Raw genomic sequence first — 72,089 nt, forward strand, 5'->3', positions numbered from 1 at the left:
TATTACAAACTTCAACCTCAAACACCCGTAAAGGTCCGGGTTAGAATATATATTGGTCTTCAGTAACCCATGCTTGTAGTAAGAGGCGACTAACGGGATCAGGTGGTGAGGCTCGCTGACGTGGTTGACACATGTCATCAGGTTCCCAATTGCGTAGATCGATGCTCATGTTGTTGATCACAGGATTGTCTGGTACAGACTCGATTATTTACAGACCGCCGCCATATGGCTGGAATATTGCTGAGTGCGGCGTAAAACTAAATTCACTCACTCAAACTCAAAACTATTTACGAGGAAAGGTCTGGTGACGAATGACGAGGAAGTGTGGCTCGTTACTGAAGACAGGAGGAGGAGTCGGATTGAAAACCCTGATAGTGGTTGCAGGTATATATTATCAGAAACTTCAGCCTTAAAACAATTTACAAGGAAAGATGTAAAAAATATATGTTTGAAAACGTTTGAACATAATTATACTTATTATGGACATTTAGGTAGTCTACGTTGAACGTTAGATTGCACCTCCTCAATCTAGAAGTCATTGGTTGCAGAATGCGGGCAGCAGTGACAAGCAATCACAGCTTATCTCTACTTCCCCTTCATACACGTCAGAATGGTTCAACTGTTACCCACAAAGCGTCATCCTGCAGTCAACACCAAGCCTTCATGCTCAGCTCCGTCAGTCAGTTTTATATGTCACAGAAACATCACGTGAGTTCTAATCTAAAATGACAGATTCACCGTACAGTCAAGTAGTTTCAATATTCAATTCATATATAATCGGTGTTCCTATTACTCTGCGTGATTTCGCCTCCAGCTCTATGTCAACTGGACTAGCAGTGACGCTGAGAGTGGTATCTACGACTATCACCTGGGACTTATGTCTGATGCATCTCGTGAAGCAGCTCCAGACATCCTTCCCTACACATCCACGCACCATCATCCTCACTATGAAGGATACCACCCGCATCTCAGTGAAGGGCAGCGGGTGTATGTTGCAGTAAAGTCTATAAATAAAGCTGCATTACATGTCACGGAGGTACGTCAGACACACGCTTACACGTGATATTTCTACAAAATGATGCTTTCTAACACCCCCATTCCGCAGACCATCGGTACATCACCTGAAGCTCATATGATCCCAATTTTGCGAACATTTCAGCGTTCCGATGAGTTCCGATGAAAATCCACCCGACATCCTTTTTGGGGTGTCCCTTTTTCGCGTAAAATCCGAAAGAGATCCAGCATTGATCGGGTTAATCGGATGAAAGACTGGTAGCGTCCTGATGTCTGTCCGCCATAATCATCAGCGGCGTCCGACTGATTCTTCAATTTCTTGAGAGTTACGCCAGAATCCTTTGACTACTCCAGAGACTCGTACCAAGACTCACGCAGGGTCATACCAATGCCAGGAGAGCCTGTTAGACTGCACCCTAAGGCACCTTGCAGCTGGCGATCGGTACCCATCACTGTCATACAGCTTCAGGGTTGCTCGAGAAGTTTATCCCTGAAATCTGCCAAGCCATATTGGATGAGTATGCTGATGAAGAGATCCAGTGTCTCACCACTGAACAAGAATGGCATGCAATTGCTGAAGAATACGAGAGGTGTTGGAACGTTCCACATGTAATGGGGGCACTTGATGGCAAGCACTCAGGAAACTGAAGAATTCAGGGAGTCTCTACACATTTCTTCTCAGTGGTACTCATGGTACTTGTTGATGTGTTGACATGTGGATAGACACCAGTGGTCAAGGACACATGTCTGATGCAGATATACAAAGCATCTGAGCTCAAAGAGACAGTGGAGAGAGGTCAAATAAGATTCCCCACCTGAGCCAATGACCAGTGACAACCAGAACATGCCATACTTCATGATTCATTGGGGATGAAGCCTTTGCTTTGCGAACCCACATGATGAAGCCCTACTCGGGAAGGAACGTGACTCTTATTCAGAGCGATATATAACTATCGCATTAGTAGAGCCCGGAGAGTCGTGGAGAAAACTGTCGGAATACTGGCAGCCAGATTCCAGTGTCTTCAAGGAACATTACAACAACAACCTGATGTTGTGCGTAACATCATAGAAACCTGTGACAGCCTCCACAACCTGATCTGAATACGGCACCCAGCCATGCACCATGGTCAGATGGATACAGAGGATGCCAACCACAACATCATACCGGGAGAATGGGAGGTCGTTTCTTTGCCTTCTGTCCTCGAACATTTCTGTTCTTTCTTGGACCCATCTTCAGGATCTTGGTGCTGTAGTGTCCGATGAAACTCTGCGGAGTGAGTGTCGCCTGACCCTCCTATTGTAGTCCGATGGACGTCAGATGTCACCGCTTGCTATGCGATATGTGTCGGATGGCAGTTGAGTTAGTGAGCAATTACCTCCGATGTCACACCGGATAGTAATCGGACGGTGTTAAATATCATGTTACCCTCCGGGGAGAATCGAATTGGTGATGGGCGACTATCAGGCGCGTCAGGCACACCGCAGACTGCAATCAAATGAGCGTCAGATGACTGTTAATCATCGGATACTTATCAGATTGACGTCAGACGTCGGCTGGACACGTCCGGTAGTTACACAACACGAATCTGACACACATCGGACTGATTCGACATTCATCCGACTCTGACTCGATTTGCGACCGGAAATAGCGTCCGATGGCGAACTAAGCTCTGAGCTTAGTTCCTTCATCGGACGATTTTGTCGCATCGGATCACGCCCGACACGTCGGACACTGATCTGATAGTCGACAAACACAAATCGGATTCCTCGGTGGGTTACGGGAAGGGAAAACTTTGGTTCCGATGAGTCCGAAATCTCTGTGGAATGGGGGTGTAAATAGAAAGAAAAATAACCCGACTAGTGACAATCTCATTAGACATTTATATGCATGTACAAGTCTGATATAAATCAACGTAGGTTTGCTCATTAAAACGGAAATGGAGGTACAAAAATAAACAATGTCACATGGAGTCAGAACAAGATTTTTTTAAGTTTGAGTGACTAAAATTCATTTCATGCTGTTTTTCACACAAGGCAGCTGATAATCTGTACTCTTTTCATTGTGCAGGTCTTGGGTCCTATAACAGTGTACACACAGGCGGCAGTGTTCACACCACCAATCACTGTTGGCTTACACGACAACCACCTTGTCGCCACGTGGACAGCTGGTTCATTCACAGATATCAAGCAAGACTATCTGACCTTCGAATTTGCTGTTGGTGCGTATCTGTTGAACGGAGCTCGAGCTGTCAGAAATTATAGTATGTTATTTCTACCTATCAAAACAGTTTTAGGCCACAAAACAATTCAAACATACGTTTATAGAAAGAATGGTCCATGTCCTAATCCTGAATCATCGTCTGATGAGTATGTAGACACCAATAATACAATCTGTAAACATTGGGATTTTTCATTTGACATTTAATTCTAAACTACAGGATTATAACTAAACTCAGAAAAATAACTTATTTAAGTGAAATTTAGAAGCTGATATGATGAAGAGGAACACCTTTTATGGATAGACAACTTCTATGTTGTAATAATTTGCTTGATAATAGTATTAGCGTCTACACATTGCAATAAACAAGTTATTTATTCATAACAGGTGTTCCTCTTTAGAAAAGTGTTTTAACACTTGTTGCAATATATGTTGTCTTCAGGTTCCTCCCCGGGTGGCTCCGAGATCCTCCCCTCCCTCCCTCTCCTGTCTGGCGGAGGGTGTACTGTCACCAGATCGCCATCGTGTACAGCTGTCGCCACCGGCGACCTCCACTGGGATCTGCATCATGCACAAACCTACTATGTATCGGTGAAAGTGTTCAACATTGTTGGACTGTGGACAATTGGTGTGTCGGAGCCTTATGTCCATGATGTCCGACTACCGTCTCGGGGAGTGGTTTTTGATATCTGTCCACAGAAAGAACAAGAACTTTTTGACATCACGGTAAATCAACCTGTGTCATATAGGTTGAATATCTGCATTTAGTATGCTATATTTTTATAAGAAAATATATATATTTCATTTTGAAACCACATCAAAATATTCAATAGTTGTTTTTAATGTTTTGGGGATCTTGTCTCTTTTCAGGACTTCGTGGATTCCGATCTCCAGTTATCCACCACCACACTTGAAGCATTATGGTTTGGGTTTGACGTTGGTCGGTCTGGGGTCAAGTACCGCGTCTGTATTGGGACAACTCCTGGAATGCAAAACGTCCGAGCTTATGAAGATGTTGAAGAATCCATGTCACACAAGTTTAAGAACTTGATACTTAATGTGAACACTGTAAGTGAACATGGATAGACCTGTCATTGGATATCAAATATGTTCAGGTTACACGTTTCACCATTTAATAGACAACATTGGATAACCTTTACTTGCAAAATTATAATGAATTTCAATAGTGGAAAAGTATAATACTTTATGGATAAGAACTTATCTATTTCTTTTTTTCTTGTTCTTTCTAGTTGTTCTCCATAAAGTATTATACTTTTCGAGTATCCATCAACTTCTAAAATGCCAATCAAACAGAATTTCAATAGTGGTTTAATCTGCCTTTCTTTTCATGAGCAAGTATGCAACCTTTTACTTGTTGCCCATCTTCTATCACAGGTGTACTATGTGACAGTAAAGGCATGGACACCTGCTGGAGAAGTCAGTCAGTCAACGGATGGGGTCAGGATCATCAGATACAATGAAGATGTAGGTGGCAGTGTCACAGTGAGAGATGGAGACACATGTTCAAATGGTAGGATGGCATAGTGTATAAAAGTTTGTTTATCTCAACATATTTGGACCTGACTATTGTTTCTCATTAATGTAAATCACTCATTCTCAACATGCACATTTACTCCATATAATTGCAAGTGCAAAAATATTGAACTTCTTCACAAACGTTAGTTTGGAAATAAAGATACATTCTGTGTTAATTTACCATTACCATTTCCTTAATACAAAAAAAATACGATATTTTTAACATCCCATTTTAGTTGCAAGTTGCATGTCGCCAGCGACGGTGTATGTATTTGTTGCATCAAAAATAACACTCGTGATAGTGAATGTATCAAGTTTCATGCATCATGTGGAAGATAGCATGTTGAATTTTCATGTGAGGTAGTCATTTAACCTAATATTTTAAGGTATAAGTCAAATTTTAATGACATTCCACTGTCGCCAATTCTTTTGCATTTTACGTTATGCTCCAAAAGAAAGAAAACAACGTCAAAAGAGAAAAAAATACATCCAGTAACTTTAAGAAAGTAATCGCTCATGCTTTATTGAAGACACTGAAGATCAAATCCATTTGTTGTAATAACTTCTTAAATTATAAATATCTTAGGAAGATACAATGTACATGTATATACAGTATAGATACGGGTGTATTTTATGTTACGACGTTATAAGACCTTATACATAACCTAAGCACATCTATATGATCATCTGGTAAGGAGTATGCAACCTAGTTCCTTTTCCCGTCTCCTATATTAGTACTATATCATTTGTTTAACTTGCGTGGCTCATAATAATGACTGATGTATTTTACGTTACGTATTCTACGTAACGGTATTTTACGTTACAGTTCCATATATGGCTATTTAACATCACATAATGTGCATACGCCACTAACAAATTAGTGCATGCTGCTCATGATCTGAAGCTCTGACGGATTAAATCATCGGTATGTAATTACTGAACTTTCAACCTTATGATTCTTGTATTTGTGTACAAGTCAAACTGTTAAACGTTTATCATTGCGTGTTATGAAGATATTCTAATAAGGTGTATCGTGTATAATCATGCTTGGTAATGCAAAACATACTGAAATTGCCGCATTCGTAACGTAAAATACAGTTGCTGTGACGTAAAATACAATTAGATTATACTGGCGTTAAATGAACATAAGTGCCTATATAACCCAACGTTTTTTGTTAAACGTTTGTTAAAGATATGTAATTAATTTATTTCTATTTGCAGTGTTCTGAAAATGTGAAAAAACCGCAGCCGTTATGTTTGACAGTATTATACGTTACAGTTGTATTATATGTTTATTACCTTACAGTGATACATTTGATAACCACTATGGGGCAGATGAACATATTTCCAGGTCGCATAACTTCTTGACGTTGTCTATAAATATAGAAATGCCAGTGTACGGCATTCAATATTACTTTAGATGAACTAGAGAACCTATTTGGAAATTCTTGTTTCACCAGTTGTCAATATAACGGTCAAATTCTGTAAAGCATCTCTTTACTCTTTTGATTTATTTGTGTTGAAATTGACCTTAGTTTTGTTAAATGTTTTTATAAAACAATTAAAACAGGTTGTACTATAGTTTTACATATATCAAACATTAAATTATTTTGCGTAACGTAAAATACACTAGTAAATAGAAAATACACCCACTGCTACTAAATGCCGTTTATTGACAAACCATAAGACACTGTATACTATCAATCTGTATATAGGTCAAGGAAATAATACTTGTCGTTGTCATATCAAAGAAATTGTGTTCAGATAAGAAAAATCCGATTTCCATGATCACAAATGCACGCTGACTGAAAATGAGTGAAATGCTTTAAATAGTGAGAATACAGATGTAATGCTATTTTCCATGCAGGACTTCACAATCAGACAACAAGCAAGACTAGCACACGAGATGCACCTGTAAGTATACCATACTTCCTATGCTCTAGACCCGTGAAGATCCGGGTTATAATATTAATCTCCAGTAGCCCATGCTTGTCGAAAGAGGCGACTAACAGGATTGGGTGGTCAGGCTCGCTAACTTGGTTGACACATGTCATCGTTTCCCAATTGCGCAGATCGATGCTCATGCTGTTGATCACTGGATTGTGTGGTCCAGACACGATGATTTACAAACCGTAGCCATATAGCTGGAATATTGCTTAGTGCGGCGTAAAACTAAACTCACCCACTCACTCACTCCTACTCTCTAACGGCGTGTCCCGAGAACTCATGCCTCGTAAAGATTCATTTCTCGTACATTCATGTTTATTTTTGGATTTTGTATCTTGCACTCTGTCATCAGTGTGTTCCTGATCTGATCTACCAAGCGTCCACATCCATGTATGCAGCCTACTGGGAAGTGACTGGTTTCAACATTTCTTACACTGATGTCCAGATATCTATTGAAAGAAAATTCCACGGGTCAGGTATATAATCTTATCATCACCTTTTTACAGACCATAAAACACTTTTGTTGTAACTGATCTTTTACTTTGATAGGCCCCATCTGATAGCGGATAAACGGCTGGCATAGTTTATTATACCTATTGATGTAGGATAAAAGCTATTCCTGTTCAGATAAACTGAGAACACTGAAAAAGCATCTAACTTAGTACAATAGAATCTCTCAATTAAGGGCGTCATTTTGGAATGCAAATCAGATGTCCAAACAAATGTAGTAATGGAATACATTTTAACAGTTTAAAAACTATTACAATGTAATTTAACACACACACACACACACACACACACACACACACACACACACACACACTATAGCTATCCTCAGCAAATTAGTGCGGATTGTTACCGTAGTTTTCACTAACTGTGTGGTAGTAATCAAAATATAATAAAGTTTCTTTTGTGTTTTGGAGAATTTGGAATATTGAAATATCTCTCTTTGAAATAACCTTTCTAACATCTTTACACAAAAACATGAGTGCTGGGTCTTGCCCTTGAAACTCTGCCAAAAGTTTCATAACCCGAACAGGTTCGTCAGCAGACAAATTGACCAATTATTGAGAACTGTCCTTTGAAAAGTACAGGTCAACATAATTATTCATTAAAGTGAATGTCAAATCACCATTGAAGTCATTCTCAGATGAAATTTGCTTAGCTGTAGCACAAGAACACCTGGAGAAAATACACCTAGATTGTATTTTTAACATTTTCCATACTTTCATGAGTGTTGTGCTCGTGCCAAAAAGATATGATAAGTCAAACATATTCCCTTTCGAAATCCTACACCTCCAACAGGGCGAGTTTCTACAACCAAAACCTTAACGAACACAGACACCAAAGTTTTAATATTCACAAAATGATGGCGTTTAACTGCTGCTTCCTCCGAGAGCGGAAAAATACCATCCCCATTCGGACAAGGAGACACGTATCCTGAACTTAAGTGCAACCTGACCTATAGTCAGCAAGCGCGGAACCAGACATAGAAATGTTACAATGAGCAATATGAGGTGATGAGGTATCATATTCTGAATCCGATGAACTCATGCCTGAAAACCCCGACTGCCTTCATTCAGCCTTTTGGGTCGGTGAATAATCATTCGCTAAAGTAGCAGTATAGTAACTGATTGACTTCCTGTTCATCAAAGATTTTGCCCGAATGTGTTCTGACACACAGTGTTTGAATTCCTCTAGCAAAACCAACTGCTTCAAACTATCAAAAGTGCCACGTCGTCTTCAGATGTACACTCTCCATCACGTACACTTTCAGTTACCCATTCATAAGGCTTTAAAATGGCAGCCTTGAGAACTTGATAATTAAAACTCCGTCAAAACTCCTTCATTCTGAAAATCCTGAGCGTTACCCCAAAGTATACTTTACATCAACATAGTCCAATAACTGTGGGGCAGTTTAAACTGTTAACTTCATTAAAATGTATGAGCGACATATCACATGCACAGAAAATAGGAGCGGGTTTGGAACGATCAAACGATTAAACACCTGTTGAGGTACTGATCATGAGAAAGAGTTTGCATAGCCAATTATTCTCTTTCAAATTCTATTTTTAAAAGATAAAACAATCACATATAAAGTGCCATAAGCCAATATGTCTTCTTCAACCAGGTAAGTGGTAACGCTATCCTGACATCGGTATTTAGTATGCCTGATTCGATGAGAAAAGTGTAAAATTTGGCAAGTTCATGCTTTTTAGCTTGGACCTTATAACTGTATATCATCATTGATGGATAGAAGACCCCAATAAACACCAAAGCTATTGTTGACTAAACACATGTTAGACAAAAAGATGTTCATCCAATTATTTGGACAATTAGGTTTGTGATATATTAAATTTCTATTCAGGACGAGTCCCAAATTTCTGTTCTGTGATGTTTCTAACTGAAAGTAGAAATAGCAATAAAAACAGTGATAATAATGTTCTTCAAGCAGCAATACTGGACAAATTTCCAAAAGAGGCTAATGTTGCATATCCAGGGTGACTACCACTATTTCTGGTGTAATCTACAGATAGCAACTGCTTACATCAGATCGTAATGCATTTCCAAGAACTAATTGTTGTTAAAAGACGCTGTGGACGTCTATGAATCAATATGAAACGTCTATGAAACAGGAACAATGTTACATAAAGACACTGTTGGACAATAACATTACACTGCAAAATATTACAAAAACTATCTGATTAGTTTCAAAGGTCATTGTAAAAATATTTGGAATCATAAATAATGATAGAAAGGCAGATACTGAATTCGAATTAACAGGAGATTTAGGATTGCTACACTAGTTCATTACTAATCACCTTTCACATGTTTGAATGCACTGGCTATTAGGGTGGACTACTAGTAAATATATATTCACGATATAAGTGATAAATATATCATGGTAATGTGTTCAAAGATAACATGAAGAAAATCTACATATCTTGCACATTTCATGCAATCTTACATTAAAACAAATGCCTAAGATACTTACAATCTATCACCAGATGATCTGTGGCAAACTGTAGATGTGTACACAAGTCTAGGAGTCGCTGACAATGCAGTGTTAAGTGGACTTTCCCTGGACCCTGGACACACCTACAGGGCTGCCGTCATGTTTTGTGTCGTGAGAGTCTGCACCAGGCCCGTGCACAGCAATGGAGTGACTGTAGTTCCCCATCCCCCTGTAGCTGGGGGCATCAACATTACATATTCCGAGACAGAGATCTCGTCACAAGTGAGCACAATGGTAGCCAGTCATGTTATGAGGGAATGTCCAGAATTACCGTTTCAGCTATGAGAAATATACAATGTCATGAAAGACGTTAGCTCTTCCATATACTCCATACAGTGTTGACATACTGGCCTAAGGTCTAACATTGAGACATCATTACTTACAGTCGCACTCATGCAATAGGCCATCATGTCCATATTATAGTGTTTCAACAAATTGATGATACATTATACAGGAATCACCTTCAGTTGTTCTTTTTTTTCATCGGTTATTGTATGATGGAACAATAAACACAAGTTGCACTTTCCTTTATTCTTTGCATAGCTGGAGGTTGCAATGGATCGTTTCCGCGATCGCGACATACCTGCTACGTCTGAGTCGTATGCTGTGATTGAAAGGTATGAGTGGAGTTTGATCGATCCTGGACTCCTCACCGAGTGGGCACCTGTGGCCAATCTGACTGATCAGGAAAGTCAGGTAACTTAAGAAATAAGAAAAGGAATACGAGAAAACTACCGATCCCATTTATAAAACACCGTTTTGATTTCAACATGACACGATTCGTGATAATCACATATATTTTTTGGTCTGGCAACTGGTCAGGTTTTATTCAAGATCAGCTTCTCCAGACCGCTAGATTTCAGCAAGTGCCGCCGGCTAGCCGTCAGAGGGTACAACAAAGTAGGGCTCACTACCGTAGTGTCTGCTGATGTCAGAAACTGCTCTGCCTTTGATGAAATTATGGTGAAGCCTTTGCTCGTCATTGACGCCACAGGTTAGAAATTTGCAATAACGGTATAACATTCAATCATTGGATATGATAATTTTACATATGACTCAGTAGGATGTTTTTGGCAACATTATATAGTAAATACTATACTGAATGGATACAAGTCAGAAGGTGCTGGATCACTGGTTCGATATTGTAAACATATAACTGCACACATACATGCTAACATGCATGCCATTTATTCCCTGGCAGGATCAAAGATTGCAGAAGGCATTGGGAACGACATCATCTTAGAACAAAATGCCCTCTGGCCCATGCTGGATGTCGACTATACTCCCTACAAAAACATCCTGTCAGCTGTGTGGCCAAGTCTACGTCACAGGAAGTACAAATGGGCGGTGGTAGCTGGTAATAAGCTGGATCCTACATCTCACTTCAAGCGGCAGAGTCTAATGACTGTCTCTGACCCATGTGCCTTGGCCGATGTCATCAAGTGTGGAGAAACAGGTGAAGCTGCGATGAGCACAGATTATATGTCGGTGGCCTCACAATCATTTGTATGTAGTTCTTTGTTGATAAATTAGTTGAATTTAAACGAATATACTCCTGTTATCAGTTCGAATTTATAACATTAAAACATGTTACTAGTTTTTCACCATGTTCTAGGTGCTTTCTACAAGACCATTTGCTACGTAAATTAAACAATCATAAAAACACATCTTCATAAAGTTTTGCTGTGTGTCTTATGTTGTAAAAATTGACGACAATGGGAGTATTTACATTGTGTGTTTTGTTCGTTGTCTAGGGAAGGAATATGTCAACGTACACTTTGACCGGAAGGAAGAACTTCCCCATGGGGACAGGTTCTACGTCTGCATTCATGCTGATGAGATGGAAGTGACGTATGAGAAGTGGCCAACTGTCTTGGAAGAGGTGAATGCTTGCAGTGACGGTATCACTGTTGACCTCACTCCACCATCTGAAAGCTCGATCACCATCCACGGGCTAATAGAAAACGTATATCAAGTATGTCAAATATTAATCACTTCATTGCCTGTTGTATTTTATGTCTTTGTGTTGTAACAAAAATATATTCCCTTGGTTTCAAGGTATCAAGTGACACACAAATTTCATACGTGTTTGGGACAGGCGCCAGTAGTGGTTCTGCATACACTCTCGTATTTGCGAAAACCTGGTATTGTAACTACTGGATTCTGTTTTGTTAACTCAAGGTTATGACACAGTGGGAATCGAACAATGACTTTGTCTTTTAGTGGAGCTTTTTCATGTATATGAAAAGTGAGTGAGTGAGTGAGATTTTAAGTCACATCGGCAGCATTTCAGCCATATCGTGACTATATCAAGTTATATATTAATAATAATTACAGGTAAAGTATAATAACTTGTCCATGAAGGACAGTAAAACAACTAGACTATCACAGATATAAATTTAAAACAAGTAATTAAATCTAAAATATATTAACTATAGATGACAATGCAATATGAAAACAGGCTATAGACTGCCAACAACAGGTAGATCGCCATACTAGGGACCATGGAGATTTACGGTACATTAGCTTCCTGCATGGACCCTAGATGGGTTTACACCATCCCTTCAGATGTTAGTAATTTTTGACAACAGCAATAAATTAAAATAGCATATACGCTGCAGTTAAAAAAACAAGTAGAACGTTTAAGTTTACTATAGTTGTTTTGGGTCTTACGTACCCTCTCTCTCTCTATGAAAAGTATTTCATCACTTATGTTCAGTTTAGTAACATATAGATTGATTCGGTAGAAGTCAAATGAAGACGACTCTGTGTTGGTGTGTGCATGTGTGCGTGTGTGTGACGGGGGTGCGAGGGTATTTTCCACCTATACTTTGGATACTTTTGACCTTCTACGCTGAAAGAGACATAATCCTAGCACTTCTGGTCGCATTTATACAGACTTAGCGGGTATTTTTTGTTGTTCTTATGTAGTTAACACCTGAAATAGTAATGGTCGATCAACTATGAAACTAGCAATATTATTGCAGATCAGCACATCTGAGGTGGTTCTTGACTGGTCTGGTTTTGTTGATGTGGAGACGGAAGGATTGACTTCACATGCGAGCGCCATCACCGTCTATCAAGTTGCCTTAGGTAGGATAATATTGTACACTTAGATGTATGACACATAATTTGTGTAGATGTTCTTTTCTGATGTTAAATGTTCTGAGAGGGAGCTGAGGAACATGGACTTTGTATAACTATTGAAAAATCAGCAGATTAGTATGTAATGTATATTACTGTCTGGACTGTTGAACTGACAAATGGATTCATGCGACAGGGACTATGCCAGAAGGGGAAGACATCATAGCGTTCACAAGCGTTGGACACGTCCACCACACCACGCTGTCAGGTCTTCAACTACAGGAGGGACACGTCGTCTATGCTACTGTCAGAGGTACATGGTCTAGGACAAGTGTTTCAGTTGATCTAAAATATAAATATATCAGGTATGCCATTTGCAAGATCCAAATGTACCACTTTTGTAACAGACCAAATTATGCTACAGTTCACATCATGATATGTGTTCATTTGAGTTTTTGACACCAGTAGACTGATTTTAAGTTTGATTATATGTTTACAGCTTCCGACTTTGTCCACCACCACACAACATTAACATCAACAAGATTTATCATAGATTCTACTCCACCCTATCACACAAGAAAAAACATACAAATTGAAGAAAGGTACCTCACATCGCCCGTACTCCCTGTGTGGTATGTATCGTATATGTTTGAATTTGTTAAAAGCAGATAAGTTTCTTCCTTATTGAATGATTCAAAGAAACAAAAAGCTTAATTATTCTTTAGAGAACTTATCAATCTGTGTACAAACAGATCTTTCACATTCTTCTTCAAATTTCTCGCTGACAGCAGTGTATCACTGATATCCAGCCACAATATTATCATAAAGATAATCACACACTTTCAATTCCAGCCTGCGCCCCTACTCTGGATATTGATAGTAGTCAACAATAGCATGATAATGAGTGACGTGTTTTTGCTGTGTTGCATTATTTCAGCTGGGAGGGAGTGTTTGTGGACGAAGAGAGCGGAGTCAAACATTTTGATGTTTATGTTGGAAGTAGACCAGGGCACCAGGACATCCTGGTATTGGGAAGAGTACAGGAACAATGTACAGAACTTGACCTTTCCCAAACAATGAAAGATGGTCACAGTGTGTATATTACTGTGAAGGTGAATGTTATTTTGTCATAAAACTTTCGAAAACTTTGGCTAACTCAGTATTATTTAAGAATTAGGAGTTTTGATAAAACGATTAAATGAGTTATCAAAGAACATGGTCATTAATCGTCAAAGAAAACTTGTTTTTGGTGTCGCATGAAAGCATTACATGGATGTCAGTCCATTGCAAGTCCTTCATTTATGAGTGTATGGACAGTTCATGTATGTATTTCCCTCCGCTTTGTAGGCTTACAATAGAGTGGGCCTCACAACAGTCATCACGTCACATGCCCTGGAAGTGGATACAACGCCCCCTTCTGTCGGTCACGTGTTTGATGGAAGATCATCAGCTAGTTCAGCAGAGGTGAAGGATGAAGATTACATCACCAGGATGGAGGACATGGGAGCCCATTGGGAGGGGTTTTCTGATCCCCACTCTACCGTTTCTCACTTCTTGGTCAAGGTTGGGACCTGCTCTGGATGTGAGGACACAATAGCGGAATTTGATACAGGTGTAAGCACAGGTGGGTTAGATTGGGTACCACTGATCATGTACTACAAATTCAAGAAAGAGAGAACAACAGGCAATGACCTACTACGTCTTGGCCATAACGAAAATAGACATTGGTCGTCACCAATCTTCTACCCAGAGTTCCATGCGGCCAGCCAGCATAGTACCTCTGCCACAGGCCAGAAAAATGTGACGATAATGTACATATTTCTGAACTCTTTTATTTTTGACGAGTCTACACATCTAACTAAACATCTTTAATAGAATGGTTTAGTTTCACTGAGAAAATATCCTAAAACATGTAACACTATTTCGATTTGCGTAGTGATCTTTTGTTTACATAGGTTGTACGGCTCCACGTGCTGTCATCGAAGCCGACGGAGAGCAAACGATGCAGCCAGTTTGATATCTAAATATGTACTGTCATAGACCTAATTGTCACAGTTGTGGAAGAATATATATGTAACAATGTAAAACATTATGAAGAGGGCACCGAAAAGCTTTCGTGAGTCCAGTCTCTTCTTATTATGAATATGCGCGTTTGATTACAAACAAGAGAAAATTCCGGTCAGTGATATGCAAATTAGCCTGTGGCAGTGATGTTATGTTAAGTCATCGCTGTGCCGGAGTGTGTGGTCGTCACATGTCAGGAATAAGTGTTTATCATTTAACTGTGGGTCAGTGCTATTAAGGTAGATTAGGTCTGAATATATTGTCACTTAAATCAATGTTGTTATACCTTCTGAAATCCAGACGAGCGCTACACGATATATACACTGATACATTATGGCGTCTTTGTGAAAACTTTCGTATTCTTGGATGCTAGCTGCATATTTATTGAACTGCTGAGAGTCAACAATTCAAGTCTCTCTCAACATTTTGCGACTGACCACGATTGGTGTTTAACCCGAATGAAAGGACTACAATTGCAATTACAATTCGAAGACTGGTGCACCTGAGCATGCATAAATCACTTGTGCTGGTGCTCAGGGTAAATCCTCCATCCAAAATAAAGTTATTGAAATCTTGTAAACTGTTGCACAACTTGTTTTCAATATACCACACTGAAACGCCTCCATGCTCTCGTTCCACTACCCGAAAGAAGACTAAGCTATTATAGGTAACGGCTATTCGGCTATTACCGTTCGGCTAAACCACAAGCTAAAGGACCGCAAAATTAAAAACAGAATAGCATTTTCTCCTAACTGATATAGCAAATTTAACAACTGTAAGCTTTTTTTTCAGATGTAGTCTTCCATCACATTTTGTTCGCTGAAGGTGTCAGGTATTACGTGACAGTGACAGCTTGTAACATGGCGGGACTGTGCAGCAGCGCAACATCTGATGGTGTTATCCTGGATCAAAGTCCTCCCGTCCCTGGCAGCGTCATGGACGGCACACAAGACCGAGACTCCCAGTACCAGGCATCCAGGTCCACTCAGACTCCTGCTTAGTGATTTTATTTCAACGTTTAACCCTAACCCTTGGCCCCTATTCTCGGAAGGATCCTAGCCCGATATCCTAACTTTGATCCTAGGGTCTGGGATAGGTGTCCTACCTTATTCTCGAAAAGTATCCTAGCGCTAGGATATCCTAACTTAGGACAAATACTAGGATAGATTCTGACTTGTCCTAAGTCTATCTTAGTGGAAGTCAACATGATGTGGTTCTGGTTTGTTCACCAATTTTGACATTGTCAAACAATTACTCGCCTAAATTACAGTTGAATTTACATTCTAAGATGCTTCGGTGAAAGATCAAAGGCGCCGACAGTACTTTATCAGACGATAATGTTCACTTTTTGCATTACGTCACAATGTATTGGCGTCAATGCGCCATTCTAGTTTGCCCCCTCGTAATCGAACACTTTTGCATTACGTCACAATGTAAGCGACGTCACGACGCATGTCAGTTGCCATCGCCTCGTACAGCCTCCTACAGTAAACTACTCCGTTGCATCCCGTTTCTTAGTTTGCAGTTGCTTCACACAGATTACATCACTGGTGGATTCATTACGTTTATGTTTTCCGACGGTTAAAATGTCTCAATTCGACTCACAAGTTTTCAGCGACACGGTAACGTTCGCAATGTTTACATTCCCACAATGCAATCGTGGAATGTCGCTTGACAACTCAGGTTCATCTGGATGTACTGATCTAAACGTACGTTGGTAGTTGAAATGCGACGTTCATATTGCCCCATATGGTTTACGTTAATCACAGATGTAGTTAGAATAATTTAGAGAAGATATTTAATCCGAACGTAAACCGTCATCAAATTGTTTATCATTTGTTTTTTTCTGGTAACGTTCGTCTTAACGTAGGGGGGCAAACACATTAATAGAACAGCGCGCCAGTTAGCCCTGTGCGAGGATTCTTAATTTAGGTCACCGACCTCGTCGATTGTTTTCTGCCTTAGATTAATCGTAATTATCCTTAGAAAGTATTAAATTTGGCTTCATAGAAAAGAAATACAGTTTGCTCTACCACCATGTATAGTGTAATAAAGCACACTTTCGCCCTGACCTATTATAGTTAAAGCACGAGGACGCTTGCGTCCGAGTGCTTAAACGTTATAATAGTTCAGGGCGAAAGTGTATTTCATAACACTATACATGAAGGTAGAGCGAACTGTATTTCTTAAACAACACACAGTTTTGATAAGTTAAGAAGAGTTTTTTGTGTGTATATATTATCAATTTATCGGTAATGAATAGACACACTTCTTGCAATGCACATATTCTTTTGATCTACAAAAGAGATTTGTTCAATTCTTACCTATTCTCGGTCTTTTTAATCACAGCATTTCTCTTTTCTGTCACATTGCCGTGAAATGTCAATGTCAAGGCCATCTTGATAAGGGAAGTAACTCCTGTTTATTTCCTAGGTTTATTTTCAGTTTGTGAGATGACGCATAATGAGAGTTCAAGTCATGATTTTCATTAAAAAAAATAGGTACAATGAAAGCTTTTTTGCACATGTCTTTGATATCCTTATTGCTGTTTTGGCAGACTTTCAAACTCTGAAGTAAAATTGTTATCGCCTTGTCAAAAAATGAATGGGAGAAAAAAGTAAATTACTTCCAATCTGATACCAGAAAAAGTACATTTGCCAGTAACTAGGTACAACCATGCCTTGTCAAAAACTTCAAAACTACTATAATGTGATGAGAATATCGAATAATTTCTTCTAGATCTACTAAATCCATCAAAAGCTGAATTTCACCGCTTTCAAGCTTTTTACTTCGATTTCTAGTCTTACCATTTATGTTGTAAACATTTTTATGGAATGAACATGGGTAATATTTAGGGGAATCCCCAACTTAATACAGGTTTTTCTATCTCACCTACTGAAGAGCTCACTATCCTAGCTAGGATAGGTAGCACAAGTTAGGACAGGGATAGGATCGTTTCGAGAATGGGTCTTATCCTAAAGGTAGGATGTCCTAACTTGTGTCTTAACTACATAGGGTCTGACTTAGCTGGGACACTTTCGAGAATAGGGGCCCCTGGCACACAAGACCGAGACTCCCAGTACCAGGCATTCAGGTCTACTCATGTTTCTGCTCAGTGATTTTGATATCAAACTTTATTAATTTAAAATATGCATTATAAATTAGTATACTCAGCAATACTCCCTTGTATCACCCGGAGACCATTACAATACCAAAATGCACTTGTGCGTATGTGTAACTATGTTTCTATTCATAGAACGTTCCTGGGCTGCAAGTGGCATGGGTTCCAGGACACAGAATCAGGTCTGGACCACTATGAGTGGCAGGTGGGGACCACACCAGGAGAGAGTGACATTCTCTCATCACAACATGCTGCCCTTAAAGAGGTGGCATTTCTCACACTTAACGAAAGTCAGATGCTACCCATCGGAAACAGGATGTACATAACAGTTACAGCGTTCAACAAAGCAGGTATAAATGATGTAGTGATTCATTATTGATAATAATAATTTCAGCTTATAAACAATCCATTCTCTGCTTTAAAATCCATCTATTTTCTATAGCACCAGCAGTGATGAATATTTTTGTAAAGCACCAGCAGTGACTGAATGTATTAAATAATTATCAGATTCTTCAGGGAAGGCAGTTTCATACAATTCTACTAATGCTGTACTACCTGTCACCGCTGCAAATGTCTGTATCGATTAACAACTCCCACGGTTCCAACATAGTAAATTTAATTCTGTGTTATCTGTGTACACTGTTTTCTGCTACTTCTGCTGTTGCCGGTTGAAAACCACACTGAAACTGCACAACATTGCATGCCTCTGTCACCAAGTTATCTCCCCTTTTTAGTCATGTGACTTGCCCTAGATCACATGATCTCAATCTAAATAAAGCGAAAGCATTTGACGCAACACTACTTTTATAATGGCGTCATGTCACCATTACGAAATGAAGTTAGTCATTTTCGTTTCTCCACACTTGGTGATGAATTTGGTATTGTATGTTTGTATTGTATGTTGGTATTTTATGTGCTTATGACTCTAGGGGTGTTCACCACATCAACATCGAACGGCTTCATCATTGACAACAGCGCACCTGAAGTTGTGAAGGCCCCTGATCTTGTGGAAGGACATGGGTCCTTGGTTGCCATGACGCTGATCAGTCGGGCCACTGTGAAGGTCAGCTGGGAGATGAAGGACGAGGAGTCTTTCATAGAGAGCCAGTACATCTCAATTTCCTCTCATCAGCTAGGGGAGTTTAACTCTTCCTTGATGGAGGTGAGAGCCAACAGTTAGGTGTTAAGTGGGACTATGTAATATCAGTCCCTGAAAACAGGAAAGTAACAAAGATTCGATTTGTTTAAAGCATGAGTAACAACATAATGAACGCGTGTCATTAAGTAATGCTCTCTGTCTCAAGTATTTAACAACCTAACCCAGAAGACACGGTTTGTCTTCAGATGCCAGGACCTTTGAGAGAATATACTTTCACACAGCTGAATCTTCATGATGGAAGTCATTACATTGTGAAGGTTATATCATGCAACATGGCTGGTCTCTGTACACAGAGTCAGACTGGAAGCATCTTGGTCGACAGCTCCGTACCAACAACAGGTAAGTAAATATTTATCATAAACATTGAGGTGAACATAATTTCTCTTATATTATGATTTGTATTGTGTTTTAACGACATTAATCTCACAATCATATTCATCTAACTCGAGCTCACCTTTGCAGGGGTTCTTGCTGTACAAACGGACCATGCTGCCAAATTGTCAAGGAATCAGTTTGGCTGGATGACGTGGACAAGAAGCAGTCTTAGCCTTGCTTGGCTTGGGTTTGCTGATCTGCACTCTGGCATAGATCATTACATAACTACAGTTGGCTCCAGACCATTTGCTACAGATTTAGCACAGGTTTCGTCATTTGAGAAATTATGTTCTCGTCACGATATGGCTGCAATATTGCCGATGTCACGTTAAATAATAACTCACTCACTCACTCATTTGTGAAATTGTATCAAGAATGCCACCGTCCTAAAGTTTTCAATGTTTATAGTTCAGGGTTTAGTGGATCTGATTTCGATTTTATACGTCCATCATAATGTACAAGATGTACTTTATGTAATATCTCTATGGAATATATGTTTTGAAGGATGTAAATGGTGTTGTTTATCTGAATGTATTTATCGTGCACGACGTCCAGGACCCGTTGGCGAAGGAATATATGTGTTGAAGGATATTAACGGTATGGTTTATCTGAATCTATTTATCGTGCATGTATCCAGGACCCGTTGGTGAAGGTATACCACAACATCAGTGGAGTGGACCTGGAGGATGAGGGAATTGTGCAGACATTCAACATCAGTACCAAGGACTTGTCTTCTAGATCTTCTGTATTTGTCACCATGTGGGCAGTAAACGGTGTAAGTACAAGTTGACTTTCCTTCTTACCAGTTGTCATTTACATTTTCGTCCTACCTCCTTCCTTCCTTTCTTTGTTGTTCAATTCCTTTGGTTATTCAGGTAGGCCTCAAGAGCAGCCCCCTCCATTCCGAGCTGGTTCTGGGAGACGGGGGTGAGCTAGAGTTGGTGAGACGGTGCAGCTCCTACAACTGTGAGGGTCACTGTGTCTGTGCTGCCCAGGACAAGATGTGTAGCACCAGTCAAGGATGCAGATTCCTGGACAATGGTATGCTTATACATTGTAAGAGGGATGAGAACCACATCAGTAACTAACACCAGACTATGTCTTAATTGTGTCTCTCTACTTTACAGTTTAAACAAAGGTTTTAAGAGATATACATACATACATACATACATACATACATACATACATACATACATACATACATACATACATACATACATACATACAGACAGACATACATACATACATACATACATACGCTAAAATCAAATAAGCACTGCTCTAAAGCGCTTTGAGTTCCATATCTATACAGTGAGATTCAGTAGGCTTGGCTAAACAGATACGTTTTTAGTTTGGTTTGAAGAGTGAGAGTTCTTGTGAGGCCCGTATGTTGATTGGGAGTTTGTTCCATAAGAAAGGTGCTGCTGATGCAAAAGACCGTTCACCGTAAGACTTGGTTCTGGAGGCTGGTACCACCAGGAGATGGCTGTCGGCTGACCGCAGACTGCGCCGAGGTTGCTATGGCTGGATAAGACTTGAGATGTAGTCAGGAGCAAGACTGTGGAGAGATTGGAAAGTGACGAGCAGAATCTTGTAGATGGTTCGGTAGCGAACAGGTAGCCAATGAAGTCTCTTCAAGACAGGGGTGATGTGCTCGAACTTGCGAGTAAGAGTGACCACACGAACCGCTGCATTCTGGACCTGCTGCAGTTTCTTGACAATATGAGCTGGGAGACCATAGAGGAATGAGTTGCAGTAATCATGGCGAGATGTGATGTAGGCCTGAACTAATGCTGCTGCTGTTATCTCATCTAGATATCTTCGGATCTTTCCAATATTCTTGATATGGTAGTAGGACCGCCTGCAGATTGCTTTGACATGGGGCTTAAGGGGCATGTGGGAATCAAAGATCACTCCAAGGTTACGTGCTTCCATGGCCGGGCTGACAACGCAATCACCTATGGAGAACAGAAAACAGTGAAATGACGAAAACAGATATAGAATCAAGTCTGTCTCTCTCGTTCTCTCTCTACATCATGTCCAATCTATTTAATTCCAGGCATGGGGAATTCTTCACTGGCGGTCAGAGACACCACTGATCTGAAATCCCTTGAATCTCCTGTGTTGGGGAATGACGTGGACTTCTCACCCTTTGACTCATTCCTTGCAGCATCATGGACGGTAACCAACACAAAATCCACACAACCTGTGAGGTCAGTGGCACCGTCTTCTTGAATCCTGCCACATCCTTCACTTATGTTACATCTAACATAGATAAAGGCCAACAATGTTATTTGCAGGTACGAGTTCAGTGCCGGGCGTTCAAGTGGGACATACCCGACAGGGATATATACGGAAAGTATCGAACGAGTGTGGTTTGATGCAGGGTCTGTAATGTCTACAGTCATAACCCTACCCAAAGGTAAGAGGATAAATGGCGGGGTCGTTTTATGTTGTCTACCATTTACATTGTTCGTTGTAACTGCATGTTTAATGTCCTCATGTGCATCTTGTTTCAGTGACATTTAAGACGTTGGGAAGTACAAAAAAGACAAACTTAATGGATAACAACTTCTTTTGTTTCGTGAGTGCGACATTTCTATTTCAGATTCCTGGAATCTGTGTTAAAACATCACAGTTGTGAAATACAAGAAGTTGTTATCCATAAAGTTTGTCTATCCTCACATGTAATCATAGTTGTGAAGTTTGTATTGGAATGTTAACAGGGCGTGAGCTGACACCAGGACTCAGCTACAGTGTATTTGTGCGGGCATGGTATGACGAGAACACATACAACATCTACAAATCCGACGGCATCCTCATTGATATTACAGCACCAAGAACAACTTCACTGCAAGGAGTAGCGGTGGGTGACTTGCAGAAAACAACTATCGGAATCCATGCATATTCTATCGATCACTTGTGAACCATACGAAACGTACCAAGTACATCATGACAAGAAGAATATCTACACTTCATATGAACAAACTGACACATGTCTACAGTTGATTACAATTAGCCTATTCGATAGAGCCGTTTTGCTTCAAAGTCACCATCCGTTGCTTTTCTTTACAGATGAAAGAGCACATGGAATCTGGAGACAGGAAAGATATCGACTACCAGCATCACGTAGATAGGATATACCTGAGCTGGAGGAACGTACTGGACACACAGTCAAGACTCCTAACATACACGGCTTACACAAGTACTTCACCCGGCGGTATGTTTCTAAAACTTGTTAGGTTAGGACAACCAAGAATCTGTTGCAATGCTTTCGCTTAACTCTGAATACTCAGAAATACATTCAGGTTTATTGTTTCAGGTTTCAGCATACATGCGTCGTCTGACATGACTGCCACAAACTGCACAGTGTCTGGGTTGTCTCTGGAATCGGGAACCACATACTACTCCAATGTACTTGCATATAACAAAGCCGGATTGGTTGCTTGGACATTCTCAGATGGGGTGCAGATCGATGTCACGGCACCAGTAGCAGGGACTGTAGAAGATGGAGACGGTAGGCATAGGATTTCTGTACCATTCATCCATGAAAGAATATAGAATGTAACTTGTAAGTGGCATGTCATATTAAGTCGGTCAACATATTTTCGTCTTTCCTGTCACTGTCCAGGGTCCGGTGATGTTGACTACCAGTCCTCCCAGACACGGGTATCTGCATCCTGGTTTGGGTTTGCTGACAAGGATTCCACAATCAGCAAGTATTTCTGGTGTGTTGGTTCAACCAATGATACATCTGGATGTACCATCGTGGATTGGCAGGATGTGGGCCTGCATACATCAGCAAGAGCACGCCTGGAGTCACCACTTGTTGATGGTAGGAACATAGATAATGTATCTGGTCGGTTTTGAAATGATAATACAGTTTAACGTTGGGTTGAGTTACACGAGACGAAGTCATTATGCATTTAAAACAATCTTATTATGCTTTCATTCATAGAACAAAATTGCAAAAATTGTGATCTATTTGATGATCCATTATGTCAGCCACGTAGTTATCGTACTTATATATTATTCATTCGGGATGGATTGTGTTTGTTGTTCAGCAATATTCCAGCTAAATGACGGTTGCCTATGAATGGTCGAATCTGGACCAGACAATCCTGTGATCAACATCATGAGATTCGACGTCATTGGGACACGATGACATGTGTCAACCAAGACAGCGAGCCTGACCAGCTGATCCCTCTTTGGACATGCATGGATTGCTAAAGAACAATTCTAACCAGGACCATCACGGTTCATCCAGGCACGGATCGTTGTTATGAAATCGGAATACATCATGCACACGTTCTAAACTTAATCATAATAGTAGACTACCCCATGTCACTCATTTTGCACTGGAATATATGCTTGAGAGTCACTGATGTATCAACTTCATGAATGTCCTTCTCATGTCTATCAAAAAGGCAATGCTCAGTTGTTGCCCAAAGGATGCGACACTAAGGCTGAAGCCGCTGGAATACATAAAGTTGACTATAAACATTTCGCAGCAGACTTACTCATTGAAAGACAGCGTACTTCCAACGTCAACTGCCTCTGCATATCCGTGTGCATACATTTTGCTGGAATGAAAGTTTATTAGTCTATTAACTGGATATAACATGTCATGCCTTGCAAATGCATTTCAACCTCAATATATCTTTGACGTATTGCCTATACTGTCATCAATTCAGGAAAATACCACTGTTGGTTATTAATGACTTACATATTACTTACAGGAATACACATATGGGCGAAGGTTTATGCTGTAGACGTTGTTGGCCACACAACTACAGTGGTTGTATCAGATGGGGTCATCATTGATTCGTCGCCACCTGAAGTTAAGGACATTGCCTATCTAGGGGAAAATCTGGTGTCCAATCCCTCCTTTGAAGAAAGCATTAGCCATTCCACTGACTGTCATCCTGAACTACCTTCATGGAAGGCTGGGAGGCACTCCTGCATCAGGCTACTGACACCTGGTGTTCACCATGCCACACACGGGAAGACAGTAGTTTCTGTACGAGGCAGCATACAGCAGCATGTCATGAACCTTGGCGTTGGCAGAAGATATAAAGCCACCATCCATGTTGGGTATCCTTTGGACATTACTGTCAACCAGAAAGTAGTAGAAGGTTTCATATCGTTTGGGAATGACATCTTTACCTTCAGCCTCGATCCCCACCTATGTGTAGACTCGTGTTATGGTACAGATGGACGGGTCATCCTGTGGAGCCAGTATAGCTTCAGTTTCCTGGCAAAGAACGCCACAACACCGCTGAAAATTGGGACGTCCTCCAACAGCATGGAAATGGCCCTGGATCACGTGTTGTTGCAAAGAGTGGATCATGTAGGGAATGCAGATACTATGGAAACAGAAAGTAACGTCAATCTTCAAGCTGTCTTCCGGAAGCACTGGTCATCAGTTCACGTATCTTGGCACTTTGATGATGGAGAGTCTCCAATTGTAGAATACACAATGGCTGCGGGTGCGTTACACAGGAGAATATCATAACATTCTTTTACTTGTTCGCATAACCTCTTGAGTGTAATTCTAGAACATGCCCGACAATGTTCTAACAATCAATATTGTCATTGTTTTGTCAAATATACAGTAGAATTTCAATTTACAAATATCGCGTCAATTTTTATGTGGCACTGATACACATGCTAATACCCACATGTCTGGGGTTGAGAGTTAAAAAGGTCAAAGATGAAAAATGCCAATAAAAGCATGTCTCTTAAAGGTACTGTCCTCGGAGGAACTCAGGTGCAGGGCTTTAAGAGTGTTGGCCGACACGCACATGGAACTCTGTCAGGTCTGAGACTGTCCCACAAACAGAAACTGTTCCTGACCATCACTGCCAGGAATGCTGCTGGTCTCACAACCGTCTCCCGCCCTGACCCCATCACTGTCGACATGACCCCGCCGGTGTTTTCTCACATCAATGATGGAGACGGTAAAATGAAATACTTGTGGTTCTGTTAAAGTTGTTTAAGAAAACCAAATATTTGTCAGATTTAAAAAACGGCTTATTTATAATCAAACAGTCGTGCAATTACATTTTTTGTTTGTTGAACAAAACGTTTCTTACTCATTCTTCAAGTGAATGATACAGCATGGATATCTACATACATAAAGTACATAACAAGATAACTGTGGATAATAACATGAAGCAACTGTATTGGGCTGTAAGACTAATTCATTCTTCCTGTAGGGATTGACATTGACTACCAGGCTTTGGGCGATGTGTACGTCAACTGGGCAGTCGAGGATGCTGAGTCGAGTATTCTGCGCTGTACCTGGGCAATAGGTACAATGCATATATCATACGAACAAAACTGCATTTACTGACATCTTTCCACTAGTAGACATTGTATTTTAAGTGAATTGTTCTGCAAACAGCTACCATCTGTATTGTCTTTTGAGAGTGGTTAACAAACGTCCCTCTACAAGGCAAGCGGATATTCTTTGTTAATATGTTGACTGGTCTTTAGTTAACGCCACACTCAGTGGTATTCCAGCTTCATGTATTTGGCGGCGTGTAAATACTTGAGTCTGGACTAGAGAATCTAATGATTGAACTCATGAGCATCGATCAATCCCAGTGAGATACATCAAGTCAGCGAGCCTGACCATTCGACTCCATTAGTAAGCTTACAAGAAGTATAGGTGCAGTTTCTTTGGGACTGTTTGTTTCGAATCAACGTGTAGTACTATGTTCGGTTATTAACGTAGTGTGATTCACACTTGTTTTCATTTTGTACTAGTCAAAACTGTTTATGGTTGTCTACGGACTATGTTGACAGTAGTGTTTTACCTGTTCTGTTATTGTATTCATTACTTTTGTAAATTGGGTTTATGTTGATATTAATACCATGTTACAGCGATTTCTTACTGACAAAAAAATGTATTGCGTTTTATACCATGAATTCAATTCATGAATTCGCTCGTCACGCCGAAGGCCCGTGGTTCGATTCCCCACATGGGTACAATGTGTGAAGCCCATTTCTGGTGTCCCACGCCTCGATTGTGCTGGAATATTGCTAAAAGCGGCGTAAAACCATACTCACTCACTCACTTTCCAGGCAGGATACCGGGCAAAGGTGACATCAAGATGTTTCAGTTGGTTTCCCGAAATCAAACAACGGCTAACTTTGACATCACAAATGTCAATATTAGCCTTCCTCTGAAGATATTCACAACAGTTCGTTGTATCAACACCGTGGGTTTGATGTCGTCAGCCGTCTCCGATGGCGTAACTCTGACACATGGCCAACTGAAGCCTACAATGGCGGTCATCTTGGATGACAACGTCAGGTACTTCAATCAACGTGGTCAATGCCTTAAAAACAACACAGTTCGGATGCACTGGGCCCGGTATGACCTCCAGACAACTGTGGTAAGTTTAACTGTCTTGTATCTATTTGTGTGACAAGAATCTGACACATGCCATTTAAGTGGATGAAATTACCTGCCATTTACACGAAACCTGTGACGTGTGCATGTTGACTCTGAACTTCAGATTAAGGTAACAGATGAGTCCGGCACATATCAGACCAGAGTAGACACCGACTATGAGTTTGCCTCGTTCTGTGGGCTGCACTTCAACAACCTGGCCTCTTATCCAGTTGCAGTATCTCAAGACAACGTGCTTGGGACACGAGGGGAAACAACTCTTCTTAACCTTACCACCCATGGCAATCCTCCGACAATAACAGGTTAAATTGTTCTGTTGTATTTCAGCGTATTTACCATTCAGTGAAAATGTAATTGTCTTTGAAGATAAACATGTTTGTATTTAATTAATTCAAGGACTATCGATTATTATTAGTGCGTAATCAGATGGGAATACTTCATTGCTACTTTGAGACTGTTCATACTCCACATGGATAGAGAGATGATTCGTGATGCCCATTGTCACGGTACATGTGAAACATTGCTAAGACTCACTCATCATAAAAATTGTTACGTACTTAATATTTGTAGGATCTGCTGCGATAGCTGTGTCACGGAAAGGAAAGCACATCTCCCTAAACTGGGATGGGCTGTTCGTCTCTCCGTGGAAGGATCTTCAATATGAGCTTCACATTGGAACAGTCGTTGGAGGAGCAGACATCTTGGAGGAGGTTCTCATGAAAAGAGCGGAAACAAACCTGACCGTGATCCCCACCCATTCCATACCAAAATCTCTGTTTGCAGCTGTGACCGCAATAGACCCGTGTGGTTATAGTGCTCACTATCAGCAAGAAATAGAACTTTAAACATGTCCACACATGGATTGAATTAAACACATATATGTAAAGTATACACCGGCTTTATGAAACATATATGGACCGAAGTTTTCTCTTTTTAAGGATGCATAATAATTATTAGCAATATAGGTAATAATTATGTATACCCTGAGTTGTACTAAACATTTGTAGTTCTTGAAAGGCATTTTGAGTTGGACGAACATGAACACGGGTCACGTTTTTATCAACATTCACCCGATGGAGCAAGAATTAGCTCTAAAACGTCGTATAAAGAATAAAATAAAAAGAAGTTGTTTTCAATAAAAACGTGTCTTGTATTCAAAACTTTCTTACATTGTTTACAGTCATGTTAGAACAGTTTGGATGTTCATGCCAAACCATCATTCAGTAGTAGCCTGTTTTCGCATTATTGTCTTTTGGTAAAGAGTCTGATACTGTCATGTAGTGTTGATTAAGACGTTCATTGGGGGCATGCATTTGTTGTATATTAAACAGTGACCATGATGCATTATTGACTCAAATGAATGTTGTATTCACTTTAGCATTGCCGCTAACGCCACAGCTGAAACAGTAACTGTGCACTCTCTGGCCATATCCTTTACTGTTGTGTATATCAATTCTTCTTCAAAAGAATAATATCCTCGAGTTTAGTTAGAAATTATCACAATTATTTCGGGAAACTATTCGCCATATTAGTAGCTTGAGAAATCACGCTTCACCACTTACTGACGTTACGAAAAAACGTATATCAAACAAAAGAAGTTTATATGACCATACGCTATAATCAATCAGGTCATTTGTATTGTCTTCTGTAATTAAACTGTTTTCGATTTACATGCTAGTTTTATATTCATATCAGTGATATTCTAATTGGTTTTACTGTCCTTTGCAGACAAATCTTTTAAAATTAACTTTCATTGACTTTAAAATTATTACTTGTTTTTAGTCACGACATTACTGGAATATTGCCGATGTGACTTTAAATCTTAACTCACTCACTCAATCAATCATGTCATGCTGGCGTGCATAAGTGAGTTGGAGTGTAAGTGATTAAGGTTTTCGTGTAAAATCATTCTGACACATACCGACAGTTGTAATAATGCTAAACCCTGCATTAAGCCACACTCATGCATTTTGTTATGCTGCATGGAATTACTAATCCGAAAATAAGTAATAAACCAAGATGTACATTGCTTTTCATTTTGTGAATATTTCGTTTTAAACATGAGCGCACTTTCTGTATTGATTGTTTGTGCTTGAAATATTAAGACCCTTGACTGTTCGTGTCACTGACTACCAACTAAAAGAGCAAGTCAATGGAGGTTTTCTGTTTTCTGAGATTATTGAAAAAAAAATACCCAGCCAAAGATTTTGCCAATTTCAGCGCTAATATATGGAAACCCCTCTGTGACTACAAGAAGCATGTAGTGGAAAAACGATGATGCTTTCAGTTTCAGATTATTTCAGATGATGTAATTGTTAGAAGTAATTGATTGTAACGAAGGTACCATGTATCTCAGTTCAAGTTGAATATTCGTATGGTGGCAATGTTGTATAGTGACTTATGAATGTGCTACGATTGATAGGAAATAATACTTTTGAAATATTATAGTTTAGATATTGCAACAGTTGAAATAGTTTTGCAATAATTTGAACTGTTTTTGCGACACTCATTTTTTTACGATTAACCGTTAGTCAATCCTTCTACAGAAGTTGGTTGTAGATGCCTCACAACAGTATTTTCCTGAAAAATAACATTGTATGATCTAATAGTAGTGGTAACCAATTATAACAAGTGGTGATTATAACCATGCTCGGTATCAAAATAAGATAATAACAAAGAAGGCGATATCAATATTTACTGAGTTAAACTAAGTTCAGATTGGCACACATACAGTATTATCACATAGATATGATAATCAGTTTTATTGACAACTAATGTTCACGTAACACAGATACTATCAAAAGTATTTCGAAAAAACAACGGAATGAATCTGCAAAAAGGCAATATGTGTTATGAACAATTTCTAGCAATGGTTTCTACATCTTCACTAATCTCAATAAATGCAATTCTTATGGACATTGCAAATATGATGTTAAGTAAGTCTTCATCCATATACAAGTTATCAACAGCTTACATTACAAAATTACAGAAGCCACTAAGATACGGTATAAATAACAGTAAATTTAACACCTTTGTAAATTTTGCATATATGTGTTATCGTTCTTAATTAACTATATTTAGTGTACTAATTGATTTGCAAGTCATATAAAATGACTCAAAACATGGATAATAATAATATTAATAATAACTCAAAGTCACACACTCGGAATATTAGCATGTGACGTAAATGATCGAATACTGAAACTGGAAATGTTATAGTTCACATAAAGACCTAATATGAGTTACAAAAGACACCTTGTGTTTATTAGACATCTAAATTGCAAACACTGCACAATTCCACACTGTTGATACTGTTGCTTCAATCAACAACTCTAGGAATTGTTTTATCTGAGCTCGACAGGGTGGAGTAGTTCGTTTTCCTGTGAGGCATCCTTGCGTGTCCTGGACCCATGAACAAGGCAGGCGTGCTTCTGCCATTCTCTTGAAAACCAGCAGGTGTGTCGTCCTTTACTTGCTCCGTGGTGGACGCCCACCCGGAAGTCGTCTGCTCATTTACTTGCTCCGTAATGGAGGCTGACCCGGAAGTCGTCTGCTCTTTTTCTTGTTCCATGGTGGAGGCCGACCAGGAAGTCGTCTGCTCCTTAACATGTTCCGTGGTGGAGGCCGACCCGGAAGTCGTCTGCTCCTTTACATGTTCCGTTGTGGAGGCCGACCCGGAAGTCGTCTGCTCCGTGTCTGCCCCACCATCACTGTGTTGTTCTACTGATGTGCACCTTGCTAGGTATACAGGATTCGTCTGTGTATCTGGAGCGGTGTCTGGCAAATTCCTTCAAACAAAAATGTACATCATAAACGTCGAGGCCACAAAAACGCACTTTCATATATGTATTGAGTTACACAAATGTGAACTATACAACATGTTAAAACAAAATGTAATCAAGCGATGACTGTTAGACCTGCCTGATTTGGCAGAGAACCTAATCATGAGTTACCATGCCTGTTGTGATAATGTTAAAGAAAAGGGCAAGATAACTCGTGTTTAAATATATGTTATGAAGTCACATTGAATAAACTTTTTAGTTGTTATGGGTCACAAAAGTTTAAAGAGTGTGGATTTGAACTCACACCCTGAACTTAGGCTATGTATTTTCGCCTGTTGAGAGTGGGCTGGGGAGTTGCCTACCCTTTGTTCGTTTAGTTTCCCGTGTTTTCGGTGGAAGACGGCGTGACTCAAGTAATTCCTAAATGCTAGTGGTGTGGCGTGGCTTGGGCTAGATTTCTCCGGAAGTGTATACTAGGTATATAAGGAATTGTTGCTAAGATGTATGGGGAAACGACTTTGAATTTACGTTCATCTTTCTGCCAACATTGACGTTTCAAGACCAACCATTAGGTCTCGTATACATTGAACATTCGTCAGCTGTCAACTTCTTCAATCAATACATCTACAAGGATCGTAACTGTGGTGACTATAGACATTGAGTTCATATTTTCGATTTGTGACCCAATCGTATTGCAGTAGAAATCTGTACAGTCATTCATTTGTAAACTTGTTTATCTTTTATTCAACATATAATTGAATATTATAGACTCGGTTGTGTTATATTTTGTTGGTATAAAGGGGACTAAAAAGCCTTTTATCACAGCAATTTCTAAACCGTAACAAATATTACTTACCAGACCTTTGATCGGCGTCTAACTTGTTTGTACTTGCGACTTATGTAAAAGGCAACACCTAGGCAGGGCAGAAAAATGCAGACAAGTATGGCAAGAATCTTCGGGATGTTCAGGACACACTCATAGGTCGCCAGTTTGTCTTCACAGTCATACAGAAGGGAGCAGGTGGCCTTCAGACATTCGTTGATTTCCTTCTCGCATAACTGTCCTTCGTAACCAGCTACACATTCACAGTGATAGGCTTGAAAGCTGCTTTCTCTGCCTGGATGTTCACATGGTAAAGACGGGTTTCTTGGAGCACAGCTACCATGGTAACATGGGCTAATGAGGACAAACACGTGGATTGACAGGGCGTGACTGTAGCTCTTCAGCTTATCAACAGCGAGTAGTGAGAACTGGATGCTCCCGTGGAATTCCTTGAGGGTCTTCAGCTTCAAGTCATGTTTGGTGATAGTGTTCCCTGGGTAGATCATGGACATGTTTCTGTATGTCTCTCCATCTTCCCCAGCCGCATCAACCTGTGTAAGTGTAAAGTTGGCTGCCAGACCACTTACTTCCTTTTGAAGGATTGTCAACTCGTCAGGGTCATCAACATCTGCGACCCAAAACGAACCCAGAGAGTGATCCGTTAGATTGCCTTCAACAGATACCTTGTGAATACTTTCAACAAATGATGGTATTGGCGACTGGGTGTTCCTCTGGTAGAAAGTGACAGGTGGATCATTAACATCTGACACGTTGATGTGTATTCTCTTGGTAAGTGTAGCTGGTTGTATTCCCAGATCATGTATGAATACCTCGGTTGCATTTACGAGAATACTATCATAGCCATTAAAATCCTTCTCTGGTTGGTAGGATAGCATCCCATCTGTTGTGAGGTTGGCTTCACCGTGCTGAGGATACTCTTCTACAGTAAATGTTAAATTGTCATGCTGTAGATCGTGGTACTTGATGACTTGCTTCACAAAGCTGTCCTCGACACATTGGATAACACTGGTGTCAATGATGGGAGGTGTATTGTTCATATGTTTAGACACAAGTGCTCCGGAAAACATTCTTGGACTCGAGAAAGGAAGCGTTGCCCTCTTCTCACGTGTATTAGACTTTGTCAAGCTTCTCTTAAATACTAAATTGCAGATCTGAAAACAAAGTTACATGTTCAGCACTATTACTTGATCGGTATTGGTGATTTATATCTGTCACTAAGCAATACCATAATATACTCAGTCAAAACATTAAGGGAACACCAGATCCTTTGTGAACATTTGTGTTATTGGTGCATGTTTGCAAAGCTAATTTAGTTGGTTTTGATGATGATATCACTGATTGTTCAGTAACGGGTATGTCCTCCATGATTATCACCAACAGCTGGCATCTCCGAGGCATCAGATTCCGGATGTTACGGATTGGAATTTGGCGCCATTCGTCCTGTAGTGCATGAAACTGTTTTGGGGGCATTTCAGCACGTTGTCTTTTCGACCCAAAATGTCCCATAAATGTTCTATTGGTCCTAGTCTGGGTGGCTAGGGTATAACTCTGATGTTGTGTCTGTTCAAAAATCCCATCGAGAATCTGACAACTTGGGGACTGGCATTGTCTTGTGGAACTCAAATCGTTTACCTCCTGTTGGAAAATCGGGTGTGCAACAGGATCCAAGACATCATTAACGTAACGTTGTGCGTTACTTCTTGCGTCAAGACGAACCAGTGGTGTCCTTCGGGCGTACGATATACCTCCCCAGACCATTACAGGTCCACAACACATCTGTCAGTTTCTTGAGTAGTAACGTCACTGAATCGTTCATTTTGTCGTCTCCAAACACGCGTACGACCGTCACCAAACTGTATGCAGAGTCTGTGTAACGCCATTGTCGTTGAGTTTGAACTCTGTGCTGATTTGTCCAGTTTTCCCGAAGCAGTCGATGATTTCGTGAAAGGCAAATAATGTTCAATGGACGTTGACTTTTTAAACCGGCTTCTTTCAATCGATTGCGGGCGGTTTCGCCAGCGATCCAGTTGTTATTCGGAATTCAGTGTTAAACTGGACAGATGTTTTAAAGCGATCCCGCAAACATGCCAGCCTCCGCCTTCTGTCAGTTTGTCGCTTCGGCAACGCCCTCTTCTCACTTTGGGACTCTGGGTCACATTGAACTTGGTGACCAGACGTGAAATGACACTGACTGATTTGCCAAAGTGTCTGGTAACTTCACTTCTCGATGATCCGATATTAATCATCCCAATCGCTTGGCAACGTTGATTTTCAGAGAGGTACTGCGTTGTAAACTAATCGAAATGTGACAGCAGGCACAAATGCGATGTCCCTTATACTCACCTAAGAGCCATTTGCCATGTTTTGCACATGCATGTTGTGTTGTTGCGAATTGTTCTCAGTCAGAAATAAGTATGTACACAGACATTTCTGGTCATTTCGTCAGACCTACTTTTTCACCAGTCTCAAATTTGAGTGAGGTGTTCCCTTAATGTTTTGACTGAGTATATAGTAATATAAGGAGAACAGTAATCGTGCATAGCCATGTCACACGAGTTATCACTAGCACTAGTGTCCGAAAAATTGATGTACATTGTTAAAGATAGCTTGGTACAGAGAAATTCACATGTGCAAATATCGAACAGCATGTGGAATCCGGATCTCCCGAATAATCTATGACTTGTCCAATTTCAACACAGCCGAAAATGCAGTAAGTTCAGAAAAAAGACGATTCACAATCATCGGGACAGCGGGGGCCTCCGATCGCAATCCCTGGATTCAGCTGTGCCGGCACTTACAAAAACCTCCCGATTAAAACAGCCTTTGTTGTTAACAATGACGTAATAATTGTCGTAGTTATGTTCCCTAGGGCAACGACATGTTTGTGAATACTGAAAATAGCACTAACCCAACATTTCAACAAATTATTCATATATCCATAAGCAACCCGATCGTATAGCATCTAATCCGTCTGGGGGCGGTGGGGTAGCCTGGTGGTTAAAGCGTTCGCTCGTCACGCCGAAGACCCGAGTTCGATTCCCCACATGGGTATAATGTACGAAGCCCATTTTTCTGGTGTCCCCCGCCGTGATATCGCTGGAATATTGCTAAAAGCGGCGTAAAACCCAACTCACTCTCTCACTCTAATCCGTCTGCATTATCCTACCTATAGTCCGTTTGGCTCAAAAGCGGACCGATGAATTGCAATCAAACTCGAAAACTAATAAACATAACATACTCAATGAAACGCTGATCATAATCAAAACATCATACCCACTCTGTGAGGTTTTTGCAGAATTTTTGTCCTAAAAATTAAAAAGTTGTTTAACAAACTATCATTAAAATATTGACACAGTTCACTATTTGTTACGAGGGAGGAGTGCAGAGAAAGGGACAGCCAGGTGTTCGAGAACGGATAGAGACGGCACAGCACAGGTTAATGAATAAATAACTTTGTCTGTGAACGTGCTTCTCGAACACCCGGCTGTCCCTTTCTCTACACTCCTCCCTCGTAACAAATAGTGAACTGTGTCAATATTTTAATAATAGTTTGTTAAACAACTTTTTTATTTTATTGTATTTTATGTTTATTAGTTTTCGAGTTAGATTGCAATTCATCGGTCCGCTGTTGAGCCAAACGGACTATAGACATCTGCCAGTATGGTATGCAATGCGTTTTCATACTTCTTGTGTTTGGTCTTTTGGGTAAGCAACTTGTGTCTTTCGTTGCATATAATATGCACGTTCTAAAATGTAACAAGTGTTTGCCACTGATATGACAATGTCCCCCGCCGCTAAAGAATGGAATATTTATAACACATTTACTACTTTGTTTTTTGGTCACATACAAGATGCCTGAAATGACTGGTGTCTGCATAATCACCTAATGTAGGCTGTCGACATACTTGAAGACACTGGGTGCAATGTTTTATGAGATATCGCGTTAACAAGAGTTTGAAAAGTGTTCAAAGTGTCGTGGTGACCTTGACAATAAGGTTAAGGTCACCATAATTGACTGGTGTCTGTGTAATCCACCAATGTAGGCTGTCACCACATTTGAAGGCATTGGTACAACAGATCATGATATATCGCGTTAACACGAATTTGAAAAGTGTTAAAAGTGTCGTGGTGACCTTGAAAATAAGGTTAAGGTCAGCGTAATCGACTGGTGTCTGAGTTATCCCCCAATGTAGGATGTCACGAAATTTGAAGACTTTGGGTACAACGGATCATGATATATCGCGTTAACAAGAGTTTGAAAAGTGTTCAAAGCGTCGTGGTGACCTTGAAAATAAGGTTAAGGTCACCAACATCGACTGGTATCTGAGTAATCCCCCAATGTAAGGTGCCACGAAATTTGAAGACATTGGGTACAACAGTTCATGAGATATCGCGCTAACAAGAATTGGGACGTACATACGTACGGACGCCGCTGAATACATAGTCACCCGTTTCGCGATGCGGCGGACAATTAAGCAAATGAGGCATGTAAATATAGAAATTGGAGCAGATGATAATTGACCCTCGACAGAAAATAGAAAATACTATAAGCTATTGAACAATGTTCTCTATTTCAATAAAGACTTACAGGGATTTCATGTAATCCCTGAGCTAATATTTCCGTAATTTCATGAAATCCCTTGAAATTTTAGGGAATACATGAAATCCCTGGGGGTCACAGTAATTTCACGAAATCACTGACTCTTTTAGGGATTACGTAAAATCCCTGGTTTCACACATTCCCTGTAACATATATACCTGTATTGCATGAGGATCACTCGTTGATGCGTCGTTCCTCAAAGAGGCAGCACCACAGATTTCACTGACATGGCGCCAGACTTTGTCACCTGTGTGCAAAACCGAAACGCGATTAGTATAATAATGAACAGTTGGTTTCCTTTAAAAAGGGGGCGGAATTTCATGATAGAGACCCAGTAAAATGAGTGAAGCTCACGTTTGGTGTCCCCAGCCCTGACAAGATTTGCATATAGTAAAATGTGGCTTAAAACTATACCCAATCGTTCCTTTCAAAATGCGAAACAACGCAGATATGCTTAAAAGGTTTTATACAGTCGTATTTGTACCTGAGTCCCATAGAATAATCGCTGATTCCTGGTGTTCATCAGCTGGGGATGCTGGCAAATCAACGTTGATGTCTTCTGTTAGTTGTACATTGCTGATCGGCGACAGGTAGAATGCAGGACTAACAAAATTGTAGACTCTGAACAAACAAATTAAATGAACATGCTTAAAATCTAAATAATGATTATTTGCTACACTATGTCATACTTCGGATGTGAACATTTTTGTAGAAGTGGTGTTGATATCCCATGATTCATGTGAACAGAAATACAATTCATTGATAATTCTGATATGTGCACACGCACTTGCTTCAGAGACAAACAAACAATACTTCACCTTCCAGTAAGAAACCGGGACAGCTGTGTCGAGGTGATGTTGGGGCTGACGATGTAAGGGGAATAATCCACGGCGGCTGGAGCACCGTAGGCCATGTGTTGATCGGTCTTGCTCAGTACACCGACCGTTAGGGCGCCACTGGAAACTACACAACAGTATGGGTACATTGCACATATTGCAGAAAATACAGAAAAAGACACCGTGATTGTCTCGAAATTTAAGTCGGGTCAAACCATGTTAATATATATAATAGCAGCTGTAGAGTTTGTGAGTGAGCGCGTTAATATATAACGTCACATCGGCAATATTTCAGCCATATCATGACGAGTACATATTTTACATTGAAATGGAATATGTGTATATCATAAAAACCTGTCATCGAAGGACAGTAAAACAACTAGAATATCACAATTGAATTAAAACTAGTGTGGAAAGTTAAAATTGATAGCACTATAAGGACAATCCAAGATGAAAACAGGCTATAGATCGCCAACAACTGAAGGTAGATCACCATACTAGGGACTGTAGAGTTTGTGCTTGGCAGAACTGATGCTACTGTCTAATGTTCTGATCACCTTACCTTCCACTAATATTGTGCAAACAGAACGATTGTGCTTTCCCAATGGCTCGGAAATAACATCGCCGTCAATCACAAGTGTTTTCTTGGTACCTTGTTTCACAACCATGTCTTTCTTGCCTGAACAATAAAAAGTCACATGAGAGCATTAAAATAATCAACTGATTGTATAATTTTTGTGATGTCACTATGTAGTTGCAAAGTATTGATATGTACATAAGGAAGGACAATACGTTTAATGCAGGTCTTCTTTGACGTCAAGTCCTTTTTCTTGTGAGCTCTGCTGACAGATGTCACGGTTTGGATGACACATTTGCCTGGTTCCAGCATGAGAGGACTATTCTTGAAGTCCGCACTCTTCAGACCATCAGAGAAGTTTCTGTTAAGGAATTCCGACATTGAAGCGTTGACGGCACCGTGAGAAAGACTTATTTCCCCCTTCAGGACCAGTACTCGTCGAGTTGAGTTGGAACCGACTCGCATTGTTGGATATATTTCGTCTGCTGAATCATCACTCGCCAGCTGCCAGTCTGAAACATCATTTAGATGACATGAGCATGGCTGTGGGAAAATGAAATGTTTTTAAAATTAGAAACAGATGGTAACCTTGAACCATGCACAATGTTGGAGGTTGACAAATTAAGGATCACAATTAAAAGGCGTTTGGATTCAAGCTGATGGCCGGTGGATTCAGGCGTGGCTAAGAAATAGATAAAATTATGGCATCTCAGAATATCTGTCCAGTCGATCCAAATAGCAATTTAGACACAGTACCATCTATACACTTAAATACTACAAATACATTTAAGTAAAAGAAAAAGAAAAGATCAGGGTTTATCTCACCAAAATACTCTACATCACTATAAGGATCATCCCACTGGATTCCAACCCGGTCATTGTACTCGGTAAGTGAAACGTTAAATCCGGCTACATCTTCTTCTGAGACAAACAGTGGCACTGGTTCAGTAGAGGAAACTTTGGGAGACTTAATATCAATGACAAATGGACAGCAAGCAGTGTGGTTCAAACCGGCAGAATTTACCACAGTAACGCCGACAAAATACTTTTGATCCTGTTGAAGACTTTCGTTTGTTGAATTCAGTGTTACATTCTTCAATTTGTTTTGGAGGGGCATATGAACAATATCATCTAGTCCACATTTTGTTCCAATTCCAACAAAGACAGCATTGATGTGACTGAAATCCTCTGATATCTCCCACTTAGCACTGACAGCATGATCATTTCCAATGTACAGTGCAGGTTCATACAGCGAGTACTCAGGATCAAAGCAAGTGACATCAGTCACCACTGGGGGTGTTGTGTCAATGATGATTGCATCAGACTTGATTTGTTTTTCATAACCGGCATGATCAGTTACTTTCACATCAAAATAGTAGGCACTGGCTTTGAAATCAGTGTAGTTAATGCGATCAGTCATCCGAGAGGGAATCAGTGTCAAGTTGCTGAGTTCGAAATGCCTTACTGATAATCCCTGTTGGTCTGTACTCTTGGAACAGGAACCTTCAAAGTCACAACTTTCTTTGCAAAGATCCTTACAGGGAACACAAAAGGACATTTGTTTTTTATAAGGTACTGTATTGGCAGTTGCATTCTGAGAATCTGATAGGCCAATGAAAATATCCTTTATACCACTCCGTGAATCATAAAATGCCCTTCCATACCTACATGGGTGTATTTGCGGAAGCGGTAGTCTCAGTGATGACAGGAGTAGGTTAGTTGTGAATGGGTCAAACGGATCATCCACTTGTGGCATATATCCATCATTGTTCCAGGAGAACACAGAGGCGACAACGTATCCTTGAATGTTCAGTCCAGCATGTTGTCCCTTCAACTGACCGTTGATGAATAGATTTATATCCCACGAATCTGTTGATGGTGTTGAATCATTTATTGTTTGAAAAGAAAAATCGTTCAGTGAGAAACTTGGATCAAAGTCTACATGGACATTATGAACTTTGATTCTGGATTTATCCTTGGCCCAGAACAGAATTAGGGGTTCTGAGATGTTATTCATAGTCAAGAGAACGCCAAGGTTCCAACTCTCGTCATCAGTTACTACAGTCCTGTCGCCGTTAGAACATGCACTGCCATTGCAATTATCTATAAAAATCTTTGCATAAGCCTTTAAGATATCATCAGGATTTGGAAGACTTTCTTGAATCAGACCTATAATAGATGAAACGTTGTATCGTGCAGTAGCCTCAACAGAAAATGAATAGTTGCCTTCTGTCAGCAGCATTGGGTTTGTTTTGACTCCTCCTTTTTCAAACAGTTGCAGCGAGGGGTCGAGTCGTGCATATATCTTGACACGGTTATTATCTAAAATATCAACAGCGTGCGATTGGAAGACATCATCCAAAATCATTATTTCCTTTTTATAGTTATTATTCAGTAGTTCTCTTTCAGTTTGACATGTAGAATCGTGTATGTTGGTATTGATGAGAATTGTGCCTTGTAACAGGTTCGTATCGCCCCAAGACCTTGAACTGTACCTCCAATCTGACCCAATTTTTATGTTTCCAGCAGCTGGAGGGTTGTAATCTGCTAAAATAGGTTCACTTGTCACAGTCGTCTTCAAACCTGCCTTATTAGCTGCTGTAACCTGTATATAGTATGGCCTGGTTGTGTCTAACATGAGTTCGTTGAAGTGGGCATCGGAAGTCGAAACAGTGACAGAACGTAAAACGTCTTTGTCTTTGGGGGATAATGACACTGAATCAGTGCAGAAAAAGCCTCCTAATAATGCCACTGTGTAGTAATCTATGGAACTTTCTTCATCTGTAAATCCTGTCATGTTTATATGTACAGAGTGCAGTTGAGTGGCGTATAGAATACCAGATGACCGTCCACCATCAATGATCACTAGTCCTGGTTGAGGTTGCGTTGTATCAATTGTAATTGCTTTACTTGATGCAATCCGGCACATCCCTGCCTCATCTTCAGCTTTGACAAGGACAAAGTAAACTTCCGTATGATTTAAATGAAGACCCTTTATGGTTTTGATTGTGTCTTTGTTGACAGACTCAAATGCCACAAGTGGGTGCAAGACAATAACGTGACATTCCAAGCTTGTATTTGACTCTGTATATTCTTCAGTGTCAACAGCAACCTCATATTTCCGAATGTTAAAGTCAGATATAAAGTCAGACCATGATACTTGTATTTCACTGGAGCTGGATTGGTACTCAGCAACTTCGATATCTCCCGACACAATGTATGTTCCAAATCCAACTCGGATTCCATTTGAAAAAAGATTCTTCATAACTTCCAGCAGAACTGTATGCTCTCACTGTGATGTAATATGTAACTGTTTTTGCGGTAAGATTTAAATGCTTAAAGACATAACTTCTGTTGAGTCCAACATTTTCAAAGAAATGAACATTGGATCTCCTGTCTTTATATCTTCTGTCATTCCCTACAGCCACTTCATAGAATTCGATTTTCTGTGATGGGTCCAAATCATTCATTTCTCCAAACGGATCCCAGTTTGCTGCAAGGTAATTTGTAGGTAGCTGGTAGTTGATGTCAAAAGCAATGCCATCTCGAACATTCCCCAGGAACGGGAGGCTGAATGTTAACCGTCACCCCATCAGATCTACCAATCATGGTGCGGTTGAGGGCATCAGTGGTTCTCACAATGACTCTATATGTCTTCATATTCTCCAATGTTAATTCATCATTGTAGAAGTTATGACCATTCCCAGGGGTTTGTTCAAAGCCTTTGATAATCTCCCCTGTGATGTCTTCTACTGCCCACTCTGCTGTTACCACTGGACAGGGATCAGAGTAACCCCACCTTCCCTGAATGGTTGTCAGATCATGTTGACTATCAACATCATCAGATCCTGGTCCATCCAAAACAACTAGGTAGGGTTTTGGGCTGATAGCCACTGGCTTACTTTCTTTCACTGTGAACAGACCAGCTTTGTTGAAAATGCGGACACTGACAAAGATGAGGGCTCCAGATTCCAAGTGTAGGTTTGGAACTACAAACAGTCCGTTGGACAAAGTGACTTTTGTGAATGGAAGAACATCTGTCAGTCCTCGCTCACTTCCCAGTCCTGCTTCATACCTGAAACATATCACAGTTTTAGCGTTATGATTATATAGACGATAGCATATGAGGAAATGTCGTGACTATAATGGATACATCTTTTATTCTTGTAGTAAAATTGCAATTCACCTGTCTATCTGTGATTCGGGATCGTTGAATCCATTCACAAAGACAGACATGTACGTTGTTTGTTGCTGGCAGACTACTTCCTGTTTTGATGATGGATTAGATGATGTAACTACTGAGAGTTCCCCGTCGGCTGGCGGTGTCTGGTCAAAGACGATTTCTTTGAAGAATTTGCTGCGTAGATGTGCACCATTTTCAATTTCTAGAGTTGTATACAGGTTTGAAACTCCATCTTGCAAAACTCCATCTGTGTCAAAGCTCCAGCGTCTCTCAATTGCCGACAGCCTGCTAACCACTAATATATGCGAGCTGCCTTGTCCTGTACGTGCTGTGATTGTTACGTTAGTGATGGTACTTTCTGCTTCTTCCAAAAACCTCCAAGAACAAGTGACAATTGTTGACATCATTGATACAAAGGGTGTACACCCATAGTCAATAATAGAGACGGGGGTTTTATCAACTGTGATTGGCGGTGAACTCATTAAAGCCGTGTTGCCTGCCATATCAGTGCCATATGTTGTCACGAAATATGTGTTGTTTGCTGAAAGACTTATGTCCAATGGATCTAGACCCGACTTTGAAATATCAACAGTGTGTTTTTCACCAGAGACTGGGAGGCTCCCCATTGACCAGGATATCACGGGCATGATATGTGCATCCTCTACAGACCATGATATTGGTAGAGTTGTTGTTTGGTTTAAAAACAAAAGTGAGGAAGACATCATTTGACCTCTGTACTGTTGATTTATAACAGGAACTTCATGGTCAACAGTTACACCATTCGATGATGATACGATGTACGAGTCTGGACATTCAACACCAGTTATAGCCCGGACTGTAACATAGTACTTCACATTGTTGAAGTTTGTATTTGTTATTTCAGCATATCCTGAACTGTCGCTGACCATCGTAAGTCCGTAGTTTGTGTAATGCATTATGTCACTCAGGTATGGCTGTGTTCCAATCGCCCAGTCATAGCCGGTTATTCCACACGCATCACTACCAAAGCCACCGAACGACATGGAGAGACTTGCAAGATCCTGCTGGAAATCTGCATCTTCACTGATACTTCGACCATCATAGACTGTTCCAGGGGAGTTTCCCTTCTCTACGTGTATTGGCTTTGATAAAGCTTCAGCTGTCAAACCTGCTCCATTTGTTACTCTGATAACGACAACGTACTGGGTCTTGTCATCTGATATAAGATTGAGAGCTTCCAATGTTACAGATGATGTGCTTCCATAGTTGGCAAATTGCTCTCTTCGAGTGCACTGTATGACATTGTTCTTCACACAAAGCAGGCTCTCAGCTACACCGCTCTCGGGATCACGAGCTGTCCAAGATACGTGCATCGGCTGATCCTCTATGTGGATTACATTTCCGAAATCATCAAGCTCCTCCTCTTCCCCAGGGAGACCTATTAGTACCTGTAACATGTGAAGCAAATGTTAAAACATCATATAACAGGTGTCTTTGCTTCGGGCATGCGTTATGGTATTACACACATGAATACTTGTTACATTGTATTAAGTTCTCAACAAGAATACAACATGCGAAAAGCATGAAAACTGTTTCAAACAGTTGACATAGTAACAGGATTGTTTCTTTATTGTTTTCTTGAAAACAGAACAAAATATTAACCACAGGTTGACTCAAATTTCCTTGTGAAATACAGTTTATAAGGTGATGGATACTCACTTTCTTTACTGTGGGTGGTGTTCTGTCAATAAGAACTCCGCTTGATTCTACTGACGTTGCAAGAAGAGCGTTGTTGAGTGCTGTGACTGATGTTGTATAAAGTGCACCATTTGTAAGAAGAAGGGATTCCAATTGTATGTCTGCTTTTTCAACTTCAATGACGGCAAAGGTCTCATCTGTTGGCCAAAACCTTTTCTTCTGACCGCCAATCTTTTCAAATATAGTGTATCTGTATTCCAAGATGCCTGACTCTTCATCTGTAAAATACCACTTGACGCCAAGGTGTGAGGAATCACTTTGGTATTTGCCTGTCTGAGAATCTTGTATATACATCATGTTGGGTGGTGTTTCGTCAACCAGATACCCATTACTGTCTGCCTGTGTTTCAAGTCCTGCTCCATTTGTTGCTGTGACTTGAACTCGGACATGGTCCTTGTGTTTAGTGTCCATTGTATGGTCAGTGTAACTGGTCATGGATCCACTATGGAACTTCTTTTTCAGTTCATCGTTTACATATACCATCATTGTGTACTCTTGTACATGGCTTTCTGGGTCAGTGAAGTTGTCCCAGGCACTTTCAATAGTAGCTGTCTGAGAACTGAACTCCACATCATTCGCAATATCAGCACCATCGTGGACATACCCGCGCAATGGAGGTGTTACGTCTACCAGCACTGAAACAGAAGACAATAGGTATACCCGACCAGTGGAGGTGTTACGTCTACCAGCACTGAAACAGAAGACAATAGGTATACCCGTCCAGTGGAGGTGTTACGTCTACCAGCACTGAAACAGAAGACAATAGGTATACCCGTCCAGTGGAGGTGTTACGTCTACCAGCACTGAAACAGAAGACAATAGGTATACCCGTCCAGTGGAGGTGTTACGTCTACCAGCACTGAAACAAAAGACAATAGGTAAACCCCAGCAGTGGAGGTGTTACGTCTACCAGCACTGAAACAGAAGACAATAGGTATACCCGACCAGTGGAGGTGTTACGTCTACCAGCACTGAAACAGAAGACAATAGGTATACCCGTCCAGTGGAGGTGTTACGTCTACCAGCACAGAAACAAAAGACAATAGGTACACCCCAGCAGTGGAGGTGTTACGTCTACCAGCACTGAAACAGAAGACAATAGGTATACCCAAGCAGTGGAGGTGTTACGTCTACCAGCACTGAAACAGAAGACAGTAGGTATACCCGAGCAGTGGAGGTGTTACGTCTACCAGCACTGAAACAGAAAACAATAGGTATACCCGTCCAGTGGAGGTGTTACGTCTACCAGCACTGAAACAGAAGACAATAGGTATACCCAAGCAGTGGAGGTGTTACGTCTACCAGCACAGAAACAAAAGACAATAGGTAAACCCCAGCAGTGGAGGTGTTACGTCTACCAGCACTGAAACAGAAGACAATAGGTATACCCCAGCAGTGGAGGTGTTACGTCTACCAGCACTGAAACAGAAGACAGTAGGTATACCCGAGCAGTGGAGGTGTTACGTCTACCAGCACTGAAACAGAAGACAATAGGTACACCCGTCCAGTGGAGGCGTTACGTCTTCCAGCACTGAAACAGAAGACAGTGGGTATACCCGAGCAGTGGTGGTGTTACGTCTACCAGCACTGAAACAGAAGACAATAGGTATACCCGAGCAGTGGAAGTGTTACGTCTACCAGCACTGAAACAGAAGACAAGAGGTATACCCGTCCAGTGGAGGTGTTACGTCTACCAGCACTGAAACAGAAGACAAGAGGTATACCCGTCCAGTGGAGGTGTTACGTCTACCAGCACTGAAACAGAAGACAATAGGTATACCCGTCCAGTGGACGTGCTACGTCTACCAGCACTGAAACAGAAGACAATAGGTATACCCGTCCAGTGGACGTGTTACGTCTACCAGCACTGAAACAGAAGACAATAGGTATACCCGTCCAGTGGAGGTGTTACGTCTACCAGCACTGAAACAGAAGACAATAGGTATACCCGTCCAGTGGAGGCGTTACGTCTACCAGCACTGAAACAGAAGACAAGAGGTATACCCGACCAGTGGAGGTGTAACGTCTACCAGCACTGAAACAGAAGACAATAGGTATACCCGTCCAGTGGAGGTGTAACGTCTACCAGCACTGAAACAGAAGACAATAGGTATACCCGTCCATTCTTTCAGAATGAAATCACATCCGCATGTCTTTACGAATTTACTGGCACCATGACATACACCAGCCTTAATTTTCTATTCTGGAATTGATGTCCGACGCCATTGCCTGGATATTTACGCCTAATTGCATGTATATCCAAATGAAACATATCTTGGGGAAATAACTCCAAGTATGTTTCTGTATTGTAATGAACGAAGTTAACTAATGTCTGAATGTGGTATTATTATTGACTGGGACGAAAGCATGCATGCATGAAACATATAAGATTAGGTTTGCGGTCCTAAATTGCTCTACAGATTCATTTGTATTGCCCTGCTTTCTGCACTTACATACTCTCTTACGAACCCCGAATTATGGCTTATGGCGTCTTGATATTATTTCTACAATAAGCATACATGAAACTGTACCTCCATTAGATGTTGCCAGAATTTCCTTCTGATTGATTGCACCATTGAAGGCGACAACTGTTGAATAGTATGTTGCATTGTGGTGCAGAGTTGTGACGTTGCACCCAGATTTAACTTGATGCGTAAAATTTGTAAATGGAAGAATGTCATCAGCTCCAGCAGTTGTTCCAACACCCCAGAGATAACTGAAAGTACAGGTATATTGCAACGTTGTTCTTTAGCACCTAAACAATCACTATGACAGATGAAATACCATTCTATTGTTGGAACTCATTTAGATCGTCAATGCGAATGCCATAAACATGCACATATGTTTAAAGTGTTTAATTCACGTATGGGTGCGAGATGCATACAGGTACATTGTGTCATCACAGACAAAGGAGAGGTGGAGCAATAATTGACTTCACATACCTGTCAATACCGGATTCTGGATCATAGAAGTCGACCCACTGTGCACAGATCACCTGATTGTTATGTTGGTATTCAACATCTTCGAGCAGTTTGTCCCCATCAAATACTTTACCAACGACTGGCGGTGTAAAGTCAATGAGTATTGGAACATCACCATGGCTTGCAGTAGAAAGATCCACTATAAATAACAAACAATAACATATTATAAATATTTGTCTGACGAGCAGTTACAGTTAAATTTCAAGAATTTTAAATGTGTCTATCTATTATGTCAGTAGTTTCTCCTTACCTGAATTAACGGCTCTGATTCGCACCCAAGCCTGGACACCAGGTATCAAGCCAAGATCTTCTATCACAAGGTATGGGTCAGCTCGGTTCAGGAAGGGATGACGGCTGTAAGATCTAACAAATACATCATACTTTGTTTTGCCCAGACCAAAGTCCACCCTGGCAATGCCCGATCCAGAGTCCGATACATTGAAGTAGACGCCCAAAATATCAAAATCCTCATCAAACAGCAAATCCCCTACCTCATGTACAACGGGCTGTGTTGTGTCAACTGTCACAGGTGTAGAGTGACACACTGTTGTAACCAAAGCTCCTCCGTGTACAACATTGTTGATAGCTTGGAAGGTGATATAGTACTGACCATCAGCCAGATGGAGATTCTTGCCCAGTCCGGTATAGGTCCAGTCTTGCCTGGTTTGCAGCTGAGCGTGAGGATCAGTGAACTTCACAACATCAGATCCACACACAGACGTCCCAGCTGCCCACGTGTAGCCCCAGATACCACTCTCGTTGTCATGGAATCCATCGCAGTTTCCTTTGACAAGATAACATATTAAAACACCGATGACAACAAATGGCACAGAACTAGTTATTAACAGCTTTTTAATGAAATATAATTGTTACATCAGCTCAATTGGTCTTTCATAGACATTGTATGCCAGCATTTCATAGCCACGCGGGTTATTGGGATTTCAACAGAAACATACAACATATTATATATTTGTATTTACACTTTACGTAGACCTTTAAGTAAAACTAATAATAAAGATTAATATGATTAATCAGATTACCTGAGATATAGTTGTTTGCGAGTGTGTATTTCGTATCTTCAAGGGGTTTGTTACCCCCGAAAACCGTTCTTCCAGCACTCCCATCAATGATTTTTCTGTAAAATGACATGATTTCTATCTGATTTGATCTGTGACATGTCGTAAGTACATTTTAACGTATTTAGAACATCACAGTGCAAAGGGCAAAGGCGTTAGTATTACCTGTGATTGAGCTCCTTGGTGACATCGATGCATCTTTGAGTCACAGCTGCCTTACATCCATCAGCTGTCAACACATCTGAAACAGCTTCTCCTACAGGACCAGGTTCAGGTGGAGTAAAGTCAGCTAGAGTCCCAGTTGATGGCAGGTAGGCAACATATCCTAGAGTGTTGGTGATCTTTGCATTTATAAAGTACTGGGCACCATGTTCGAGGTTTGAGTGAGAGAACTCCCGAAAAGCACTGTAACCAACTCCAAGTCTTTCATAGTGGAAATAGGAAGCAGCAGCACGAAGTTTCGCCTTAGCTCCGACAACTGTTTCCTGGAGATCACACGACTGAGTATGCATTGCATAGTCAAAGGAAATGCAGTTTGAACCGGTCTGCAGACACAGTCTTGCACATTCAATGTCATTATCTGTATGAGTTGTAGAAAACGGAGCAGACGACAACTTTCCAGGCTTAGATGGGGCAAACAATTTCAAATCAGACATGACATCTTGTCTCTCATTTGTGTTTTCCAGGTAAAGAATTTGCCAATCCAAAATTTCTTTTCCGAACTCCCCAGGACTGTATCCCACAGCAACTGAGTGATTAGGTGTTAGTGGAGAATCTTCGAATACGACAACGTTGGCTTGGATCACCGTTCTGTGGCTTGTAAACTGATAGGCAGCATCTACCCTCCCATCTGGAACTGTATTGTCATAGGTGTGGAGCATGCACATGGCCGTTGCCTCAATACCTTGAGTGTTCCTAGCCCTTATTGTCCAATACAAAGGTATTCCATGAGGCAATGAAACCGTGGGCAATGTTAAGGAGGGTCCTCTCATCTCTACCAGTGACTTTACATCTCTTCCACCTCGAGAAGTTCCAATACTATAGTGTAGAGTGAGAGGACTGTTTTCATCCCCACTGTCAACTTCCAGGATGAATGCTGTATCACCGGGATGCCTTCCAGCAAGTTGCCGGACAGAACAGCTTCCTGACAATGACCTCTTTCTGCGGTCACAGTTAGGGAATCTTGGTGGAGTGTTATCGTTTATATCAAATCTGTGTTCCCATATGGTGCCAGTGTACGTGGGGCTTTTCCAGTGCCAAATGTCAAATCGAATGTTGATAATGAAAAGTATTTTTATCCATGCTCTTAGTCGTAGTTCAAGTGGCGTGAGCTCAACATTAAGTTTTTTACTGAAATATAGGATGACAAATTTGAAAGTATGAAATCACATATTGACTTTCGCACCCAAGCACAGTATAGTGGATAAACAAGTCGAGGTACGAGAAACGGACGAGGACTGTCTAAACACAGGTACCCTTGAAAACACTATGCAACATACATTGACTCTTCACAATAATCTGCATAAGTGCAATGGTCACACAAGATTTTGTAACGCAGATGACCCCCTTCGTGTTAATTATTCACAAAATATTCCTCTACCCTATTCAGATCATCAAAATCTGCTTTACCTCAATGACTGTGTTTACGCCAAAACATTAGATTGCCAACACGTCGTCAATGTGGACAGATAGTATCATCCACAATGAACACTTTTTAACTCACTCACTCACTAACAATGACCACTCGGTGGAACTATAACAAGAGTGATTATCTTATCCCTTATCCCTAAATCATAGCACCCTGTTCGATGAAAACAATATCAGCATGACAGACAACTAGAGCGCAATCTAATAATATGAAGCTTCCACCTACAAACATACTGCTAAGTAATACTGCTAGCAAATCATTCCTTAGATACATGTCTGCCTTTGAAGTTTAGAATCATCTTGATGATTTAATTGGATATTAAACCAGTTTTCCAAAGTGTTCAGTCACACATCCTTCACTTAGATTGTCTCCTGATAGACCAAAAAGGTGGCAAAATGGTACTCCTTTCATGGCTTGTCAGGAGTAAAACATATGTCTTATACTTTGAAAGGAAGATGAATTTGATTGCTTTTGGACAGTTTGGTGCACATATTTCTATTGCATTGCTTCATTCGAGAGTTGGATAGTACACTGTGCAGAATTTTACTTCAGCAGGTGAGAATATGTATCAGAATATCAATTACCTAATGATATTTATAAATATTACTCAGATATCTTCACGTGGGTCTTATACCCACCGTACCTAATATGCGTTTGCTATAATGCAGTGATTACTTCAATGTACTCACGTGGCAACTGTTGGTACCTTTGCGTAGTTCATTTCCAGTACGAAAGGAAAACTTGTTTTCATTAGCCATCCAGTAAGTGATATTCCAGCAGATGCAATAATGATAGATATACTAAAAGATGCTTTGACTTTTCCAGCAACAAATGGTCCTATACTTGTCTAATGCAAAACAGAAAAACATAACATATATAATTCATACTTTTATTGAACTCATTTTAATCTTGTGTAGTATCATAATGTTTGTTCACAGGACCAGTACGTTATTAGCTTAACCATACGAGGAAGGGGAACAGTAGCCTAGGTTCATGCCTGTGGGTACCAGGTATTTTCAGTGATATATATATTAAAAAAAGTATATAATTGTCTAAATCTCATTCACTGAAACATTTCGAAAGAATCGTAGTATTCTTTTTTTTCATAAGTATCTTTACGCACTTACTGACGTTGTTGATTTAACAGCCTGTACATCCACAGAAATATCTTGCCCAAGTTCTGCTCCTGCATCTAAGGCTGCAAGAAATACGATTATGGCCATTTTAAAAACATATCATTTTATCAGACGGATGTCTCGATATTTCGGTTATCTCGATATAATTTCATGGTTCCAACAAGCAAAATTACCCTTTTAACTTAATATTTGCAAAGAAACTCGATATGCGCATACGTTTCATGGTCAAGTATCCCACTGAACTGAGGTTGTTTCCACACGTTTACACACGGTGCGGCATGAATCAAAGGGATGCGGTAGTGTAAACTAATTAGGGCTAATTCAGTTGAAGGTGTCTCTTTTTTGTTATTTAATTAGGATTACTTAAGAAGGAATTAATTAGGAAGTAATCACTGTTACGACTAAACACTATTGATTACGGATTATAGCTTCGAATCAAAACGTACTGAGAAGCGTTTTGGGTTTTTTCATAGTGATATGCGATGATATGCCCTGGTCGGATGTCTCGAAGTTCGGATAGCTCGATATTTTTTCTTGGTCCCATGAATATCGAGACAACGGTGCTCGACTGTATGTTACTGAGTAGTGATCTCGATGTGGCCTTGACACAAAGAAATATTGCTTTTTTAGGTGAGGTGAAACTGGGTTTAACGTCGCACTTAAGAATATTTCGCGCATATGACGACGTGCATGCGTGTGTATGTGTGGCTGCTTGTACTAGCCAAGACTTAAGCTGCTAGCTCACTGAGATACCATGCCGCAGTTAAGCATGAACACCCTAATGAAACACATTATACTGACTCAGAACCGACCAGTCCTTGTTGTACCCATTAATGCCCAGCGCCAGGCATTGACCAACAAATACCATATTTTAACGTTATTGCTTTTTTACCGTCATGTATTATTATGTATACATCATAAACTAATGTATGTTTAACGATAAGGTTAGCTCAATAACAAATATAAGGCTATAAGAAATCTCTACAAATTTTGGTTCCAGAAATCATGCAAATGAAATAACTGCAAGAACAGTTTGCAAACTTAGGTAGCGCTGTGTACATATATGTGCCTTTCTATATATACCTTTCTTGCGATACTTGTGTATTCAGTCATTTGATGACATTCCGATCTTAAATGATCTTGACCCTATTTGGTGTTCACCTGAAGGTTCATATGGTAGGGTTGATAAACCTATGAGATAATTCATGTTGAGTACGTTATTTTCAGTGATAAATGACCGCCTTCGTGGTGTAGTGGTTAGAGCGTCCGCCCGGAGAGCGGAAGGTCGCGGGTTCGATCCCCGACCGCGTCATACCAAAAGACGTTAAAATATGGTACTTGTTGGTCCCTGCCTGGCGCTCGGCATTAATAATGGGTACAACAAGGACTGGTCGGCTCGGAGTCAGTATAATGTGTCTGAGTTGGGTATTCATGCTTCACTGCGGCATGGTATCTCAGTGGGCTAGCACTATAAAACCAGCTTCAGTCTGGGCTAGTACAAGCAGCCGCACATACACATACACACGCATGCACGTCGTCATATGAGCGAAATACTCTCAAGCACGACGTTAAACCCAATTTCACCTCACCTCACCTTCAGTGATAAATACTGATGTTATGGACATGATCCAAATACCCATGGAATTCTTAATGTGGACGTAAAGTCATGTGTTTCCGTGATGTTAAGGTAAACATGTAACTTGCCTTTGCATGTGTATACGGTTGGATGCACTTTCCATCAAGTTTCGTCGCTATTTGAGTTAGGTAATGGAAAGGGTTTTGCTGCTTATATAGTTATATCTGTTTCAGTGACCTTCGGTGTGATCCAATCATGTGTCAGAAATATTCACAAGGCCCATGTCGAGTCGTATTGTGACCCACCATGATGTCGTGAACATCTTTCATAAATGTTTGGTTGAGGAAAACAGCCCTCCTACAACATCTGTTCCGATTTTCGAAGCAAAACGTCTCTTCTGGGAGGATCGAAAAACAATATTATCGTCGTCGTTTTTAATACCTGAAAAATGCCTATTATCAAATTGTGTTACGTTTCCATCACCATGAAGTCAACTAATTAACGCGGACTGCCGATGAAATTCTTTCAAAACCTGAAATATGTTGTTTCGCGGATTAAAATCACTTGTCACACGCTTTCATGTTGGCAGATGGAACCTCAAAATTATTTGCGTCCATTACAAGGAAATTAAGTAAATAACGAAATACACCACTGCTATTCTTTCAAAATATGAGGTACGCTGTTTCACGTATTTCTTCACTGGCCAGACTTTAATCTTCTAAAAGGGGTTACTCTACATATAAGGGGCGGTGGGGTAGCCTAGTGGTTAAAGCGTTAGCTCGTCACGCCGATTACCCGGGTTCGATTCCCCACATGGGTACAATGTGTGAAGCCCATTTCCGGTGTCCCCCCGCCGTGATATTGCTGGAATATTGCTAAAAGCGGCGTAAAACCATACTCACTCACTCACTTACATATGACAAATACAACAATCCCTGCTGGATAAGGGAACTTCATGCCACCAGGTCCGAGGAAGGGAAAGTAGAGGGGTTTTCCATTTGGATAATCCTGCTTGTCTTCATAATCATCTTGAGCTTTCATCTCCTCCGTTAAAGCCCCAACTGGGTCAGCGTTTGTTTTTATTGTCTGGAAAGAACAATAAAAGATGAAGAAAAGAATGAAGATCATCAGAACAGAAATTGTTTTATGGGTTTTTTAAAATGTTTTGTAAGATACAGTTAGAGTTTTCATATAAGATTTTGACATTTGCCAAAGTGGGTGAGGAGATGATATTTAGCGTGACATCCGCACTGTCTCAGCCAAATCGTGACAAGAACAAATTTGAGGTTCATAAAGAATATGTGTATATTATACAACCTGTCGTCAAAGGACAGTAAAACAACTAGACTTTCACAGTTAGAATTAAGAACTAACACTATTTGGATAATACAATATGACAGGCTATAGATCGTCAACAACTGAAGGTAGATCACCATACTAGGGTCCATGGGGACTTTTGCTACCTGCATGGACCCTAGCTGGATTTACACTATCCCTTCAGCCTTTGGCGATTATGCCGACATTTAGCCACAATTTAAAATGACAATAATACTACGATTAAAAATGTGGTAGATCAAAATTTACTTCGAATGTTTTGGGACTTACGTATCCTCTCAGGAGAACAATAATTTTACAAGACTTTAACCCCCTTTGAGGATACAGCCACACACAATCACAGATACTAAACTACCAATCATTAAAATACATTTCTCTACAAAACATATGAATCGAAAGTTATAATTCAGTCCAATGTTGTTGTTTTTAATATTCGATATTAAACCTTATTAAAAAGATCCTTTACACTTTTAACACTGAAATATTTATCCCTTGTAATGGAAAAATTAATAGTCAAGAAGGACATGCTTGACCGTGATTCTTTCATCACAAGGAATGCACAATGGAGGACCCTCACATTTAAGCAAATACTCATGTGTATATCTTGAATGGCCAATACGACAACGTCGTATAACGACCTCCTCAAATCTTGTTTGACAGCCCAAGTAGATGTGACCGATAGTTGGTTATATTTGATGTAATTTATTGATACCTACTTGGGTGTCGCACTTCTTCTGCATCAGATCTCGGATGTACGATCTAATTACAGCTTTGTAATAAGGGCATGGAATGAGAAGTGGTGTAACAGATTTGTAACATTTGCCAAAGACGTCGCACTTATGACTTGGAACATGTAAACATGATTGAATAATTTGAAGTACGAGTAATGAGTACGAGTAATTTGGACTGATAACATAAAACAAATATTTAAGCGTTCTTGATGCAGCATACTGTTTCATATATACAATTGTGACAACAACATTACATAGACCCAATATACAAATGTATTACAACTTACATCATAAATGTGCCAAATGGTGACCAATGTGACATCGTTTCATTTAAGTCCTATCAGTTTTATTGATTGTAGAAAGAACACACTAGTCTTAGGAAGATATTACAAAGATATTACTCCAACGAGTATTATTCTCCTGAATAAAATACATTCTGAAATACTTTAATTTCTCCCAAATCACATCCATTACTTCAGTTTTCATTACACCAATTTTCGCACCTTTGTTCGTATTCCATCCAACATTTCATTCATCTGTCCTACGAACTCTTTGCCAGGGATATTGAGGTTAGTCAGCTGATCCGTGATGGAGGACAGGTCCATGTTTTCCAGGCTGGTAATGCCGTTCTGTATAGTAGCTGTTTACAGATACACACGTATGGATGAAGACAGGAAGGCTTAAGATGGATTACGTTAACACACAATTTATATCATTCAGGATATGTCCAAGGAACCATTTATGTTAATTGAGTACATTTCCAACACTAAATTATTTATTTTAAAATTCCCAGTTTCCCCATTACCAAATGGGGCTTCTAAAGCCTGACTAGTTTCAGTTTTTATAGGGTGTTCCGTGAGGCAGTGAGTAAGATAAATGAATATGTCAAAAGTGAAGGCTAGTATTTGAGAATGTAAATGCACGAGTGTACTAGAAAACGTAAAGTAGTTATTCACTTATGTATTTGCAATATAGCCATAGTATTACTGGAAATATGGTGGTTGATCCTAAGCTTCAGGATATTGATCAATTTAGCCATAACTCCCAAAGACATTTTGATCAGCATATATGAGTAATACTATGGTAGTGATATAAAAATATGAGAAAAAATGTTGAACGAAATCTCACTTGATAGTTCTTCTTATAACCCAAATATATATATATATATAATGTTATGCAATAGGTCCACTTGTGCCCATTACCTATATTTGCATAGACTCGGTCCTTAACATTTTATGTTTTGTCAACCTCAGTTTGGAGGCATATTTTGTGCTGGTCGTGACACAAAACTCACTTCGAGACGAATAGAAAAGGTGGCGACAACGTTTAAGTAAGAATAATAATTACACAACAGCATCATTGGTCTATCGTACGAAACATCAGAATTGTAAACTGACGTATTAAGTGAGTGGGTAAGTGAGTTAAGATTTCAAGTCACATCGGCAATATTTCAGCCATATCGTGACTAAAACTAGTTCTAAATTCATAATACATACATATATAATACATAAAATGTCAACGAAGGAAAGTAAAACCACTAGATTATCACAGATTGAGTTAAAACTAGCTAGCATATATTTTTAAAAGTAAAAAATATTTTTGGGCAATACAATGTAAAAATGTAAAAACAACTGAAGGTAGATCACCATACCAGGGACCATGGGGACTTACAGTGCCTTTGCTACCTGCATGGACCCTAATTGGATTTACACCATCCCTTCAGCCGCTGGCAATTGTAGGACGAGTTTAGCAGAATTTTAAAGGAACAAATATACTACGTTTAAAAATTGGGTAAGCAAAAATTTAACTTTGAAAGATTTGGGACTTACGTACCCTCTCAGGAGGACCATAATTTTACGATACTTTAACCCCCTTCGAGGATACAACCACTAACAATCGCAGTTACTAATTTATACTACCATGTTTAAAATACCATTTATCTATTTACAAATCATTTAATAAATCTAATTCTTTTTAAAATGCAATAATTAAATGATAACTGACATTATTAAAAAGAGCCTTCATAGTTTGTGATTTGAAATAGACATTACTTGTGATGGAATATTCAACACAGTCAAGCAGGACATGCTTGACCGTGATTCTTTCATCACAAGGGATGCAAAATGGAGGATCCTCACCTGTCAATAGGTATGCATGAGTATATCTTGTGTGGCCAATACGACATAGGCGAATGATGACCTCTTCAAACCTGGACTGACAACTCAAGTATGTATAACCGATATAGGGTTTTATTGCATGTAATTTATTGATACCTACTTGGGTGTCCCACTTCTTTTGCATCAGATAACGGATGTAACTTCTAATGCCAGCTTTGTAATCTGAGTAAGGGATGAGAAGTGGTGTCACGGATTTGTTAAGTGCTGCCTTAGCTGCAAGATCAGCCATTGTATTACCAGAAATGCCAACGTGGCTGGGTAGCCAACAGAGGACGATGTCGTACTGGCCAGTAGCAAGATCATTATATAATTCGATAATTTCAATTAAAAGTGGATGTTTGCAAGAAAGATGTTTGATGGCCTGAGATCAAGAAAGAGAGTCAGAGAATATTATATATTGTTTATATTTACGGTGTTTATTGATATATTTTAAGGCTGTTAATATGGCGTTAGCTTCTGCTGTGAAAATAGAGCTGTTATCCGGCAATCGAGTAGATATTGTTTTGGATCCAATGACAGTGGCACAAGCCACAACGCAACCATCCTTGGATCCATCTGTAAATAAGGATTTATATGTATTATATTTATTTCTTAATTGACTAAATTCTTATTTATACTGCAATTCATTAGTTTCTGATTTTTTAAATGTGGTCAATGTTAGGTCAACTTGGGGCCTAACCAATTGCCAAGGCGGAGAAGAAAGAAGACGGGAAGGAGATATATTGTCCAGCCCAATGCCGTCAGCAGAAATGAAAGGTTTTATTCTGAGCCCAAGAGGCGGAACAAGAGAAATTTTGTTGTTGTATAAATCCTCATAAAGAGGATTGAGAACACAGTTAAATGCAGGTTAAGACTCGTTAGAATAGAGTTTTGTTATATACTGTAATGATAATTTGATACGACGATAGAGACTATCAATAGGAGAGGTTCTAAAGGACCCAAGACAAAGTCTTAGGCCTAGGTGGTGGACAGAATCAAGTAGTTTTAGGTTGCTTTTGCAGGCTCCACCATATACGACGGAGCCATAATCAAGTTTCGAGCGGACCAATGATCGATACAGGTGGAGGAGGGTAGCTTGATCCCCTCCCAAATTTGAGTTGGAAACAACTTTCAACAAATCGAGCCTTCAGGCATTTAGCTTTAAGGGATTTAATATGCGGCAAAAAAGTTAAATAGGAGTCGAAAATTGGACCCAAGAACTTGGCCTCCTGGACAACTTTGATTGGAGTGCCATTTAAATATAGTTCTGGGTCTTTACGCGGCTTATATTTTCTACAAAAGTGTAGACAATTAGTTTTGGACTTGGAAAATTTGAAGCCGTTTTCAAGACACCATATATTTATTTTATTTAAACACAACTGCAATTGCCGTTCAATAGTATGCATATTGTTACCACGACAAGATATATTAAAATCATCCACAAAAAGTGATCCATCGATTGAATCGTTTAAAACCTTGGATAAACTGTTGATCTTGATACTAAATAAAGTGACAGACAAAATACAGCCTTGTGGGACACCCTGATCCTGATTGTAATGGTCAGACAGGGTTGAGCCCACTCGGACTTGAAATTGCCTGTTTCTTAAAAACTGTGATATAGAAAGAGGTAAACAACCCGTCAAACCAAAGTCATGTAAATCCTTCAAAATGCCATGCTTCCAGGTCGTATCATAATTGATACTGCATGTTGTTTAGTTACTATTGCATTTTTGACAAAGAATTCTAGTCGTACCAAATGATCAATGGTGCTACGATTTTTCCTGGAACCACATTGTATATTTGAAATAAGGTTATTGGCTCCCAGATACAATATTAATCTGTTATTTACCATTCGTTCCATGGTTTTACAGACGCAGCTGGTTAAAGATATCGGTCTGTAATTGGAAGGATCAGTATGATCCCGGCCAGGTTTCGGTATAGGGACTACAATGGCATTACGCCATGAAGGAGGAAATTTTCCAGACGTTCATATATTTTATCAAATAGATCTAAAAGTGTGACTAGACATGGTTAAGGCAAGTATTTCAGTAGCTGATAATAAATGTTGTCATCACCCGCTGCAGTGTCATGAGCTTGCTCAAGAGCTGTATATAGCTCATGTAATGAAAAAACTTCATTATAGTCTTCACCATTACTTGAATCAAAATTAATTTTTGTCTTTTCTTGCTGTTTCTGATATCTCTGAAACTCAGGGACATAATTTGCTGATGAAGAATGCTTGGCAAGAGTTTCGCCAATCTTACTTGCAATTGTAGATTTATCAGTAATTAAATTATCACCATCTTTCAGATGATGAACCGCAGATGTTGAACCTTTGCCTTTAATTCTTTTAACCATGTTCCATACTTTGGACATTGGCGTACGTGATTTAATTTTGGAGACATAGTTCCTCCAAGATTGCCGTTTGTTTTGTTTGAAGGTACGACGCGCCTTCGCATTGAGTATTTTAAATTTGTTTAAGTTATGGACAGTTGGGTGATGGCGGAAATAATTCTCTGCCTTTTTCCTCGCTTTTCTGGCTTGCTTACAATCTGTACTAAACCATGGTTTCCGTACTTTTGGAGTTGTAGAGGACTTTGGTATACACTTATCAGCTATTCAATTGAAAATGTCAGAAAATACTTCAATAGCATCAGAGTCATCATTGAAACATTCAGGTCGTAGTTTAGATTTGCATATAGTTTCGAACAAAGACCAGTTTGCTCTTGAAAAATTCCATCTTGTACATGATGGAGAATCAGATGGAGTTATTTCTGAAAGGATAGTTGGGAAGTGATCATTTCCACAAAGATCATTGTGGACTGACCCATCGAAGTCATTGAGGAGGATGGAGTCTGCAAATGACAAATCTAACGAAGAGTAAGTGCCAGTTGCAGGATGCAAATAAGTGCTTGAATCAACATTGAGTATACATAGGTCGTTATTGGAGATGAAATCGTCCAGTATTTTACCCTTGGTATTTGTTGTTGAACTACCCCAGAGCGGGTTGTGTCCGTTTAGATTGCCCACAATGATACAGGGTAGGACTCGTAATCCTTCGCTCGAGTTCGAGACGGGGTTTCGGTGGAAACTTTTGCAAGTGAAACAAGCACCGTCCTTGCTCATCTAAACAAGATGGCCATCCAACCAAGTAATGCCGGGCCTGCCTTACCCGTCGTTGGTAAGCTAAACAAAGATGGCCGTCCAACCTAGTAATGCCAGCCTGCCTTACCCGTCGTTGCTAAGCCAAACAAAGATGGCCGTGCAGCCTAGTAACGCCGGGTCTGGCAGACCCGTCATTGCTAAGCCAAACAAAGATGGCGGCCGAGCTTAGCAATGCCGTCTAGACATGATGTCAGAGTATTTCTCTGGCTGTGGCCTGTCACGCGGGTATTGAATACAAAGCAAGGCACACAGCCGTATTAGGGTTTCTGGCTGTTTGTAACGAAAAGAATGTTTGAAACCAGTTTTAAAACTGGTCACTGTTAAAAGTTTCAAGGGAACCAGTCTATAGCTGAAAACAATTTTTAGAAGCCACAATCAATTATTTTAAAATCGGGTTACATAAGCTTGGAAAGCAAACGGGCTTTCGACTGGATTTAAATGTAGCCGTAATATTCGGCGACGACTTTATGGAGTGGGTCTGCAATGAACTTGTCCAAGTGAGCTACGGAGTAGGTGGAGTACGGGGCCGTGCTTTCCCTGGTTGTCAGGCTATAATAGATTAACGTGCCCATGAGACCTAAACTATCGTACATACTGGTGAAAAAAAAATTCCCTCGACTTATGACTCGACGCAGGGCGGCGTTAATATCGAGGCCACTGACGTCCATCCCGACGTGTCTGATCAATCTCCACATGTCGCTAATGAGATACATAAGACGAATCTTTAATAAGAAGGACGCAATACCTTGTCATGAAGGACGATCATCAATTCCGATCCCCTACCCGGTCCGTCTTGCAAGTAATACAGATTCGGTTCGTCGTCTTTGATGTCCACTCGGTCGATTCGGTGCGTTTTCATGGACCATATGGGGTCTGTGGCGCGACGTTTATCCCCTCCTTCGAATTCACCGGGCTGGTACAGATACCTCACGACGACCCGGTCCGTGACACGATGGCACAGCTGATTCGGTCGTCACAGATTTCATTCGAATGGCTTAGACGGGTCTTTTATTGGGGAGTCGAGTGACTTCATTGTTGATCGCCGACACCACTCTGTCGATCCTTTTTCTTGGTTGACCATCTTTTGGGCATACTGATGTCGGAACAAACGCTCGGCTAAAGTCCTGTTGAATCTTTCAACGATGGCTTGCCTTCAGTGAGCTCCGGCCACGCCTCATCTCACCTGAACTTTATGCTTGGATAACAGCTGCGACACAGCTCCCATTGATTCGCGTCCAGGATCGACTTGTAATTCGGTCGCCCAGGTCAAGCGACTGCGTTTGTAGATGCGTTCTAAGGCCTTGGCGACTTTACTCGAATCTTTGGTCATCAACGGCTCCGCTTCCTTGTAGCGACTGGCGACGTCCACGACGGTTAGGGTGTACTTGTACGTTTTGTTTCTCACCCTGTCGTGCGTGAGAAACAGGAGGTCGGCTTGATGTGTACGCTTGGGTATGGAAATGTCAAACTTTCTTCTCGGGATGTATCCGGGAGCTGGCAGGTACACTCGCCAGATGGCTTGTTTTTTAAGCCAAGCTTTGGCGGTATCCTCGGAGACACGAGCGGCTTTGGCTAGCTTCGGGATTGCGCTCACACCTTTCCAGTAAGCCCAAGGGCTGTAGTAAACCTTCTCCATGATGTATACATGCTATCGTTCATTGAATTGTCTCGATGCATTGAGTGGAGTTTCCTTTATTGGGGGGTCTCGGAAACTCCCAATGCGTCGAGGTCAACTGTTGGTACCCATGGCCATAAGTGTACTCAGCGATCGGTGTGCTGGCGCATTCGTCCTTCATCTTGCCGAGGACCTTTTTTTATTGGTCGTGCTGTGTAGGGCGTGGTCTAGGGGTAATCGCTGGTGTCGTACAAGTGGCTGTGTTTCGCCATGTCCTCTTACACATCCTCGGTACGAATTTCCCTGAGCAGTGAATCCGTGTCCGTGTACAGCACTTCACATCGATCGCCGTTCTGTGGCTTGAGTCGGTAGTAATAAAAGTCGTACATGAGATGTTTGGAGAGGTTGAGGATGCTCATCTCCACGTAGACGAGCTGGTTGAGCTTGATGTGGCTTTTGTTCATGTGTAGCACTGCCAAGTCATTATCGAATAGATTGCTTCAATTGAAGGCCGGGCTAGCTATGAGTTTCCTGAGTTTTTCTGCCTCATGAGTTTGACAGTTTCTCAAGTTGTCCATGGTCTTACCGGACAGCGAGTTGTTCAGAACGAGTTTTTCCACGTTGGCCAGCTTATTTTCCAGAGCAACGTTAGTTGATAGTCCAACATCCAGTCTTGGTTCACCGTCAACCGTTCGGGTGCCAGCAGATAGCTGTTGTGAGCAACGTGCAATGCCACGGGATACTCCAACTCCACTTCGAGGATGTAGCTTTGTTCGAATCCGGCGCGATGCTCACGATATCGATCTCATCGTCCAACCACTCTAACCCGCCCGTAGGTAGAGACTCGCTCATGGACGAGCCGTACAGCTTGTTGGCGTCGAGATACAGGAGGTGGTTGGTGGGCCTGCTCAAGTCGTAGCTTTCCACGTATTTGTTGTTGGCTTTCACGTACCGTTTAGAGACCATGGAAATCCCACCGGGCATGCCTTTCTGGACGAACAGGTGCATGTCGTAATCCGTGAGGAATTCCACTTTACTTCAGCGGCGCATCCCACGAGAGACCGGGGCTGGTGTAGTACCAGGCAGGATCGAGTTGATACTGTTTCAAACACATTGTTCTGGATGTCTCGAACACGTCGGCCAGCAGCAGGACGTCCGTTTTCAAGAAGTGGTCGTGATAATCGCTCAAATGTCAACAGCACAGTTTCTCCCACATGTTCTGGTTGTGGTCGTAATCGTCCTGGGAGATGGTCGAGTCTGTTAAGCCACTGTAAAATCGGCCGATGGGGGGTAATGGTGGCTCGTCGTACTTAGACCAATCGTCCATGTACTCATATGCCCTTCCGTAGCAGCAGAGGTCGAGTCGCCTCATTGGTGTATTGATCACTGATGGTGAAGGTATCGTTGGCTTTGACAGGAGGAACTGAGCACTATCGATAACTCTTAGACCATTGAGCGAGAACGAGATGTATTTTTCCATGTTGCTGGGGATGCACGTTAACTTGCCCTCAATGTTTGAGATGGCCTGCATGATCAAGTGAGCATTATACCCTCTCAAATTGTGAAACACCATGGGGATGGGGAGGGTTTGGGGTATCGATTCTAATCTGGAGGTTGCAAGCGTTATGGGCGGCACCTCGGTATCGACTGGTGATGTGGCAATGATCTGTCAAGAAATTCCCATTCAGGGGTTGGTTGCACACGTAGCAACGCTGAGCCTTTTCATGAGCGAGTTTATCCTCCGGCTTCATATCCATGGGGGCTGGGTCCGACAAAGCTTCCCTGATGTTTCTCTCTTCGCGTTGTAAGAACGTGAGTAACGTTTCGGCCGCGTCGGGACCTCGGCAGATCACGTGAGCGTTCGTTCGTCCGTGCGTCGAATCGGACAACAACGTACCCGAACGCTGTGGCTTGGTGTTTTTGCGTTTTGTACTTGAAACTGCGATTCGTGTCAGGGAGCGTGACATGGTCGACCCGTTTGATGAGCGCTTCGAAGTCGGCTTAAATGACGAAAGGCAGAGGCATTTGATGTTTGTGATTGATTAACGTTAAGATGTTTTGATGTTCTCGAGGCATGTCGATTCGGACGGCCATCTCTCCCATGCCTCGGGGGAATCCTCCCGGTGTGCTTCCAGCAGGTCTTCTTGCTTGAAACCATGCAGGCATCGTTCACAGGAAAGGTAGGTTTTCCTTGTGGTTCGATTGGTCGTACAACAGTCGGCTCAGACTTTTGATCCACGCGTAGTGATATCGGTCGCAAGAATAACCCTTCAATCCCCGTTCTTTAGCTCAGAGTTTGAGGTCTTGCACGGTTGGGGGCTTGCCATATTTCATGTTGAGCAAGGTGAGCAGTTGGGGTTTCCTCATGCGAGAATTAACCAAACAATCCACGACTTTTAGCGAGAGCTTTGAGTTCGCCGACGGTCGTCATGATTGCTATATCAATATGCGAAAAACGTTTTAAAAAAAATATATAATTATATTCAGGTGAGAAGTCATAAGTCTAATAGGTTGTTCAATGAAGCGCACGTGAAATCTCTTTTTAAATGTTTATTCTGAGGAGTCCGTTACGTTCGTTGAGATAATCTCTTTTCATCAAGTAGATGAGATGACCTCGGACCATGTCCTCTCCGAATAATGACATTTCACACCGATCCCGCACACTTCGCACGTGTAGTTGACGAAACCCTTTCTTATGGACATCATGTGGATGCCGCAATAGTCGGTGGTGCATTTCCTGCCGCAGGTTTCGGTTTTTCCGAGAAGCACGTACTGACACTGAAACGGTGCGTGTCGTCCCATCTTTATACACATGTGGAATATTTTATACACATAAATAAATATTTTAGTCTAATTGCTTGGCTACGAATACGGTGGCGGCTAATCCTAAGGCCACAAAAATCATCTCCCAGTCTTGCTGTGCCTTGGGAGGGGCGTAATACTGAGAGAGGGTGGGTTCGCTGCCGAGGGGGTTGAGCCTTTGCCCGTGATCAGGTAGTATTTTTGCATGGCGTCGTCGACGTCCTTGAACGTTCAAAGGGCGTGGTTTTCGCGTTGCATTTGGGGGTTGATGAAATCGATTCTTTCCATGCGTTTTTTTGCGTACTTGGCTTGCACGGCCTGCAGTTTATCCATGGCCAAATCGTGATGTTTCCGTTCCGCTTCGATTTCGGCCACGTTGGACGTGCCTAATCGGGAAAAGAGATAAATGCTCCCCGAAAAGACCAGGGCGTTGATGAGAGGCCCGCCGAGCATGATCGCGACCTTGGCCATTTTCTATATATTTTATACTTTCTTACTTTAATATGTTTTCCGGAATGATGCCTTGCTTGACGAGCATCTCTTTGGTGGTCATCACCAGTCCCAAGTCTAGCGCAAGCATGCCCATGTCTTGCAGGTTGAAATCGAATTTGGGTGCCGGTTGTTTGGTGATCATTTTGCTCAATCGAGCGTAGCCTATGGCCAGCCCACTGACTGGTTGCGAATCTGTCGAGCCAATTCCGGATTCGTCACCTTGTCGAACTCCGGCAAAATATTGTCGATGGTGTAGCGACCCTTCTCGCCGGTCTCCGTCACGTGGCTATAATTGTTAAATGCGAGTTCATACTCCAGCCTGTCGCCCAGCGCAGCTTGGTAAAACGGCATGTGACCCTCCAGCAACACGAAGTTGAGGGGGATGCAAAATCGGTTCCCGAACGCCTCGGCGATGGCCTTGTGTTTATTCGAGGTGAGTTCAGCTTGGTCGAAACCGTACCCCACTCACAACCGAGTAGACGGACATTCGGACAGACAAATCCCCTGGTACTTCATGTTTTCCCGTTCGTTCGCGGTTCTCCAGAGGTCCGGGTAGCTGAAGAACACATCGCTGTCGTCGATGCTCAGCACTTCGTTACCGCTGATTTTGATGGAAACTGATCTGGAAGGACAGGCGAGCCGTCCCCAGAATGATGACGTCGTCCGTGCCCAGGTTGGGAAAGCACAGCAACAGCGTTTGGATCTCGTCGATCATGCTCGGATTGTTGGTGATCGTCACTGATTAATGTACGGCTTAATGTACCACCAGGGGTTCTCTCAATTTTCGGAAAGGATCGAGTTTTCGTCCGTACATCGCCGCCAAAGAATTTTTAACCAAATGAGGCACACCCGACCGAGATCCCACCGACCACGAGCGCTGTTTTACGATCGAGGTGTTGCTGATGTTCGACCTCCTCGCGTGGTGATAGGCATGGTGGTGATGGTTGAACGCTGGGCTCTGGTGCTGGTGGTGGCGTCACGATCCCGGTTTCACCGGTATGCGTGGGCGGTGGGACGTGAATCACGTTGACATCGGGATTGACGACCAGTTTCTGATTGGCGGTGGCGATGACGATTTCGTTGTTGTAGCCGACCACTTTGTGGATCCTCAATCGCATGTCGCTCAGAGCCATGTACAGTCCAACGCCGAACACGTAGTCGACTTTCAACCGGGCATATTCGAAAGTGTCCTGGTAATGCTGGATGGCACTCGGTAAATCCACCGATCTGGCGATGGCGTCCTCGACGTTTGACACGAACTGTTTCTGCACGTCGTAGGCCATCCCTTGACCCACGATGCTGGAACGCGTTTGCGACTGCGCCCCCAGCAGCGCCCACATACTTTCTAATCGAATCGTTCAACCGACGTGTCCAGCATATATATTTTCCAATCGTCTTCAACGTATTCGGGCTGCTTGACTTTTTGGATGCTGAAAGGAATTCTACCTTGACCTGTAGAGTTCATGCCATCATCTCTCCATTCATTACTTTCCAGAAGATAGGCCGGCGTCAGTAGAATATCTTGTTTTAACAAAGCAGCGCTGGCTTCTTTCACGGGAAGTCCATCACTGTAGGGAATACCCAACCCGTGGTTCACTCCTACCGGTATACACCAATCCGTGTTCGGACGATTTCGAAATCACCACAAATCCGTTCGTAAGCTCGCCCGTCGTCAGGATTGTTCGATGCATTCGATGTCCTGCAGAAGCGGCGCTTTGATTTCTTTCAGGATGGTCCTGATCTGGTAAAACACATGAAAATAAAACACAGACCCACTCAGCGCATCACGGCGCGTGTCGTTCAAGATCAAGCAGCACCCTGTCGTCGCACACCACACGGCAAAATTGAGTTGATTCTGCCAGAATTGCATCGGGTTGTGAAACCAACTGTGAACTGCCTTGACGTTTGTGACCCTCAGCCTATACTTTAAAAAAAAACATCAATAAATCAAGTTCGAAAGTGGGAACCCTCCTTGGCATCCACCACGATCTTCACGTGCGTGAGATCGGTAGCGGTGACTGTCGTATCGCTTTTAGGATAAATCACTCCCGGCTTGTACTTGGGTGTAGCCATATTGAAAGTATACCGCAGTGTCTCGTATATGTGTAACATGTACGTCATGCTCCCGGGAATCAGGAACGGCGAGCCCGTTTTACTGCTGCACATGATTGATAACACGTTGGGGTACCTCGAAGTCGCTCTCTGTGATCTCACCTACTATCGATCGATGGCAATCGCCACGAGTTGTCCAACGGTTATTACAGCATGTGCATGCTCAACGACGAAATTTTCAAACCCATGGGAGCCAGCCTCAAACTCAACGAGTCAACGGGTTGTCGTCGAACATCGTACAACCCCGAGACACCGTCAAGGGTTCGCAAATACCGAGCCTTGTGGTCTACCACAAGGTGTTCATTCATCTCGATCGGGTAAGCTGACGGGCAACATGCAAGGCGAACGCCCTTCCACGGGGCTGAGATCCGTACCCATCAAAACGGAAAAGTGCAATGACAGTCGAACAGAATCGCTTTCGACCTTACAGTACAAAAAGTTAACACAGGGCATCATCACTGAACTCAAACTATCCGTTTTAGATATAAGACATAAACCCATACATATTGGCTATTTTAGCGCCACATTGCACATCAAACAACCATGACTCAAGCTTCGGGTCCAGAAACGATCATGTGAATTAGAAAATGCCCAGTGATCTCCGACCTCGGGGACACTCGCGGCTTCGACAACCCGGGGAAGAAGGCAAAATATATGGTTGAGAATTAAAAAAACACAATTACAGGCGAGCGGAAGTCCATGGTGGTGGTGGTGGTGGTAACCTAGGAGATTTAGACGATGTCATCACCGGAGGGCTCAGGAAAAACACCCAGTACAATCTCGTCCTCAACGACAATAACAAATGGGTGATGATCCCGATATTTGATGGCAGTCTAGGTGATTTAGACAATGTCGAGACCTGAGGTCTCTTAAAAAACACATTGTACCAGTTCGTCCTAACCGATGATAACCAATGGACGTTTATCTCCTCCCAAATCGACTGGCTACTCGATATCCCCCTCGTTTCTCCCTACTAGTTTGTGGAGTCGAGGGATCATTATTTAATGAAAGTCCTCAATAAGAGGATTCTCATCGCAGCTTAAGTCCCCTCGCAACGAAAGAGTGTGATCGTCAGCCTCATCCCGAATAAAGCGGGTCATTTACTAGTGAGTCGACTGGATAGTCGAAATACGAGTTTACAGTTGGTGCTTGAATCCGAACACGGACGATTTCACACAAGGGATTCCAAACATTTCTACGCTTTATATCAAAGTCATTCTCGGGGAGGCATCACCCGACAGAGATGTTGAAATAAAAACGTGAGTAAACCTCCGTTGGCCTCGAAAACATCAAAATCATGTGTGCTCGATTTACATAGAGAAAAACGTCAACACTTGCGTGAGCCTCGAAGGAGTCATGATTAACTTGGAGAATACAATCGAGCTCACGAGGATTTTTCTACATCCAAAAATCCACCTCATCAGCTTAAACTTAACGCACGAGAAATTGTCTGAGAATCAATTGGAAACTCTTCCATAATACGAGCATAAATAACCGCCCGGGTATCTGGGCTGGCGGGAGTAGACTTTAAATTCATTTCACGTCATCTGCAACGGAGAGCGCTGAAGCATGACGAGATCAGGGTTTTGGCCGAAGCCAAGTTAAACACGATCAAAGATCATATTTCCACCGCGATCACTGATAGCAAAATCTCCGAGGAAGAGTTTCATTTGGTGATGCCCGAAATCGCGAAATACCACCGAATGAAAGAAGAGATTCAAAACAAGACTCGAAAAACCGCTGACATCGGCGAAGACGAGAAAAAAACCCTCATAGAACAGGGTCGACAACAAATCATTCAAACCTTCCTTACCAAGAACAAGGATCTGATCAAAGATTCACCTTAAACTGTTATGTAGATGTAAACATAACCTAGTAAAAAATAATAAACCCTCATCGTACTACTTCTTTTCAAGAAACCTACATTAGGTCAACCCAACCGTAGGCTGAGAGCAGCTAGGCAACAGCTACTGTTTATATCAATGCACATCAAGCAAACTGTATTTTGTAGATTTTAGCAATGTAACTCATACGCTTTCCAAGCTTATGTAACCCGATTTTAAAATAATTGATTGTGGCTTCTAACAATGTTTTCAGCGTCTGGTTTCAAACATCCTTTTCGCTACAACCAGCCAGAAACCCTAATACGGTTGTGTGCCTTGCTTTGTATTCAATACCCGCGTGACACGCCACAGCCAGAGAAATACTCTGACGTCATGTCTAGACGGCATTGCTAAGCTCGGTCGCCATCTTTGTTTGGCTTAGCAATGACGGGTCTGCCACACACGGCGTTATTAGGCTGGACGGCCATCTTTGTTTGGCTTAGCAACGACGGGTAAGGCAGTCCGGCGTTACTAGGCTGGACAGCCATCTTGTTTAACTTAGCAACGACGGTGCTTGTTTCACTTGCAAAAGTTTCCACCGATACCCCATCTCGAACTCGCATCACTGGACTACGAGTCCTATGCTCAACCATCACACCACCAGGACTCCTGATCAGTCAATATTCGCAACTGTGGGTCTAGGCTGGAGTACATCGAAGGATGCCTCTCGATAGACCATGGCCGTTTTTTAAGGGGCCTGGGGAACTTATTTTATAAAAATAAGCCTCTAAGCCGCAATTGCGTCAACCCCCCCCCCACCTCTACTACTACTTTCTGCTGAAGTGTTGAAGAAGGCGGAATATATAGAGAGCATAATGTAAAAGCAACATGTAAAGTAAGTCGCACTGCAACAGCTTGGAGATTTGTTTTAAGTGTTACAAAACTATGTATAACATCCTGCTTAACAAGTATTGAAGATCCTCCACTGGCCCTGTCACCCGGAGGTGAAAAATAATTATATGCTTCGTACTGACGTAAATTAAAAGTATCCGTCTGCTTTAGATAAGTTTCCTGAAGACAAAATGCTGAAGGGTGAAAATCTTGAACTAATAGCTGTAATTGATTGAAGTTAACCCTTAGACCTCTACATTTCCACTGTACGATATTTTTGGAAATCACTATCGTTTAGGTGGGTTGATTGGGGATCTACCCCGTACTTTCTTAGAGGGCGACAAGCTATGTTCCCTAGGATGGATGTTATCAGACACATCCATGTCCTCGAGTGACCAAAACTTATTAAATACTTTTTATTTATCTGACCCTTTAGGGGCTCGATTTGTTTTTGATGTTTCTGTTCTTGGTTTTGGTTTGGATTTCACCGTTTGCTTCTCATTTCTGTCCGGTTGAGATTGAGGTTTTTGAACAGGAGGCGAAAGTTGCTGAGAGAGGTTTTGTTGATCAGGAAGTGGATTTGCTGTCTGAGTGGCTTGTTCAGGGGAAACGAGTTTGGGACTATAAGAGTCTATCCATGTCAAATCTGTTTGACAGGAATGTGACGATGTAGGTACAGTAGTTCTTTTGGTGTTGTTTCAGGTGGTGTCTTGGCAATGGAGGCAACGGTTTCTGTACTGTCACTGGACTGTACAATCTTTTGGCTTCAGCAAAACTTATATTTCTAGTGAATTTAATTCTATTGATATCCTTCTGTTTTTTCCAAACAGGACAATCCTTGGAATAGGATGAATGATTTCCGAGGCAGTTCGTGCATTTTTTGAAACTACTGTCACAATCTTCTGTTACATGTGTTTTTTCTCCACAATGCACATATGTAACAGACAATGTGCAAATATTCACACCGTGTCCGAATTTCTGGCATTTGAAACACCGCAGAGGACTTGGGATGTACACGTCAACATTTACATTGCAGTAACCTGCCTTGACTGATTGAGGAGGATTCGGCAAGAGAAAGAAAAGAGATAGGTGTTTGTTTGCACAGTTTCATTATTTTTACGGGTTGTAAATCTCTTCACGTAGAGGACCCCTTGATCTTTCATCTCGGTTACAATTTCAATTTCCGTCATATCTGCAAACAGACGATCTCGGTCTCGTACAAAACCTTTACTGGTGTTCAGTGTTCAGTGTGCAGAGACCATAACCGGAACACCTACAAACACCTCCTTTGACAGCAGGTTGGTTGCTTGCTGTTTTCTATGACACTCGCGTAATAGAGAACCTGAACACAAGCGTTTAATGTTTTTAATTTCACCTGCTATGCCGTGGACACCTTTTGATATTGCAAACGGATTTAGCTTCAATGGAGTTTTATCAAGAGTCTCAAGAATCAGGAAACGTGGCCAGTAATCAACGGATTTTGAGGGTCGTTGTTCGTCATCATCATTATCGAGTGGACGTTTCGTTTTTTCGTTTGGGGTTTCGTAAGCCATGTTGAGTTTAGTTTGATTCGTCATCCAAGCTCACCACCCACCACGGAGTATCATAAAGACAATGCCGTTCACAAGTGGATTTCCAACTTGCAGCACCAAGGATACCTGCATCATATACTCAAGCAGAATAATCAACAAGTAATTATTCCACCAGATTGGCCCATGAGCCACTGCCTTCTGGACATAGGACTCTAGGCAAATTACTAAATTGGAGTAGTACAAACAATATATAGATATATCATCATGAAGCCAAAACAACTGACACAATTTCTAAATAATTTCTAAAATGTTTACAGCAAAATTTACATGTACAGGGCTTAGCATGACCAGCCGATTGGTTGAACCGGGCCAATTCATCCACCCGTCTAGGTGAAGTAAGGGGCGAAATGGTGTGTTAGGCAACAGGAACGCCTGGTCCTGGTTCCAGTGCCCTCAACCACCAGACTCCCGTCCTCCACCGACACAGGGGCGCAACCCACGGCAAACAGGTTGGTGGACCAAATATACCCCTGGGTCCACACGGGGGATTGAAGAGCGCTTAGCGTTACCCAGCACCCACCACCAGGAGGTGGCTCTTCACGGGTGCCTGACGTATTAAGTAAGCTTTTTCACTTACCAGAAATAAATCGCTTGTGCCTGTGATGAAAAGCTAAGTGCTTGATGATTTTGATGTCATGAAGACACATGGAGTTGTAGCATGGCTTGACAGAAAGAGAGACTACCAGTCCGCCTCTCTGTATTTCCACAGAACTCTGGAGACTGAATGAGACTGGTCCCAGTCGAACCCCAGTCCTGAAGACACTGTTACCTTCAACAAAGACACCATTACCATACGTTATAGAGCAATGTGGAAAGGACGTCATAAATCATTATGCCAAACATATTTCTTTATGTCATTAGTGTTTTTAAATACTCATAGCATCATTTTAGCTTTACGCTTGTTTTGTGGGGAAAATATGTTTATGCCAGTTCATAAAATGTAGATGGATGCAATGAGAAATAAAGAATGAATGTAATGGACTTAGGCACTATCGTTTGGAAGAAAAGTATATACTGAATCATACGAAATCTGCTTTAAGTGAGTGAGTGAGTTCAGATTTAAGTCACATCGGCAATATTTCAGCCATATCGTGACTAAATCAAATTATAGATTTATAGTAATTGAAAGTAAATTTTTAAAACCTGTTAGTGAAGGAGCAGGCATACTTAGTTTTCTAGTGACAATCTGTTGTCATTACTGATCTATACTTTTTAGAAGTTTGAAGGAACGAAATCTATTTTGGCGTTTTTCAAGTCTGTCCGAGGTTCATGTATTATTATTTGATGAGGATATGTACGTATTTTAGTTGTGTTGGCCTTTGACTGACAGAGAATTGTGAATTCAAAAGTCACGGCATTACCTTTAGGAGCAAACTGTCCTTCACCATTCAGTTCAATGTAAACCTTAGCCTCAAGAGGATGAACCCTGACTTTCAATGAGATCC

The 72,089-nt window shown here is 41.2% G+C and overlaps 2 protein-coding genes across 2 annotated transcripts; one reads left to right on the plus strand and one right to left on the minus strand.

Annotated features, from left to right (window-relative positions):
* Window positions 1-21,879: 21,879 nt before the first annotated feature.
* Window positions 21,880-28,624, plus strand: LOC124268355. The gene is made up of 11 exons (XM_046703330.1): window positions 21,880-21,956; window positions 22,261-22,400; window positions 22,610-22,754; window positions 22,857-23,051; window positions 23,166-23,369; window positions 24,274-25,023; window positions 25,282-25,494; window positions 25,753-25,848; window positions 26,624-26,937; window positions 27,061-27,256; window positions 27,525-28,624. The coding sequence occupies exons 1-11, from the start codon at window positions 21,929-21,931 to the stop codon at window positions 27,797-27,799; spliced, it is 2,556 nt and encodes an 851-aa protein (XP_046559286.1). The 5' UTR covers window positions 21,880-21,928; the 3' UTR covers window positions 27,800-28,624.
* A 1,205-nt stretch (window positions 28,625-29,829) lies between these two features.
* Window positions 29,830-32,647, minus strand: LOC124268357. Its single transcript, XM_046703332.1, has 2 exons — window positions 31,593-32,647; window positions 29,830-30,742 (listed from the first exon to the last, which is right to left on the minus strand). The coding sequence occupies exons 1-2, from the start codon at window positions 32,645-32,647 to the stop codon at window positions 30,274-30,276; spliced, it is 1,524 nt and encodes a 507-aa protein (XP_046559288.1). The 3' UTR covers window positions 29,830-30,273.
* Window positions 32,648-72,089: the final 39,442 nt, after the last annotated feature.

The sequence above is a fragment of the Haliotis rubra genome, unplaced genomic scaffold, assembly GCF_003918875.1.
Source record: "Haliotis rubra isolate DU_JTF1 unplaced genomic scaffold, ASM391887v1 Scf1373, whole genome shotgun sequence".
In the NCBI taxonomy this organism is placed as follows: domain Eukaryota; kingdom Metazoa; phylum Mollusca; class Gastropoda; order Lepetellida; family Haliotidae; genus Haliotis; species Haliotis rubra.

What these genes read in the sequence shown, in the direction of transcription:
- LOC124268357 (XM_046703332.1), bottom strand. Translation starts at nt 32,647, where the DNA reads ATGTTTTCCGGAGCACTTGTGTCTAAACATATGAACAATACACCTCCC. An exon ending in AGACGCCGATCAAAGGTCTG is followed by an intron (nt 30,743 to 31,592) that starts GTAAGTAATATT and finishes TTTTGTTTGAAG; the next exon opens with GAATTTGCCAGACACCGCTC.
- LOC124268355 (XM_046703330.1), top strand. Translation starts at nt 21,929, where the DNA reads ATGTCTACAGTCATAACCCTACCCAAAG. An exon ending in GACTGTAGAAGATGGAGACG is followed by an intron (nt 23,052 to 23,165) that starts GTAGGCATAGGA and finishes GTCACTGTCCAG; the next exon opens with GGTCCGGTGATGTTGACTAC. An exon ending in TCACATCAATGATGGAGACG is followed by an intron (nt 25,495 to 25,752) that starts GTAAAATGAAAT and finishes TTCTTCCTGTAG; the next exon opens with GGATTGACATTGACTACCAG.